Raw genomic sequence first — 61,213 nt, 5'->3', positions numbered from 1 at the left:
ATTTGATTTGTTAAGTATTTTGCAATAGACATTAATTTTATAAACAGTAAGGTAATTTGGTTAAAAAATAATTAATAATATTATGATACGTGATAAAAATATATAACATCAATTTTTATTTTTTTATAATTTTTGAACTTAAAAAAAAAGAAAGAAAACATGAAAAGTTAAAAAACGAAAAAGAAAGAAGAGGATCAGGATTGTGGAGAAAGATAGAGGGAAGGGGAGGGATGGTCCTTTCTGAAAAAAATTATGAACATTTTTAAAATTTATGATTTTTTTAATTTTTAGAAAAGTTTTTATTTATTTTTTAAAAAAATTAAAAATTATTTTTTAAAATAACATATAGATCATTCTTTTTTATCAATATTTGTGATGTCAATATTTTGATTAACGATGTTACTCAGTAGTGTAAAGTGTTTAACGAAAACAAAATTGAAATATTTAATAAAAAATTTTTAAATGTTAAATCGTGAAAAGTGATATAATTAGAATCAAATTGCTTTTTAACTCTTATTATTAATTTTAAAAGCTCGATTGGTGCTTTTTGTCTTTTAATTTTAATTTTTATAATTTATATTTTTATTTAAATTATTTGTTATATTAATTATTTTTGTGAAACACAACATTTTGGCAATTTTCGGTGACTAATTATAAGATTTCATTACAAAAATATCCGCACGTTATTACGGGTATTTTTTTTTTGTAAAATTTATTTATTTAAAAAATCTAAAAAAGAAACTATAGGTAAAAAAAAGTAAAGAAGAATGAAACGTGAATTTCTTAATTGATCTCTTTTTTTTTTTTTATATAAAATTTATTTAATTAAAAAATAAATACAAAAATTAAAAATTAAAGAAAATGAAAAAAAAAAACTCCCTGATAATGCTACATTAACCACTTAATTTCACATCAAAATATTATAAAAATCTGTTATAATATATAAATTTAAATTTAAATTCATACATATAAAATATATTTTATGAGATAAAATCATGAAATTTTGAATCAAAATAAATAATATTTTATATGTTAGGTATAGATATATTGCTGCCTTTCATCGTCCAGGAGCACTGCTTTGATGTTGGTCAAGGTCTCTCGAAGCTTTTCCAGACCAAATGGCTTTCGACAAACCATGCCAAGCGAACTTCCTCAATAGCAAGGGAAGTTATCTTCTCCAAAACTCTTTCTGCAATCTCTAATAACAATAATTCATCCATATCTGAACTCTGAAATCAAAGGAAAGACGAAGGCTATTAAGTTAAAAGACAAGTCAACGCTCTCTTTTTCTCTGAGCAGTTCATTGACTTTTCCCTTGAGCCAGCCAATTAATCTTCATATATAGCTTTCCAAGATGTATATATTTTCGAATAATTCATTCATTTGGCGAAAACTATACACATACGTCTAGACGTTGATGGTCCATCCACTCCCCAACAAGTTAATAAGATTTCTCTCTATCAAATATCTTAATATTGTGGAACTAATCAATTTAAAAGATAATTTCGACGAAGTCTTCCTCCTTCACGTTAAATTACTAACAAGATTTTGATTACCATTCTACTTCTCTATGTTAACGTTAACGTTGATTTCAATGAACAGTAATATTGATTTTAATAAAATTAGAAATATTTTTACCTCTTCAATACAATTAAAAAATAAAAAATAAAAAATAAATTATAAAAATATTTTTACCTCTTCAATACAATTAAAAAGGTAAAAAAAAAAAAAAACAATTGAGCGCTTCATCCATTGAATCCAAAGAATTCAACGAGTAAAAGTTGATTTCCGTGATGGACACCCAATTGCATGTACAGTGCATTTGCACAATATTTCATGCAAAATGTATCTATGCTAAGGGTGCTTTTGAATCCTAATCATGCTTTAACTTACCGTTACTTTTGATGGGCCTCCTCAATTGACAATAATGGATGAATTTATGCGAGGCGGAGATAATTGTTTAACCAATGAGTTAAAACATAACAAACAACTGAAGTAGAGAATATAAAAAGACACAAGTCTTTTACTTAATATCAAGAAGTTTTAAAAACTTACACTTAAAAGGATGGCAAAATAATCTTATCATATAAATTTTGGTTCATCTAAAAAATATATCATTTCCGTAAGGTAAGTTTTTTTTTTTTTTTTAAATAAAAAATAAGATAGAAAGCAAATTAAAATTTAATTTTTTTAAATTAGATTTAAATTAATAATCGAGTTAAGTTATTCTAACTGATCTTATTTAAGTATATATAAAATATTTTTTTATTATTTATTTATATATATATTATATTAATAAAATTATTATTTAATATTTTAATTTAATAAAAATATTATATTTATTTATAATTAAAATATAATTTATATTTAAAAATAATATTTTATAAATATTATATTAAATTAAAATTATTAAAATAATTCTAAATTAAAACGAATCAATTACATTCTATAAATATATAAACCAAATCAAATAAAAAACTAATATTTTAATATTGAATCAATCAAATATAAAACTTAAAAGATCAAATCAAAATCAAATTGAATAAATATCTATACCTACCTGAGTCGTCGACAACCTAATTATATTAATTAGATAGGAACACTAATGGTTTAATTCCAAGGATAGTCACATCAAGTAATGCAGGTACATTATCTAATGAAAGGTGCGATAACACAATGATGTTATTGGTGGACCACAGCGTGCTGATAAATATCAGTATTTGGATTGATGCAACAAATAACAATACACAGATGTTAATATTCTGCAAAATTCTTGATCGAAAAAAGTTGAGTTTTGGATAATCATATTTCTAAGTTCTATTTTTGAAATTTAGGTTGCGGAAGTCAAAAAATTTTTGAATATCCGATTTTGTTTTAGACAGGTAAATAAGTTTAAGATTTCAACCTAATGCTTTTAATATAATTTATTTTACTTTCGCAAATTTTATTTTATGTCGTACATATATATTTCTTATATTACTCGATTGCCAACATAGAAGGAAACAGCTATAAAACAGAACCAAACAACCTTTTCTTTTATGGTTTGCATGCGTGAATTTTGGGATTGATTTGGGTTTTAGTGAATTTTTATTGCTTTACTCTTTTGTTTTTCCGCCGTTGACACTCTTTCAGACTCAAATCATTTTTTTTTCTGCGAGCAAGATTTTTTTTTTGGCAAAAAATCAATATTGACATGAAGTTGAGCAAATAATGAATCTCCACCCGTAGTGTCACCCAATTATGCATCTCTAGTTGAGTTTCATTTAACCATAGATAACGGTGTTAAGATTATCACAGTTCTAATATTATTTATTGAGAAATTAACATATATGAATAACATTCACAAATAAAATAACAAGTTCTAAATAAGAATAAAAACTCAAATATATTTGTTTTGATTTAACTTAAAATGATCTATTTCAAACTCAATATACTAATTAATAAATTTTTATAGCTTTGAGACTTCACAAATATATTTATTTCAGTTTAACTTAAAATGTTATACTCTAAACCTAATTAATTAATTAATTAATTTTTATAATTGTGAGACTTTTGAAATGAAAAGAGTTATAAAAAATTTCTTAGTCAAAATTTAATCCAAAACACAATTATACTTTTTTAATAGCTTACTTATTTGATTATTTTTTTTGTGTCTAACTATCAGAAATGATTAAACTAAAACCAAAATATCTTATTTATAAGGGTAAAACTCCTAATAACTTTACTAAATTCTCGATGTAGGATACAAAATAAATTTTCAACTCTTATAAGTTTACTCAAATTTTTATGTGGAATTAAGATATTCAAGGCAAACCCTAACAAATCTTTTTTTAACTTGAATCTCTAAATACTTCAACAATATCAGCAAAGCTAATATATTTGCTCTTTTTCTTTTCTTTCATTGTAAGAATCTAGCAACTTAGTTCTCATCAAGCATGTACAAATAATTTTTGACCTATTCCTTTATAGAATCACATTACTATTCTTATACACTTTGCACAAATCATTTAGTCCATAGTATGTATATCAATAAGAAGCTAACTCACCTAAAGTAATCAAATTGTAGCTATAACTTGGTATATCTCTTACATGATGGAGAGTCCTGACAACACCATTGTTAGATCTAAGGTAAACACTTATAATGCCTTGAATTTGCATATTTTCATTATTGATGACTACAATAACCCCATACTTTTCATTCTTTTTCAACTTCACAAAGTAACTTTTATCATTGCAAATATGGACTGTAGTGGCTAAATCTAAAACTTAACTTTGATCACATTTCAAAGTCTGAATCTTATCCACACAAGTTGTCAAAACGATATCATCATCATCGAACATAATAATAGTAATATCACTCTTTCTTTAATCGGACACAACAATAATCATTCGCTCTTTTGAAAACAACCATATCCATTTTCAACTTCTTGTAACATATTTGAATGTCTCTTTTCACCATAACAATAACATTCTAATCACTGTAATTTTTTTCTCTTGATTTGGATTTTTTTTTTAATTCATCGACCCACTTTCAAGTCATTACTCGATTAAAACCCTCTACAACTAATATATTTTCTCCAAGTGATGAGTACTGTGTTCCCATAAACCTTTCGATCTCATCATACAATTTCAAAGTAGACTTATCCACCAATAAAGTTTGAACTAAAGGTCTACAGGACTTAGGCAAAGATCACAACAAAATTAAAACCTTTCTTCATCTTCTAACTCATCAACAGAAATAACCAATAATTAAGAAACTAACCTATTAAACTTATTCAGGTGATTATGAAGACTCATACCTTCTTCTAACTTTAGAGAATACAGATTCATTTTCAAATATAATATATTAGTCAACGATTTTGATGCATAAATACCATCAAGCTGATTTCATAAACTCTTTAGAGTACTTTCTGTCAACACATTGTACTTTACTTCTAAAGTTAGTGTTAATCTAATAGTACTAACAGCACTAACAGCTTTATTTTGAATTCTATTTCAATTATTGTCAAACATTTACTCAAGCTTGCTACTATTTAATGCATGATCCAACCTTTGTTATAGTAACAGATCTTGAATCATACTTTATCATAACATAAAATTACTCTTTTCATCAAATAAAAGAATCTCAAACTTGGGTATAAGCAAACTAGACATACCTTCTTTATACATTTTGAAATACTTGCTTCATGATCTCTTAGACCCGTCTTTCTTATTTTTTAGGTCTACCTCTCTTATTTTCATGTTTTAAACCTTACTACAATAGCTTTAATATCACTTATGGAGAAATCAACATGCGCGCGTAATATATACACAAAATAGTAAGCTTAAAACAAAAATAAAAATACATAAATATATTTGTTCTTGCATTTCTTATTTTCAAGTCTCAAACTTCAAACCTTAAACCTTGCTACAATAGCTTTGATATCACTTCAAACCTCGCTACAATAGCTCTGAGATAACTTGTTAAGAAATCAACATGCACGTGCAACATCCACACACAAAATAGCAAACTCAAAACAAGAATAAAAACACATAAATATATTTACTTCGGCTCAACCCAAAATGACCTACTTCAAATCCAATCCACTAACTAATAAATCTTTACAATTTTGAAACTTTTGAAAGGAAAAAAGTCACCAAAATCTCCTTATTTAAAACTTAATTCAAAACTCAATTACACTTTTTTAATAGCTTACTCACTTAGCTATTTTCTTAGTATCTATCTATCTGAGATTACCAAATTAAAACTAAAATATCTTATTTATAAAGATAAAACTTATTATAATTTTACTAAACTCCTGATGTAAGATACAAGATAAACTCTCAACTTTTATAACTTTATTCAATTTTTGATGTGAAATTAAGAGATTCAAGATAAACATAAACAAAATACATAGATGATATATTCTTATCCTCAACTTGCTTTGCTAGTTGGAACATATAAAATTGTAAACATTTTAAGTATTAATTTTTCTATAAAATAGTACATTTTTTAGGGTTACATTTTTTTTTTGGCCAAATTGGAGTTACATGTTTTAGCTATTACAACTATGGCACATGCACGAGCTTGAAAAGTGAGATTTTGGATTGTGATCCCAAATTTGAGTTAATTATGTATACTTGAAAGGATAAAATTTACATGAAATTTTATAGGTGGAGTTTGTGAAAGTTTTTATTATAAATAAATAAATAAAAACTTTAGTAAAAAACTCGAACTAATAGATTGATAGAGTTTTATATAAAGATTAATAATATGTAAAAAAATTATTAAAAAAATTATTTATAATTTAAATTTGATTGATATTTATTTAACGGTAAAAATTTTGTTAATATTTTTATTAAAAATGTCTATTTAATAAATGTATCAAAATTTTTTCAAATTTTACACGTTTGATTTATGCAATAAAATCTTTTGATCTATTACTTTTAATTTTTAATTTTAATTTTAATTTACTTATTTTTAATAAAGAATTTCACGAATTTCATTTATGAAACTTCCCATAATAAAATGCCTTTTCGTATATAACAAACAGAAGAAAACAATTACAAATATGTAGCAAGATAGATATTTAATATGTAAATGTAATGATAGTTTGATTCCAAATTAAGGGCAAATCTGACAGACTGATACTGATAACTACATCCCTTCTCATGCAAATTAAGATTACATTATTAAATTCTCAAAAAAGATTATAATAACTAATTCATCAATAATCCATAAAGTCCATAATTGAAGCCAACAAAACGTGTTGGCACAAAGACTCTAAATCAAACAAAGTAAAAACTAAAAAGCTTCCAGCTAGCGCTAGCCTCCATTGCCTACAGGCTTCGGTTCAATCATCCATCATGAGAGCTGCATGCAGTTGTTCAAAACAAAATGAAATGAGTTAAAAATACAACTGAAAAGTGATTCCTAGCAATGAGCCGAAAAAAAAAAAAAGGAAGGGTGGATTGAAGTCTCACCTGCTGCTCCTTTATTTTCACCAAAGCATCCACTTCATAATTTACCTGTGACCAAAAAGATATATAATTAATATTTGTAAATGTTTTATGCATAATACATGCATAGAGAGGAACTTATATGGTAAATTTTAACTATCAATGAAGAGAGAAATTATTAAGTACCACAAACCATACCTGGTAATCTTCTGATCTTCAAAATGAAACTCTTGGATGTGTGCTATCTTGGACCAACCAGCACCCACTTCGGGTCGATATTTTCACTCAATGTAGGACATTCTTGAATCTGTAATTGTGTAAGCGAGGTGAGGCGATCCACGCCATCCGGAAGAGAGGATAATTTTGGGCAGTTAAGAATCTCAAGTCTTTGAAGTGATGACAGATTTTGAAGCTATTCCGGTAGTACCTCAAAGTTGGGACTATGGTGAATTTGTATGAGTTGCAAAATGTCAGCAAATCTATCGAGAAGCAATAGCTGTGGATCCTCCAACCTTGGTGCACCCCATATTTCCAATTGCTTAAGGCACAGGTGAATGTCTCTGTCTTCTCTTTCTTCCAGTTCCATGCGTAAACTGATTATTGGTCATTCAACTATAGGAATACACTCCAGCTTGATTAGAAATTTCAGACTTCGTGGTAGTAAGACTAGTTTAGAGCAACATTTCATAGTCTACCGTCGAAGTGATGTCAGGTGTTGCATCCCTTCAAACGAATATTCCAGCGACTCACATCTGTAGCGGTACAAGAACTGAAGAGAACTTCAACATCCTGGTCGAATCTCACTTATATGCGTAGTATCCCCGGTTAGCTCCAGGAATCTGAGATTGATCAAGCTTTGCAAATTGCGAGGCAGTTGAAATTGTTGATCAATAACCAGCAACCTTAATGTCAACAAGCTTTGAAGCTTATAGATAGAATGAGGAAGCTTTCTCATTCTATAACACCTGGATAAGTCAAGATATCTTAAATGCTTCAAGGTGCCAACGGAATTGGGCAATACTTCCAAAAATGAATAGGAGAGATCAAGTAGCCGCAGGAACTTGAAATTCAAGATAGAAGCTTTTACAAAATGTTCCTCAATTACCCTATTTGCTCCTGAAGAAGGTAGGATCACTAATGTCCGCACACCTTTTAAATTCTTCAAAAGTGATTGTGGAACTCTCAATGGATTATCACCCGATAATGACAGATGTCGAATACCATCAGCAGCATTTATTGTATGAGGATAAATTGTTAAGCAGTCATCTTGAGACACGTTTGACAAGAGACCGTGCATTAGGTCCTGGATTTTAATCTGCAATATGCATGTTTATCCTTGACATCTTGGACAAATTAAACCCCTCCACCATAATTCTTTGAAGTGTCGTAACCCAACATCTCCCCACTCTTCGTTTTTCTTAGGGCTTTCAATAAGTCCAACGGCCATCCAGAATTGGACGATATATTCAGTATCATAAATAGTATCCTTTGGAAGCAATGACAAATAAGTTAGACACCTTTGCAAATGAGATGGCAAATGATTATAACTCAATTTCAGCATAGGTAGGATGTCATTTTCATTTTGATCAAGTTTCCATATGTCATTATCTTTTATAAATTCCCATTCATGTAGCTCAGTTTTCATGTAGAGTAAGCTCCCTAAAGTTCTCACGGCCAATGGAACCCCTTTGCATTTTTTCAAAATTTCGTTACCAATTCTCGTAAGGTTTGGATAAACTTTCTCATCCCCTTTCCTAAATGCCCATTTTACAAACAAAGACAAGCAATCTTTGTGACTAAGACCTTTCAAGTTGTACGGACAATAGTACCCACTATCGATGCAACTTTTGAACTACGTGTAGTCACAGTGACTTTGCTTTGTTGAAAGTTACCCATTGTCAGCAGTAAATCTTTCAGTTCCATCCATTTTACATGATCTTTGTTCCATACATCATCGAAAACGAGTAAAAAAGTTTTACCATCTAAAAGCATTCGCAAATGAGTTTGCAATGCATTAACTGGTAAGCCATTACATCTTTGTCCCGTAATGGAGTAAAAAACATCACAAAGTAACCTAGCAAGATCAAACTCATCTGACACACACACCCATATTTTCAAGGGAAAGACCCTAGTGATCCTTTCATCGTTGTACACAAGTTGAGCAAGCGTGGTCTTCCCTAAACCTCCGATTCCAACTATAGGGATGACGGGAATTTTTTCAGCATCAGTTGGCTTGACTAAGAGATCTATGATGTTTTCTTTGTCTTGATTTCGGCCTATCACATTAGAAGATATCACAAAGGAGTGGGTATCCCTAAGAATAATACGCCGGCTCTCAACTTTCTCTTCAAGTCCAAGATTAAACCTTTTGAAATCACTAGCAATCGTATCTAGCCTTTCGTTGATCTTTTTGATTTTATGACTCATCCTCAAAGGGAATGCAAATGGAATAGAGAGGGAAGGGAATCGTACCAATTTGGTGGTGTTGCTTCGACGATTGATCAACTCCTTTCGCAGCGCTTCACACCTGAATTCATCAAGCACATCCTCAGCATCATATAAGACGTCTCTAAGCTTCCCCAAACTAAGGCGCAACGTCTCATTCTGGTGCTGCCGTTTTTCGGCATCTAACAGCGCAGCTTTGATGTAGGTCACGATTTCCTGAAGCCTTCTGAAATCACTACTGAGATTCCATAGCGATAGAGTTTCTTTGGCAGCCAGGGAGACTATCTTCTCCAAAAGCTTTTCTGCAACGATGGCCAGAAATGATTCCGCCATAATTAAAGTCTGGAGAGGCAATCAAAGGTAAAGGAAAATTGAGTATAGTATTTATGAAGAAGTTTGTTTCAAGGAAATTAAGCAACTGAAATTAGAGTAAATATTTAATTATAGCAGCCGTGACTTCCAAATTTTTGGTTGGGTGCTTTCTAATCAGTTATACCACCACCAAAAGAAAACAAAAGAAAAAGCATTAGTCTTGCGAGTTGCGACAAAGAGAAAACAAAAGAAAGAGCTTCTGGTCTTGCGAGTTGCGACAAAGACTAATGGATGTTTTTTTTCTAAACAAAATAGAATGGGTGCGTGAATGAAGTTTCCACGAAGTTTGGCGTTAACTTAAATTAATCGATTTGAGTTATTAACGTGTCTCATCGTTAAAAAAAAAAAAAAAGGGTTTGTCTTCGTCCTCAGTCACATTTTCTTCCGAAAGAAAAAAAAAAAAAAAAGAGTGCATTGAATAACTCACTGTTTTGAAAATAATAATAATTTGTTAAAGTTATTTGAACTTAGGGCAGTATGCACCAAAAATATGCCTTAACATTTTTTAGTAAAAATAATTTATAAAATTAGTTTGCGATCCGTGAAATATATGAATTAATTTTATCTATTTAAATGTGTAGAATACATACCAATTAACATTTTTTAAGATTATATTCAAAATTTTAAAATTTATAATATATTATATTATAATATTTAATTAAAAAATTCAAGTCGATAATTATGATTTTTTATTTAAATATAACAATTATTTATATATAATAAGATAAAATTAAATTCCTAAACGGACAAATGTCAATTAAAAGCAGACTAAGAATATTTCAATTATGCTGCTAGATATAAATAGACACAGTTCACACCAATTCCAGAACTAAGCTTTGAAGAAACAATTTAAAAGAAAATTCCAAAAGAGAGAAAAGTGAACGAAATTGAAAATAATATATTTTTTCTCAAATCTAATTAATAATTATAATTTATTGAAAAATAAAGCGAAAAGTTACACAATATGAAATTATGTTTGATAGCATGGGTATATCCTTCCACATACAAAATGGTCGCAATATCAGATATCGAATCTGAAAAGAAAGAGTTGATAATCAAATTTTTTGAAATATAAAATTGTTAGTTTTATTGGAAATGGACATACAGCACTTTTCATAGTTTCAAATACATTGTTAAATGATGAATTAAATCATTAAAAAAATATTGATATGCCTTCACTTATCATTTAAGTTATTGAGAAAAAATGAAAAATAATATACCTTTAAACCAACTTTTGTAAATTAAAAAAGAAAAAAAAATGATATAGCACATACTATTTAACAACTTAAAAGCATAAGATAATTCTTGGATGACAATTATGAAGAATAGATAATTTTTAAGTATTTAATTTTAAAGCTATTTGAATTTTAAATGTCATACATATTAGAAAAAGATGAGTTGAGAGATGAATTTTGTTTGATTTAAATAAAATAAAATATATATGGATTAAAAGATTTAGATAAATTAATCTTTGTAATTTTTAAAATTTAAAAAGTGATTAGATATGATTATTTGAAAAACAATGTAAATTTAAAAATTATTTATAGGATCCTATGTGTAAAAAATATAAATTATTCTCGTAAATATTTACTTGATAAACATATGCATATATCTTATGATATAATATATACTAGATTAGATTAAAAATTTATTCATAAAATTTTGGATTAAACTCATCTCTATGTAAATTAATTAATATTAATTGGATTAAAATTAATAATTAATAATTAATAATTTTTTAATATTTTTTTATTTTTTAACAAACTACATATATCAATTTATAAATGTTGATTTGAAAATTAAATTATTATTTATTTGATCGTTAAAAAAAAAAAAACTTTAACAACTTTACATAAAGCATCGTTACTTAAATCTTACCTACTCAACCAGGGACATCATTAGGGTTGTCCAAATTCAAACAAGGAAACTTCTTTGTAACTTACGTATCTTGACAGCGTAATAGATCTGTGCCCTCGTTCCTCGCTTTTTCCAACTTTGACTAATGCAATAACCATGGTCTTGCTACGTAGTTCTCCCCTGTTTTCTCTATACTTCATAGAAACTCATAAATGCAATACTATTTGATCTGATTATCTTTTACATCTAAAGTAATTGTTAATATTATTAGGGTTACTATGCAATTTAGTTTTTGAATTATATCGCTTTTTACTATATTGTACATATAAAAAAAATCACGATTAAGTAACTAAATTTTGATTTGTTAAGTATTTGGCAATAAACATTAACTTTATAAACAGTAAGTTAATTTGGTTAAAAAATAATTAATAATATTATGATATGTGATAAAAAAGTATCACATCATCTTTAATTTTTTTTATACTTTTTGAACTTGAAAAAAAAAGGAAAATAAGAAAAAGTTAAAAAAAAAAAAAGAAAAAGAGAGAAAGGGATCACAGAGAAAGAGAAGGATAGGGGGAGGGGGAAAGATGGTCCTTTTCTAAAAATTTATAATTTTATAATTTTTAATTTCTAAAAATGTTTTTATTCGTTTTCTTTAAAAAATTAAAAACTATTTTTTAAAATGACATATGAATCATTTTTTTTCTATATTTTAACTAACAATATTAATAAGTGGTGTAAAGTGTTTAACGAAAGCAAAATTGGGATACTTAATAGTAAATTTTTTAAATGTTAAATCATGAAAAGCGATATTATTCAAGATCAAATTGCATTTGAACTTTTATTATTATTTTTAAACATCTATTGGTGCTTTTACTATTTGTCTTTTCCTTTTTTTTATTTTTAATTTTTTTGTTATATTAATTATTCTTTTGAAGCACAACATTTTGAAAATAACTAGGACCAATTATGGGTAAATTTTGTTTTGTTTTGTTATCTCTATTTATCATATTTTTTTTGTAAAATTTATTTAATTAAAAAACTTCCAAAAAAAAGGAAAGATAAAAAAATAAACAAGAATGACATGTGGATTCCTTAATTGACCTTTTTTAAAAAAAAATAAAATTATCCAATTAAAAATAAATTGAAAAACAAAAAAAATTAAAAAAGTAAAATATGATAAAATAAAAAAATGAGAAAAATAAAAAAAGCTCATAGCTAGTGCTACATTAACACCTCATATTGAGTTTAAAATATTAATTTCTTAAATTAAAATAAAATAATTTTATTAATACAATAAATACATATATAAAATTAAATAAAAAATAAATAAAAAATATATATATCTTGAAATAGGTTAAGACAAAAGCAGATTAAATATGCTTCTGACCTGAATTTATTTTTTTTTAAAAAAAATTTATCTGTTTCTTGTCAATCTCAATATAAAAAATCATCTTTTATTAGATCAAGATTGATTGAAACTTATTGGATATAAATTATTTTATAATTTTTATTGGTTGATATATTTTATTATAAAATTTATTTAATTAAAAAATATTAAAAAAAGTGAAAAAAAAATGAGATGCCACGTTGACGCTTGTTGCATGTTGGCTAAAACAATAGACATCGATTTTGTTATTTCTTCATCAAGTCTAAGCTCTCTCCCTCTCTACCCCTTTCTGTGTTGTACCTTCTATCAATTGGTTGCTTCTTTTACTTGAAGGTTATTGGTTGTAGTTCGTGTCATAATTGAAAGAATGCCCCTTCAGGTAGAGATTGTGATGGGACATGAGGAAGAGTTTGGAATTACCGTGGCAGAAGACAATGCCCAAAGCATCGCAACTGTTAAAGAAGAAGCATATCTTATTGGGAAACTCTGTAGCGTGAAAGGTGCCTAGAAACAAGGCCGAAGTTGGAGGTTCATATGCCATTGCCCATATTGATGTCACTTACCAGCCTGTATTTTCCAATCTTCTTGTGAAATCACGTCTATTTATTTGTTCATTCTAGAAAAACTCAAAGTTGTAGGGCTTTTTGGTTAAATTGTGAATTTATCTTTTTGTGCTGTAAGTCAAGTTAAAACTATTTGATTTGATCGTGTCGCTCTTTTAAATTGGTACTTGGTAGTGTTTAATTTTTTGTTTTGATAAGCCGCACATACAGTTATAGGGAAATGGGCAATGTAGCTTTTAGTTTCGGGGGGCTTAGGCCCTGAAAAAGGTAACGCCCAAACAAAAAGCTCAACATCCAGCTGACACGACAGGACTTGTTAAACCAAAAACTCAAATATTAGGTCAAGGTCTTGAATGACTTGGGGTGAATTTCATTGGGATGAGATAGTTTAAAATCTTACACTACACGACGGAGGCCGAAGTCTCATTGGGTTGCATAAGAAATGGGCACTTCATGTTGAATGCCTGATGTTCCCTTTTCAAGCAAGAAGAGTTCTTTTGTCCGGAAGGAGTCACCCAACCGTTATGAGATGATGGTTTCATTCCAAAGGATCCAATCACAAACAGATAGAACACAAACAAATAGCTAAAGCGCAAGTATTAGGCAAACAGATAAATAGGTCTGGTTCAAGACACATGATCGTCAAAGAAAGTAAAAGCTTTGAACAGACGGCACCTTGCAGGGTTTGGCTGAATTTTCCAACACCATAAGAGCTATCCGCCGTGGTTTGATTTGAAGCCAAATGAGTTTTAGATCTTAAAATACAACTGAAAGTGAGTTCCTAGGTAGGTAAAGGCATGTGTCACGAGCTCAAAGAAGAGTCTTGAATCTCACGTCGAACATAATAAGATGGTCACTGGGGTATACAAAGATTCACACCACTTTTTTATTGTGAGGCACTTTTTATCCGTGAGGCCAAGGGAGCCAGAGCGAACAATACCTCACAAAGGTGAGAATCGTGGTGGTTAGGTTGATCTGAGATGCTGGATGAATAGATGCCCGGGTCTCGGAGCTGCACGGATTTGGAGCTTAAATTTCGACCCGTGACAAGTGGTATCAGAACCAGCCCTAAACCATTCGATCCACGCCGAGCACCTCAAGGGAGGTAGGCAGGGTGGCCAGCCTTCGTGACGAGGGTGTCATGAGGTTGGGTGGGGGAGAATGTCACGGACCTAAGGAAGAGTCTTGAATCCCACATCGAACATAATAGGAGGGTCACTGGAGTATAAAATGGTTCACACACTTCTTCTTTGTGAGGTCCTTTGTAGGATAAAACTGTGAGATCAAGGGGATTAGAGTAGATAATACCTCACAAGGGTGTGAACCGTGACGGTTAGATTGATCTGAGACACCGAATGAGTGGATGTCTGGGTCTCGAAGTCGCGCAGGTTCGAAGTTTAAATCTCGACCTATGACACATGCACCTAAGTATCTCAGTTTGACAGTAACTACAAAGAGAAACACAAGACAATATTGTAATTACATTCATCTTATAGAAGGCCCACAAGTTATGACTATTTCTATCACTTAGCTATAGTTAATTGTAACCTTTTAAAACGGATGATTATATTTTTATTTGCCTTTATGCATCCAAAAACAAAAGATAATTAGCAAAAAATCTCAATCAAACAAATCCTATAAGAGTAATAGTATATGAAAAAGTGTAGCAAAAATTGAAGGATTCTCATGAAATGTTGCTGATAACAAACAAGCTAAATAGATTGAATGAAATCGTCTCACCTGCTTGCACTTTTATTTTTTACCAAAGCACCCGGACCAATTTACCTATGATCATTTCAAAATCAATGCAAATGTTAGATATTTCAGGAAGATGGATGAATTGACTAGCACATATCATTTAGAGCAATTTTCTTATAATTCTGTATTCTGGAAAATTTAATATGAAAAAAGAAATCTCATAAGGGAAGAAAAAAGAATGAGAGATTGGTAACACCTTGACCGCGGCTTGACGATCTACTAATCTTCAATATGAACCTCTTGAACGCGTGCAATCTTGGACCAATCAGCACCAACCCCAGGTTGTCAATTTTGGCGTAGCGTAGGACATATTTGAATCTTTACTTGTCTAAGTGCAATGAGGCGATTCAGTCCTTCGAGAACAGAGGCTAATGCTGGACAACTTTCAAGCTCCAACCTGTTAAGTGATGTGAGATTTTGCATCCATTCAGGTAGTACCTTGAAGTTGGGACATCTCCTTATTGGCATGGATTTAAAAAGGCTAGCTGATCCTTGAAGAAGCAACCGTGGCAAATCCTCCAACGCTTCTGCTTCCAATATTGTTAAAGTTTTGAAGGTCTTGGTCTTCTTCTCCTTGTTCCATTGACAAATTGATTTTTGGGCAGCCATTGATATTGATTTCCTCTAATTTGGTTAGAAATTTCAGACTTCTTGACAGTGAAATCAATCTAGAGCAGCTTTGGATATCCAATCTTCCAAGTGATGTGAGGAGTTGCATCCCATCAAATATAGATTCTATCATATCACAGTCGAACAAGCGCAACAACTGAAGCGAACTCTAACATCCTGGTTGAATATCCCTTAAAAGCACAGAATCTGTGGCTATCTCTAGAATTCTGAGACTTAATCAAGCTTTGCAAACATTCAGATTCTTCAATCAGTGGAACGCCAGCTAACCGTAATGTCAGCAAGCTCTGAAGTTTAGGGATAGAAGTAGGAAGTTTCCTCATTCTTCGACACCTGGATAAGTCAAGATATCTTAAATGCTTCCAGGTGCCAACGGAATTGGGCAATACATCCAAAGATGAAGAGGAGAGATAAAGTAGCTGAAGGAACTCGAAATTCAAGATAGAAGCATTTACAAAATGTTCCTCAATTATCTTATTTCTTTCTGAAGAAGGTAGGATCACCAATGTCCGTACAACTTTTAAATTCTTCGAAAATGATTATGGAGCTCCCAATGGATTATCATCCGAAAATAACATATGTCGAGTATTTTCAGCAGCATTTACCGTATGAGGATAAATTGTTAAGCAGTCATCTTGAGACACATTTGACAAGAGATCATGCACTAGGCCATGGATTTTAAATGTGTAAAATGGATGTTTATCCTCGACATCTTGGACAGAACCCCTCAACCATAATTCTTTGAAATATCGTAACCCAACATCTTCTCACTCTTCGTTTTGGTTAGGGCTTTCAATAAGTCCAATGGCCATCCAGAATTGGACGATATAATCAGTATCATAAATAGTGTCTTTTGGAAACAATGACAAATAAGTTAAGACCTTTGCAAATGAGATGGCAAATGACTATAACTCAATTTCAGCATAGGTAGGATGTCATTTTCATTTTGATTAAGTTTCCATATGTCATTATCTTTTATAAATTCCCATTTCATGTAGAGTAAGCTCCCTAAAGTTCTCACCGCCAATGGAACCCCTTTGGATTTTTTCACAATTTCGTCACCAATTCTCATAAGGTTTTGGTAAACTTTCTCATCCCCTTCCTAAAATGCCCGTTTTACAAAGACAGACAATCTTTGTGGCTAAGACCATTCAAGTTGTACGGAGCAATAGTACTCGTTGTCGAAGCAACTTTTGAACTTCGTGCAGTCACAATAATTTTACTTTGTTGAAAGTTACCCATTGTCATCAGTAAATCTCACAGTTCCATCCATTTTACATGATATTTGTTCTATACATCATCTAAAGCAAGCAAAAAAGTTTTACCATTTAAAAGCATTCGCAAATGAGTTTGCAATGCATTAACTGGCAAGCCATTACATCTTTCCTCCGTAATGGAGTAAATAATATCACAGAGCAACCTAGCAAGACCAAACTCATCTGAACCGTACACCCATATTTTCAAGGGAAAGACCTTAGTGATCCTTTCATCGTTGTACACAAGTTGAGCAAGTGTGGTTTTCCTTAAACCTCCGATTCCAACTATAGGGATGACGGGGATTTTTTCAAAAACAGTTGGCTTGACTAAAACATCTATGATGTTTTCTTTGGCTTGATTTCGACCTATCACATTAGAAGGTATAACAAAAGAGTGGGCATCTCTAAGACTAACATGTCGGATCTGAACTTTCTCTTCAAGTCCAAGATTAAATTTTTTGAAATCACTAGCAATCGTATCTAGCTTTTCGTTGATTCTTTTGATTTTATGACTTATCCTTAAAGGGAATGCAAATGGAATAGAGAGGGCAGGGAATTGTACCAATTTGGTGGTGGTGCTTCCACGATTGATCAACTCCTTTTGCAGCACTTCACACTTGAATTTATCAAGCACATCTTTAGCATCATATAAGACGTCTCTAAGCTTCCCCAAACTAAGGCGAAACATCTTATTTGTTGGACCTAAAGCAACAAATACAACATAGCAAAAGTAATATATTATAATATATCGCAATAGATTCACAATAATAAACAATAATCAACAATCAACAACATAAGAAAAATAAAACACATTAAGATTTATATGAAAAACCCTTCAGTATAAAGAGAAAAAATCACAAATCATTAGAAAAATCTTTACTATTAAATAATGAATATACAAAGTTTTTTTTTAGCTAAAATTAGAGCTAGTCAATAACTAGAAAGATAATTGGAGAAATCTCATCAAATCGGTGACTCAACAAATATTCCTTGGATTTGTTCCTAAAAAGCTTCAAACCTGATTTTCACTGTTTAGAATGTGAAACTCTGAATTGCAAACCTGTTGACAAAGTTTCAACTCAATCAAACCATAGATTGATTCTGTTTAATTAACTCTCCTTTCTCTCTTTTCTCTTTATTTTTCTGGCTTTTCTTTTTTGTATTTGACATTTAACCTTCTGTTTCTTACCAAAAAATGCAACTTTTTTTTTCTTTTATTACCTAAGGCTCTCTTAGGGTAGCTTAAAACACATAAGGCCCATGGCCTTTGAATGGTTAAGACCAATATCATGGGGTTGGATCCCACATATTCCTAACGATCTCTTTATTTAACCCCATTATGAGGAGATTCATCATCATAGCAATTTCATTTGAAACTTACCTTAGCCAAGAAATCCATTATGGCCAAGTTACTACAGAGCTTAAGCTTTTTTCTATGAAGTATCTTAGTCAATATATCTACTACATTCACATCAATATGACTTTTCTCAATAGCATCTGTTGTTCTTCAATTATCGAAAATAACCAATGACATCTAACAATCAATGTGCTTTAATTTAGTACGGTACATAGCATTCTTACTCAAATCTGAAGCACTTGGCTATCACAAAATACCATATACTCTTTTTGATTCAACCTCAATTTAAGAAAAAAATGTTTCATCCAAAGTATTTCTTTACCTGCTTCGATTATTGTAATATATTCAACCTCTGTAGTTGATAAGGTAACACATTTTTACAACTTAGACTATCAAGATAGCTTTTCCTGCAAAAGTGAACAAATATTTTAAAGTAGATTTTCTACCATCAAGATCATCGCCAAGTTAGCATTAGTAAACCCTTCTAGAATTGATTGTGAAATTCTGTAACTCAAGCATATTTTTGAGGTGCCATTTAAATATCTAAAAATTCATTTCACTACTTCTCAGTGAACCTTCCTAAATTAGGAAAAAATCTGCTCATTACACCAACTGCATAAGCAATGTTAGGTTATATGCAAACCATAAGAGACAGCAAGAAATCGACTACAGAAGAATAAGAAATACTAGACATAGCTATTTACTCTTCCTTAGTCATCATATAAGATTTTTTACTCGAATGAAAATCTTTGGCAGGTGGACTACTAATTAATTTAGCATGTTACATATTGAATCTACTAAGCACTCGTTCAACATATTTTTCTATGACAACCATAATTTTTTAGCTCTCCTATCTTGGATAATATTCGTACCGAGAATCTGCCTTGTTGGATTTAAATCTTTCATGTTAAAAGACTTAGATAATTGTTCTTCCAATTTATGAACCATACTAGCATCTTGTCCTATAATCAACATATCATCAACATATAATAAGAGAATAATGAAGTTACCATAAAAAAAATTTTTGACGTACTCATAAAAATTTGTTACTTTTTTTTTATAACTTTTGCTCACCATAAAAGAATAAAATTTTTTATACCACTATCATGGAGCTTATTTCAAGCTATACAAACTTTTTTTCAATTTGCAAACTAAGTACTTTTTCCTTTTCACTTCAAAATTCTTAGGCTAATCCATATAAATATCCTCTTGCAAGTCACTATGCAAGAATGCAGTCTTGACATCAAGTTGCTCAAGCTCAAGATTCAAACTAGCTACTAATCTTAGTATCACTCGAATAGAACTCATCTTTACAACTGGAGAGAAGATCTCATTAAAATTAATGTCAGGTTTTTGACAAAAATCTTTTACCACTAATCAAGCTTTGTACCTCATTAACTTATCATCCTCTTTTTTCAACTTGAACACCCATTTATTATTCAACGACTTCTTTTCTTTCTATAGTTTAACAAGATCATATGTACCATTTTTTTACAATAACTCTATCTTTTCTTTCATTACTTTTAACCAATGCTATTTATCCGAAGTAGTTTGCATATCTTGAAAGCTTTATGGCTTTCTTTCATTGATAATTAAAATAAAATTTAAACTTGGATACCTAGTGGATCATTTGTGCTATCTAGTAGATCTCTTAGGCTGAGACTTTGCACTACCGATGTTGAAGGTAGCTCTCTCTACTTAACACTCTTTGATGGATAGAACTGTTCACCATGCTCAATACTCTCAGGTAAAGAAGATTACTCCTCTTATTCAAAATTTATTGCATCTAACTCATCACTAACTTTGTCTAACTTATTCATATCCTCAAGTTTTTTTTATTGCTTATTTTCACTATCTGTGGCTTTTTTTGGTGGAACCCTTGTCGATGTTGAAACATCACATTCAACAATAACTTGAGTAGTCTTTTTATTTTTCTCAAGATCTACTATAATTTCTTTTATGAGAGATCACATCTTTACTTTTGACTATCTTTATCTTCATTGGATCCATACTTTGTAGCTAAATTTTTTATCACCATATCTTACAAACATACACTACGTGTTTTTATTGTCAAACTTTGACCTCTATTTTTTTAGCACATGTATAAATGCTTTACACCTAAAAACTTTTAAGTAAGAACATGAAGCAGTTTTTCCTATCCATATATTTTTTTAAAATATCAAAGCCCAAAAGAACTGATGGTGATCTGTTAAGAAAATAATAAGTTGTATTGGTTGTTTCACCTCAAAATGACTTTGGTAATTTTGTTATTCTTAACATATATTTGACTTTTTCTATAATGATGTAGTTTATCCTTTTAGCTATACCATTATGCTATGGTGTTTCAGGTTCTGTCATTTCATATTTGATCCCATACTTTGAACAATACTTTTCAAAGTTTTTGGATGTGTATTTCTCACCATTATCAGTTTAAATATACTTCAAAGGCATCTTTATCATCCTTTTAACCATAGTATGAAATTTTTAAAAATACTACAATACCTAATTTTTATTTTTCAACATATACATTTAAGTCTTGCATTAAGCATCATAAATAAAAGTAACAAAATACCTATTATCACCCAATGACTCAACCTCGATGGGACTATATATGTCAGAATGAATCAATTCTAATATATTTTCTTTTCTTTGAGAACTCTTATGAAAAAAAAATTCTACAATACTTGACAAATAGATAATGATCATATAAATCGAGAGACATGCTTTTGGTTAAGATAATAAATGACTGCCTTTCGAACAGCTATAACCCCTTCTTGCTCATGTGTGCTAGCCTCTTGTGTCACAAGTTTGTTGAAGTATCATTCTTAATGGCATTTATCTAGTTGCCTTTCAATTGCATCTATATCTTGTATATTGTGTAGCATAATTTTTTTCTTGCAACTACCATAGATCTTTTAAGAAGCTCCACTGTCCATTCTTTTGTTAACTCTAATAACGTTCCTTATCAATGACATTAATAACAAGCAAGTTCATTTTTATATCTAAAATGTGTCTGACATCCCTTAAAGTTAATGTGTAGCCTGTACTAATTTATATAATAATATCACTAATTATAATAATCTGTGATACACTCTTGTTTTTCATCTTGGTGTAACCAAAGTCTTATGCTTTGTAAGTTATAAATAACTTTTTCTTAGGAACACAATGATGTGTCGCTCTTATGTTAACTATTCACTTAATGTTAGGATCACCAACATGATTATAATTATTATGTGTACAAATTAAAGTAACTGAATCATTATTTGAATTCGCTAATATAACATTGTCATCATCTGAACTCATATCTTTCTGATCTTTTCGCTCTTGCATTAAGATTTTGTAGTATTACTTTATATGACCTGTTTTACTATAATGAAAGCACTTCACTTTATCTCTGAACTTGGATTTATGTTTAGATTTACTATGACCTTTTAAGTTTTGATTTTTGTTAATGTTTCTACCCTTGTTTTTTGTGACATGAGCTTGATTCTCAGGGTCTAAATCTTTTTACCTTACTTCTTCATTAAGCATACTATCTTTTATCATCTTTAATATTACATTGTAATCAGGAGCTAAATTAAGAACAATCACAACTAGAGTATTTTAGCTATCTAGCAATAAACCTAAAAAAAATAACACATTCATTTCATCATTTATCTTAAGCTCCATATTAGTCATCAAATTAAATATATCTTGAAAATTACTCAAGTGCTCTGTAATCGATCATTCATCCATGTACTGTAAAGTTACTAGCTTTTTAATAAGTATAACTTTATTCATACTTATTTTTCTTTCATACAATGTCAATTTTTTTCAAATAGTGTAAACATCTATTTTTTATGCTACATGATGGAACATGTTGATATCAATCTATTTTTTGATTGTAGCTAGTGTCTTTTTATATGGCTTCTTTCAGCTTTCATTTTTCATATCTGCTGGTTTAGTCGAATCACCTAATATTGACTCATATAAATTTTTGCAATATAAATAATTTTTTATTATAGGCTTTCAAGTTAAATAATTTAATGCTATCAATTTTATCATAGAATCTGTATCAATCTTCATGATTTCAAATAAAATTTACTTTTATCATTTGTTGTTTCTGTATCAATATTTCAAAATAACCCTTATTCTGATACCACTTTTTTGATCGGTTAAAAAGTTGGGGCAGGCCTTTTTAATTTAAAATTAATAATCATTAAAACTCCAAAAACCTGTAAAAACAAACAATGAGAATCTAGTCCTGTAACTGGAACTGAAACTCAACGCAGTCTCTCTCTTTTCTCTTTATCCTCCTTCATCTCCACCCATTTGCTCTGTATCCGTCGCAACTCAGCAAAGATTCTTCGTAGGCACAACACCATCTTCCTCAATAAACTCAGGCACTTTCTTTTCCAAAGATTCTTCCATTTTTTTTTTTTTTTGGTTTTCTTTCTGTTTCATTTTCATGAATTTTATTTTGTTTTGGTTTTGAACAGTTTTCATCGGTTTCACGAGATGGCAACAGAGGGAGGCAAGAGCTATGCCAGGAGAGACAAACTCCTGGAAATCGAGTCAAAGGTTAGAGTTTGGTGGGAAGAAAAAGATGTGTTTAAAGCTGAACCCAATGAAAAACCACCTCAACCAGGTGAAAAATTCTTTGGGAACTTTCCTTTTCCTTATATGAATGGTCTTTTACATCTGGGCCATGCCTTTTCGCTTTCGAAACTCGAGTTTGCTGCTGCTTATCATAGATTAAGAGGTGCCAATGTGTTATTGCCTTTTGCTTTTCACTGTACCGGTATGCCAATCAAGGCTTCAGCTGATAAACTTGCTAGGGAAATCAAACAATTTGGTGATCCACCCATTTTTCCTCATGAGGTAGTAGATGAGGAACCTAACCCAACAGAAGAATCTGACCCAAATGAAGATGCCAATGTGGCGCCTGATAAGTTTAAAGGTAAAAAGTCTAAGGCGGCATCTAAATCTAGCGGACAGATGTTTCAGTGGGAAATTATGAGGAGTTTTGGACTTTCAGATAGTGAGATATCAAAGTTTCAGAACCCGTCTGAATGGTTGAAGTTCTTTCCGCCATTGGCTGTTCAAGACCTCAAGGCTTTTGGATTAGGTTGTGATTGGAGAAGGTCATTTGTGACCACAGATATGAATCCGTTTTTTGATTCGTTTGTTAAGTGGCAGATGAGGAAGTTGAAATCGATGGGTAAGATTGTTAAAGATATGAGGTATACTATATATTCTCCATTGGATGGTCAGCCATGTGCTGATCATGATAGGGCAACTGGTGAAGGAGTTCAGCCTCAAGAGTATACTATTATTAAAATGGAAGTGGTGCCACCTTTTCCAGCTAAAATGCGTGTTTTGGAAGGGAAAAAAGTGTTTTTGGCTGCTGCAACATTGAGGCCTGAGACCATGTATGGGCAAACAAACTGCTGGGTTTTGCCTAATGGGAAATATGGAGCCTTTGAAATCAATGAAACTGAGATATTTATTCTGACTGAGAGAGCAGCACTCAACCTTGCTTATCAGAAGCTCTCCCGCATCCCTGAAAAACCTACTTGCTTGGTTGAACTGACTGGTTATGATCTGATTGGTCTTCCTGTAAAATCTCCTCTCTCATTTAATGAGATCATATATGCTCTTCCAATGATGACAATTCTAACGGACAAAGGTACAGGGATCGTGACCAGTGTTCCCAGCGATGCTCCTGATGATTATATGGCCTTACATGATTTGAAAGCAAAACCCGCTTTTCGGGAAAAGTTTGGGGTGAAGGATGAATGGGTATTGCCATTTGAGATTATACCCATCATTGACATTCCAGAATTTGGAGACAGGGCAGCTGAAAAAGTTTGTGTGGATCTGAAAATCAAAAGTCAGAATGAGAAAGAAAAGCTTGCTGAGGCGAAGAGGTTGGTGTACTTGAGAGGTTTTACAGAGGGAACCATGACTGTTGGAGAGTATGCAGGAAGAAGAGTCCATGAAGCTAAGGCACTGATAAGGACCAAACTGATTGAGACGGGCCAGGCAATAATTTATAGTGAGCCTGAGAAGAAGGTTATGTCAAGGTCTGGTGATGAGTGTGTTGTGGCTCTTACAGATCAATGGTACATCACATATGGTGAACCGGAATGGAAACAACTAGCTGAGGAGTGCTTATCCAACATGAATCTATACTCTGATGAGACACGACATGGCTTTGAACATACTTTAGGATGGCTGAACCAATGGGCTTGCTCACGATCCTTTGGGCTTGGGACTCGCATTCCTTGGGATGCAGAATTCCTTGTTGAGTCATTATCCGACTCAACCATTTACATGGCTTATTACACAGTTGCTCATCTTTTACAAAATGGGGACATGTACGGAAAAAGTGCTGATCTGGTTAAACCTGCCCAGATGACTGATGAGGTCTGGGAATTTCTCTTCTGTGGTGGTCAGTATCCCAAATCTTCTGATATCCCATCCTCTGTTCTTAACAAGATGAAGCAGGAGTTTGAGTACTGGTATCCATTTGATCTTAGAGTTTCTGGAAAAGACCTTATCCAGAACCATTTAACATTTTGCATCTACAATCACACGGCAATCATGTCCAAGGATCACTGGCCTTGTGGATTCAGGTGCAATGGACATATTATGCTTAATTCAGAGAAGATGTCCAAGTCTACTGGAAATTTCAGGACACTGCATCAGGCAATTGAGGAATTCTCTGCTGATGCTACAAGATTCTCTCTGGCTGATGCTGGGGATGGTGTAGATGATGCAAACTTTTTGTTTGAGACTGCCAATGCTGCAATCTTACGGCTTACGAAAGAGATTGCATGGATGGAAGAGATTCTGGCTGCAGAATCGTCTTTGAGGACAGGTCCCCCATCTACCTATGCTGATCGGGTGTTTGAAAATGAGATAAACATTGCTGTCAAAATGACTGAGCAGAATTATAGGGATTACATGTTTCGGGAGGCTCTCAAGACTGGCTTTTATGATCTTCAAGCTGCCAGGGATGAGTATAGGTTCTCTTGTGGCAGTGGGGGCATGAACCGTGACCTTGTATGGCGGTTTATGGATGTGCAGACTAGGCTGATCACTCCAATCTGCCCTCACTATGCGGAGTTTGTTTGGAGAGAACTTTTGAAGAAGGATGGCTTTGTGGTGAAAGCAGGCTGGCCCACAGCAGATTCTCCAGATCTGCAACTCAAGAGTGCCGATAAGTATTTGCAAGATTCCATTGTGTTGATGAGAAAGCTGCTCCAGAAGCAGATTTTGGGATCAAAGAAAGCTAATAAGAAAGGTGCTCCTGTTACATCGCTAACTGAGGACAAGTTAAAAGGCCTAATCTTTGTGAATGAGCAATTTGAAGGATGGCAAGCGGAGTGTTTGCAGATTCTCCAAAGCAAGTTCGACAATAAGACCCATACTTTTGCATCAGACGGGGAGATAATGAACGCATTGCAGGAGAGCACTGTTGGTCAGGCAGCAGACTTTAAACAGATCCAGAAACGTTGTATGCCATTCTTGACGTTCAAGAAGGATGAGGCTATTAAAATTGGTGCCCAAGTCCTGGATTTGAAGCTGCCCTTTGGAGAGATTCAGGTCCTTAAGGAGAACTTGGACTTGATCAAAAGACAACTTGGTCTTGAAGAGGTAGAAGTCTTGTCGGCCACTGATCCTGATGCTTATGTTCAAGCTGGTCCTCATGCATCCCTGCTAAAGCAGAATCCTCCATCCCCTGGAAATCCGACTGCCATCTTCCTGTCAAGGTGAAGGAACTTTGTCATTTTAGCATGCTATGTTACGTCGAGGAAATGTTTTTTTGTTGGACTATTTGGTATCAGGCGTTCTAAATTGGTGTTTTCTCTCTGCATCTGTGTTTAATTGGGTGTTGAACAGCGAATGGTCACTTATGCTTAAATAAAAATTGAGTTTATTACTGTATGCAGGTAAAACATTTTATTGCTGTCTTCCAGAAATATTGCATCAAAATGCTGTTGTGACATGTCTTTGCTAACCTATGTGTTTTTCCTATTTTGTTTTGCATTTAAAGTCAAAGACTTTTTTTTTCTTTTGATATTTTCTTCTATCAGTTTTGCTTATTCATTCCTATTTGTTTTTTTAAATTCCAACATTATTGACCTGGTTCTTACTGTTAATCGCTCCCAATTGTACGAAAAAACACCAATGGTGTTTCAAAAGCAAGAAAAAGAACAGGTTTCCAGTTCAGTTTACTGAGTGATCAGTGCTTGCATTGTCGCAATCCGGTTTCTAATGATGATGTGGTAGGAATCGTTTTCTATTGGTCATCCAAATAAAACATTAATAAAAAAAATTTAGTAAAAAAATTCTTGTTTTGTTACCATTTGAATTTAACATGGTAGTGCATGGAAAACATAGCTTAAGACAAATGATTTTTTCTTAAACATTTCTACCACTACAAAAGGTTTTATAAGAATTTCATTTTTTTTTAGAAGAATTAAAAGAATTCTATTGTATTGTCATTACTCTTTCAATCTCATTTTTTTTTTCAAAATTATATATTTTTTTAAAAACCTAAAATTCTTAATTTTTTTATATTCCAAACTTTTTTTTTCATAATTTTTTATTTTTTGATATTAAAAACTAGGAATTATATATTTTACAAAAAATTAAAGTTAATAATGCATGTTAAATCTCTCTCTTTTTTTAATTCCAAAAAACAAATAAGAACATAAAATATGAAACAGAAGGAGTATCAAATATGAAAAAATAAAGTTGTTAAATGAAAAAAAAAATGCACTTTCAATTGCTATAGTGATTAAAAAAGTGTTTATTGAACGAGTAAGTACAAGCGTATAACCCTACTACTTTAGGTAATTGCAAAAATATTCCTCAATATAATGAAATTAGACATTCACCCCACAGGGACGTATTTGACATGTAAAAGAAAATCTTTCAGTTCTAGAAAAAGAAAAAATAATGGACCGTTAAAACTTCCTCTTTTCTTGCCTTAATTATCGGATCCTTTGGTTTACTATTTTTCACTTCAAATGGTACACCAGCAAAACGTGGAGGGTGATGATGATGATGATGACCAGCTTGATTATAATAACATTAATGGCACGGGAGGTATTGGACTCGTTGGTGGAAGAGCAATTCGTGCTTGTTCTCCTATGATAATTTAATGTTACGTGATCTTAGGGGTAGGGTGTCGGATACAAGTATGTGTTCGAAATATGATGGTTTTGACAATTTTTACATTAATTTTAAGATTAAAGTTTCATATCAGTATGAATAATGAACTGTTTAAGAAGTAAAACAATGAATTAAAATATCTTTATATGTTTTTTTTAAACTTACCCCATTATCAGTTCTGTCATAGGCACTTTTTTTTAATGGGCATTTTCAACACTATTTGGCTATGCAAGAGCTTGGCATTGGAAATAAATAATTCTTACTTCTTACCACCTGGGTTTAACTTTGTAAAATCCAGAACAAAAACTTGGCTCAAAGGCGAGTTCCGCAGGCAATGACACAACAACTAGCTGATGAGGACAATGATGAGGATGACATTTTAGTGACTGGCACGCCAAGTATAGGGCTTGGTGGTGGAAGAGCAATGCAGTCACGCTCTCCTATGGTAATTATATCGAATTATCTAATACTAGGAATTTGGTTTAGGTTGACCTATGCTATGTTAGTTAAGTGAGAGGTAAGAGAAAAAAGAGTGAGTTGAATTAGGCAAGTTAAAAGACACTTTGCTTAGCTATGATCATGACTCAATTAAGTTGCAAAGGAATTTGTTGAATAAGATAATTCATAGATGTCTAATCGTTAGTTTGTAACTTCTGTGACTTACACATTACATGCAAAAGCCTGATGCTACCAACAAATATGTTCTCAGTGGACTAGCACTGTATAATTTTGCAGACTAAAAACATAACACAGAAGCGGCTGCCACAAGTTACTACACGGAAAGCATCTGATAAGGGCGATGATGAGGATGACCTTTTAGTTAGTGGCAGAGCAAGCATTGGTATTGCTCGTGGTAGGGCAATGCAGTCACGCCCTTCTATGGTAATTATGTGATTTCCTATTATGAATTTGTTTTAGCTAATTTCTTGCTTGTCATGCTAATGTGAGAGAAGAAGTATGAGCTTGAGCAGACAAGTTATGATGTGAGTTTAAGGAAAAGATTTACGGTTAATGCTGGAGTTTTATGCTACTGAGAAATGCATTCTTATATGGACTTCCATTCGTAAACACAGGCCAAAACTATGGCTCAAAGGCCTGTGCAACAAGTAGCACAGCAACCAGGTGATGAGGACAATGATGTGGATGACCTTGCAAATAATAATAGTTCAGCGAGTGGCACAGCAACCATTGGACTTGCTTGTGGAAAAGCAATACGTTCATCTTCTCCCTCGGTAATTTGTCTGTTAACTGAGTATGCTCAGTTATCTAAATTTTTTGTTTGTTTAATGCTTATATTACTTATGAATGTAATTCTTACTTGTAACTTTAAATTTGCTATTAGTCAGTTCATATCAATCAGGATCAACCACCATCTACACGTTCCACACCAGGCAGTCAAACCTCTCTATCTGTCAACAATATGGAGCAACCATTATCATCTTATTCAAGTGGCCAACCATCTCACTCTATCAGCTCTGTGGAGCAACCCATGTCTCCTTATTCCATTTCAGGCGGACAACCATCTCTGTAGAGTTCTGCAGAACAGCCAACTGCTGGCCGGTTATCTCCATTAACCAGATCCATAGAGCAACCTTTATCTGCTCGTTCCACAGCATCAGGTCGCCAACATTTAGGAGTCAAGGCAGTTCCTGTGATACCTCATACAGTGCCTATGCCACTGAAGCCAACCTCATCTGTTAGTTCAACAGAGGCTTCAACTGATAATCGGAGAGATAAACGGTATATCATAGCTCTAAGCTGGTGTGATTTCAGTTTGAAGGATGAAGTTATCATCCATATCGTAATCCCCTCCAACTTTTTTCTTTCGTCACCCTTATTTTTTTTTGTTAGTTTTATACATATAATGTGAATTTTCCCTTTTAACTTGGTCTTTGAAGTTTTAGATATATTAGAAAGAGAATGAGGAAATCTGCCATCAAATGGAGCAACTTCTCTGATTCGTGATTTAGAAGCGATTGAGTGTCATAAATTTAAACAACATTAGGAACATTCTTATATAACATAGTCACAAGATAATAGATATATATGAGTAATTCGGGTCCTTATGTTTTCATCTCTACAGTAAGAAAGGCTTTGTTGCTGCTCTTCCAGTATTCAAGAATGCATAATGCCCTCCCCTGGAAGTATTTAAGCCCATCACCATCATGCGTTTTTCTCAATTAATAATGTTAGGGTCTCAAGATCCTGGGATCATGTAAAATGCCCATTGCACTGGTTTAGGTTCTTTCTTTGTTTCATCTATAGTGCTCTAAAATTTATAGTGTAAGCAGATTGTCTTCAGATTTTGGGAGTATGAGCAGCTTGAAAGATAGGGGAAGAAAGCAGTCTACTTCTGCTTTACAAGATGAGGTACAGTTACGTTAAGCTAAATATGTGTTTCCTTCTAGCATATATTAGTTGCAATTTTATTTTTTTCTTTTTTGTTTCTAAGGAATTATTTGAAAGCAGGTGTATAGGTCATCATATCTTCTTTTTCAAAAACCTTATTAATTTGTTCAAGTCTGAACACTTCAAATTTCAGTCTATGTGATCAAACACATGAAGAAGCTTAGCAAAATGTTTATTTTTATCTTCCAGTAATGTGGTGTGAATTTCATGGCAGCTTGATATGCTACAGGATGAAAATGAAAGTTTAATTGAAAAGGTGATTCCAGCAACTTTTTTCTTCTTTGTTATGTAACTTGTTCTATTGTTGTATCTAGTAAAGTTGTATGAAAAGTTTTATTTGGAAAATGATATTGTATTCATGCACATCAATTTGGCTCTCCATCATCTTCAAGCACTGAGCCAATATCCTAAATTGTTGCAACAGTTATCTTCAAATGAACGGGCATAATCTATCTGAATACTGGCATTTGGAGATAACTTTTGCAACACCATTTTCTCCCAAAAACTCTGATGTAATTAGGTTAGCCAACTAAGTGCTTTGGCCTACGGAAAATGTTAATAATAGTCTTATACTGTTATTTTTGGTGCTCCATCATGATATTTGCCTTCCCAGCTCCAACTTGCAGAGGAGAGGTGTGAGGAAGCAGAAGCAAGAGCTCAGCAGCTTGAGAAACAGGTGAACTTTTCTCAGTTTAAAGAAAACTAAACAAGATAAATGTAAATGAACTTTATACCGCTCCAGCAAGCAAAATTATGTATTTGTTTACTTGATTCATAACATGTTCTATATAGATTGCTAATCTTGGAGAAGGTGTAACTTTAGAAGCACGTCTTTTAAGCAGGCAAGTTTCATGGCTTACAAGAATTTAATGTTATATTGTGATTTATTTTTCCTTTTTCTTATCCGCTATTTGTCTTCCTCTTCAGAAAGGAGGCAGCCCTGCAGGAAAGGGAGGTTTGTACTTCTAAAGAGTGCCACTCTTTTCTTGTCTCAAACTAATCTGCATGTGTTATCAGTCTCATTATGCATGGAAAATTACATAATACTCGATAACTATGAGCCTTAAAAGACATTCTTTTGTCTTGTAAGTGTGTGTTTACTGAGTTTATTTATGCTTATTTCTGCATCTTTTTATGCATCTCTCTTTGTGAGATGGTACTGATTTCATGCATAGAGAGGTTTATTATATACACCTGAAGCAGGCATGTGCATGAAATTTCTAGCATAAATTTTAAAATGAGAATCTGATATGTAAAAATAAATGCCGTCTCAACAGTCAATAGACACTAAGCACAGAAGTAGGTGTTTGCTTTAGATCTGTAGGAAGGATTGCCAGAGGTCATGCTTAACACCTTCAATAGTTTCATTGCTTTTGTAGATCTAGCTAGTCCTGCTTTGTTGCTTATAACTGACTTCTTTTTGCAAAAATCATTGTGCTACTTTAATTCTTTTACTTTTACATTTTAGTCTGGACATGGTTTATGAACTGCAGCTGAGTAGCATATGACATTGTTCTTCTTGCAGGCTGCTTTAAGAACTGCAACGCAAACTCATGGTGGTATACCCGAACAGATTGCTTCTCTTCGGACAGAGGCTGAGGTATTTTGAAATTTTATGTTGTATGCTCTGGCTTTTTCTTTTGAATTTTACCATTCTTAAAAAGGGGGAAATGTTCTTGCTTAACTTAATTTTCTCTGTTCTTAAATTGTGAGCTAGATTGCCAGAGATGAAGCAACATCTGCCTTAGATAAGCTCCATAAAGCGGAGTGTGAAATCAAATCTCTGCAAACAGTAACTCAAAGGATGATGCTGACTGAGTAAGAGATGGTTGACTTTATTTCTAATCTTGCAGATATCATTTTGTCAGTTTACTCCTTTATGTCATAGTTACGTAATCTGCAGTTTTCATCTTAGGAAGAGGTTGTTTTAAAGAGATGCTGGCTTGCTCGTTATTGGAGTTTATGTGTGGAACATGGTAAAGTGTTGATATTTAAATACGTGAAATTCCTGATTGTTTTTCAGTTGATGCTGCTGTATTGGATAAACAGTTGCCTCTATAATCACCATAAAAGTTAAAGCACTGCGTTCCAATATAAATGGTTAGGTGATCCTGAGAGTAATTACAGTTGCAACTGCAGTCAGTTTCTTTAATGTGCAAACCCATAATTCTGTCTTTGTACATTTTGTATGAAGCTGCTTAGATTTCTCAAGGACATGTCCTTTTGCAGGTATTCGGGCAGAGATAGCTGGGGCAAAACATGAATATTGGTCATCATTTGCTCCTCTTCCCGTTGAGATAGTATTAGCTGCTGGGCAAAGAGCCAAAGAGGAGGAATCTTCATGTAAGATTTCATTTGATATGCATGCTTTAATTCATCCACTTCCCCATATATTCCATCTGACCTTTGATAGGATTTAAATAATAAAGAAGGGGAGCTGTTTAGGTGTAAAAGTGGAGTGACGCTGAAACCGAGAAAAAAATTAAAAAAATAGAAAAAAAAGAGAGTTGTCTGATTTAATTTAATTAAAATTTTATGAGTAAGTTATGATTTTGTATTTTATATTTTAAACAATAAAAATCAAATTTAAAATTTTTTACAAATAAATTTAAAATATATTTATTAAGTCATTTATTTAGTGAAATTTTTTAAATTATTTTTTTAATTGTTGATTAATTTTAGTTTAACTAAAAGATAATTTTATATATTTATTATTTGATAATAAAAGTTTTTTCTATATTAGAAGAGTTTTTAAATAAATTTTGATGTATTTTATTTTCCTACATTATTAATTATTAATTATTATTTATTGCTGTAAATTTATTATGATATATTGTTTTGTTTGTCACTTCATATCCAACAAAATTTAAAAAAAAATACAAAGAAACAGCAATAAAACAGAACCTAACCAATTAAGAGAGATATTAAGTGAATATAAACATTTAATTTTGTTCGAAATAATAGATTATAAGTGACAACAATATTCTTAATGTTTTGATGAGTGGCAGTAACCGGAAAAGTCCTATGACTAAGTTTACAGTGTTCGACATATGATGGATATAGTGGCTTTCATTCATGCATGGAAATAACCAGAAGCTACATTTACCTTTCCAAAATTATGCATGTTCACGTTCAGTATGGGGACAAATTTTGTGTGCTTGTGCTAATGTGGAGCAACAACGGTTACACCATGTGATGGAAAAGTTCATAGCCGAAAGTCATGGTTGGCAAATGGAACACATCTGCTCACTTTTCAGCTATCAATGTCAAAGCTGGAACTATTGAACTGAAAAAAAAAAAACCTAGCACAAGGCATGACAAAAAGGAAATTCCTTGACAAAAGCTAGCCGGTTGCACATGCACGTGTATATTGTCTTTTCCATTGACAAGGTCAAGGTCTCCCGAAGCTTTTCCTGATGGCTTTCGACAAACCGTGCCAAGCGAACTTCCTCAATAGCAAGGGAAGTTATCTTCTCCAAAACACTTTCTGCAATCTCGAATAAGAATAATTCATTCATATCTGAACTCTGAAATCAAAGAAAAGACGAAGGGTATTAAGTTAAAAGACAGGTTAACGATCTCTTTTTCTCTGAGCAGTTCATTGACTTTGCCTTTGAGCCAGCCAATTGATCTTCATATATAGCTTTCCAAGATGTATATATTTTCGAATAATTTATTCATTTGGCGAAAACTGTACACAGACGACTAGACGTTGACGATCCATCCACTCCCCAACAAGTTAATAAGATTTCTCTCTATCAAATTTCTTAATATTGTGGAACTAATCAATTTAAAAAAAAAAAAAATTTCGACGAAGTCTTCCTCCTTCACGCTAAGTTAATAAGAGGATTTTGATTACTATTCTACTTCTTTGTGTTAAAGTTAATTTGAATGAATGATAAGGATGATTTTGATTAAATTAAAAATATTAATAAAAGTAAAAATAATTATAATAATAATAAGAGTAAAAATATTAAATATAAATTAAGTTATAGTGAGAATAAAAAATCATATAAGATATTAAATTAAAAATTATATATAATAAAAAATTTTAAAAATTTAAAATTTATAAAATTAATAAATAATTATAAATTTATTCAAATAATTTATGTCAAATAATAATTTATTAATAAATAATTGATAATTAATAAAAATAATAATTTATCAAATAATATTTTTATTATATTAAATAAAAAATAAAATAAAAAAGTTAAATTATAAAAATATTTGTTTGTCTCTTCAATACAATTAAAAAGGTAAAAAAAAAAAAGCAATCGAGCGTTCATCCATTAAAACCAAAAAATTCAACGAGTAAAAGTTGATTCCGTGATGGACATCCAATTGCATGTTCAATGCGTTTGCACAATTTTTCATGCCAAGTGCATTTATGCTAGGGATAATTTTGAATCCAAATCGCGATTTAATTTATAGTCACCTTTTATAGACCTCCTCGATAGACAATAATGGATGAATTTATGCGAAATGAAGATATTTGAATGAGATAATCGTTTAATCAATGAATCAGAACACGACAAACAGCTGAAGCAGAGTGTATAAAAAGATATAAGTCTTATACTTTAACATCGAGAAATTTTATAAAATTATATTTAGGTGATAAAATAATTTATATCTTAGAGATTTTAATTAATTTTAAACAAAATAAATTTTTTTAAATAAAAAATCAGATCGAAAGTGGATTGGATTTCCTTTTTCTGTTTTTTTTCTTTAAATTGGGTTTGAGTTGAAGTTGGATTTTAAGTTGTTCCAACTCCACTAGATGCATGTATATAAAAAATATTTTTATTATTTATTTAATTTTATGTTATATATATTATATTAATAAAATAATTATTTAATATTTTAATTTAAGGTATTGATTTAATAAAAATTTTATATTATATATAACTAAGATATAATTTATATTTAAAAATAATATTTTATGAATATTATATTAAATTAAAATATTATATTAATTTTGAATCGAAACAAATTGGTTGCAATTTATAAATATATTAATCGAATTGAATAAAATAATATTTTAATGTCAAATAAAATTAAAATTGAGTGTAAAAATTAAAAAATTGAATTGAAATTAAATTAAATAAAAATTAACCTTGATTTAACCAGTTATCATCCTCCCTTATGCTAATTACAAAAATATGGGAACACTCACAATTAATGGGTCAATTCCAAGGATGATTACATCAAGTAATGCAGGTACATCATCTAATGAAAGGTGCAATAACACAATGATGGTATTAGACTTAGATTTAGATGGACCACAGAGTGATGATAGTGTAATAACTCTATCATTTTATTTAATGAAAGATGCAATAACACTATCATTTTATTTAATGAAAACGACATTTTTGGTTTGTCTGCCATGCCCATTTCAAAGGAAAGGAAACATGAAGGAAACAGCTAGCTATATATAAAACAGAACCTAACCATTCAAGAGAGGTACCGAGTGGGCATTGTAACTTTAAAACAACCTAAACAAATTTTTTTCTCAATTTGTTTTTCTGATGTTCTCTTTTTTTCCCCGTTTTTTTCTTTAAATGTGATTTGCTTGTTATAGGTGTTGGAAAAGGTTGTGATGTCTGCATGCGTGAATTTTTGGATTGATTTGAGTTTTAGTAAATTTTGATTGTTGTTTTCTTTGTTTTTCCACCGTTCATTCTTTTTCAGACTCAATCTTTCTGTTTTTTTTTTTCTCCTTCCAAGATTTTTTTTTTTTTTTTTTTTTGCAAAAAGTCAGTATTGACATAAGGTTGAACAAATGATGAATCTCCACCCATAGTGTCACCCAACTATGCATCTCTAGTTGAGTTTCATTTTATGATAGATAATAGATAGATGACATATTCTTATTCTCAACTTGCTTTGCTAGTTGGAACATATAAAATGGTACACATTTCAAGTAATCATTTTTCTGGTTATACGCAGCCATACATTTTATAGTATATTTCCATAAAGTCCATAATGCATAAAGTCCTTAATTGAAGCCAACAAAACATTGGCACAAAGACTCTAAATCAAACAAAGTAAAAACTAAAAAGCTTCCAGCTAGCGCTAGCCTCCATACCGACAGGCTTTGGTTCAATCATCCATCATGAGAGCTGCATGCAGTAGTTCAAAACTAAATGAAATGAGTTAAAAATACAACTCAAAGTAATTCCGAGCAATGTTCCAAAAAAAAAAAAAAGCTAAGTTCGAATGAATCTTGTGGAAATGGGTGGATTGAAGTCTCACATGCCGCTCCTTTATTCTCACCAAAGCATCGACTTCAAAATTTACCTGCGACCAAAGGTACAAATCATTAAAATTTGCAAATGTTGTATGCATAATACATGCGTAGAGAGGAACTTATATGGTCAATTTTAACTAGCAATGAAGAGATAAAAGATAAAGAAATTAATAAGTACCACAAACCATACCTGGTAAATCTTCTGATCTTAAATATGAACCTCTTGGATGTGTGCTATCTTGGACCAACCAGCACCCACTTCGGGTTGATATTTTTCACTCAACGTAGGACATTTTCGAATCTGTAGTTGGGTGAGCAAGGTGAGGCGATCCAAACCATCCGGAAGAGAGGATAATTTTGAGCAGTCAAGAATCTCAAGTTTTTGAAGTGATCACAGATTTTGTAGCCATTCCGGTAGTATCTCAAAGTTGGGACAGCGGTGAATTTTTATAAGTTGCAAAGTGCTAGCAGATCTATCAAGAAGCAATCGCGGTAGATCCTCCAACTTTGGTGCACCTCGTATTTCCAATTGCTAAAGGCACAGGTGAAGGTCCCAGTCTTCTCTTTCTTCCAGTTCCATGCGTAAATTGATTATTGGGCATTCAACTATAGTAATACACTCCAGCTTGGTTAGAAATTTCAGACTTCGTGGTAGTGAGACTAGTTTAGAGCAACATTTTATAGTCAAACTTCGAAGTGATGTCAGGTGTTGCATCCCTTCAAACAAATATTCCTGCAACTCACATCCGTAGCAGTACAAGAACTGAAGAGAACTCCAACATCCTGGTCGAATCTCACTTATATGCGTAGTATCTATTTGGATTTGCTTTGAATCTTATAATTACACATCGAAAGTTATAACAGTTTTGAGTTTATCTTATATCTCATATCGAGAGCTTAATAAAATTATAAAGGATTTCACCCTTATAAATAAAATGTTTTAGTTTTGGTTTGAGAGTCTTAGAGAGTTAGACACCAAAAGAATAGTTAAATAAGTAGGTTATTAAAATGGTATAATTAAGTTTTGGGTTAAGTTTCAAATAAAAATTTTTGGAGATTTTTTTCATTCTAAAAGTTTCATAGTTATAAAAATTTATTGTTAGTTGATTGAGTTTTGAGTAAACCATTTTGATTTGGGTCAAACAAAATATGTTTGTGTTTTTATTCTTGATTTGAGCTTATTATTTTGTGTATGTGGGTACTGTGTGTGGGTGTTAATTTCCCATGAGTATCCCCGGTTAGATCTAGGAATCTGAGATTGACCAAACTTTGCAAATTGCGAGGCAGTTGCAATTGGCAATCAATATCCAACAATCTTAATGTCAACAAGCTTTGAAGCTTATAGATAGAACGAGGAAGCTTGCTCATTCTATAACACCTGGATAAGTCAAGATATTTTAAATGCTTCAAGGTGCCAACGGAATTGGGCAATACTTCCAAAAATGAATAGGAGAGATCAAGTAACCGCAGGAACTTGAAATTCAAGATGGAAGCATTTACAAAATGTTCCTCAATTATCCTATTTCTTCCTGAAGAAGGTAGGATCACCAAAGTCCGCACACCTTTTAAATTCTTCAAAAATGACTGTGGAGCTCTCAATGGATTATCACCCGAAAATGACAGATGTCGAATATGATCAGCAGCATTTATTGTATGAGGATAAATTGTTAAACAGTCATCTTGAGACACATTTGACAAGAGATCATGGATTAGGTCATGGATTTTAAATGTGTAATATGTATATTCAACCTCGACATCTTGGACAAAACCCCTCGACCATAATTCTTTGAAATATCATAACCCAACATCTTCCCACTCTTCGTTTTGCTTGGGGCTTTCAGTAAGTCCAATGGCCATCCAGAATTGGATGATATAATCAGTATCATAAATAGTATCCTTTGGAAACAATGACAAACGAGTTAGGCACCTTTGCAAATGAGATGGCAAATGATTATAACTCAATTTCAGCATAGGTAGAATGTCATTTTCATTTTGATCAAGTTTCCATATGTCGTTATCTTTTATAAATTCCCATTCATGTCGCTCAGTTTTCAGTAGAGCAAGCTCCCTAAAGTTCTCACTGCCAATGGAACCCCTTTGCATTTTTTCACAATTTCATCACCAATTCTCATAAGGTTTGGATATACTTTCTCATCTCCTTCCCTAAATGCCCATTTTACAAACAAAGATAGACAATCTTTGTGACTAAGACCTTTCAAGTTGTACGGAGCAATAGTACCCACTATCGAAGCAACTTTTGAACTCTGTGTAGTCACAATGATTTTACTTTGTTGAAAGTTACCCATTGTCATCAGTAAATCTCTCAGTTCCATCCATTTTACATGATCTTCATTCCATACATAATCTAAAACGAGTAAAAAAGTTTTACCATTTAAAAGCATTCGCAAATGAGTTTGCAATGCATTAACTGGTAAACCATTACATCTTTCTCCCGTAATGGAGTAAATAACATCACAAAGCAACCTAGCAAGATCAAACTCATCTGACACACACAACCATATTTTCAAGGGAAAGACCCTAGTGATCCTTTCATCGTTGTACACAAGTTGAGCAAGCGTGGTCTTCCCTAAACCTCCGATTCCAACTATAGGGATAACGGGGATATTTTCAGTATCGATTGGCTTGATTAAAAGATCTATGATGTTTTCTTTGTCTCGATTGCGACCTATCACATTAGAAGGTATCACAAAGCAGTGGGTATCCCTGAGAATAACACGCCGGTTCTCAACTTTCTCTTCAAGTCCAAGATTAAATTTTTTGAAATCACTAGCTATCGCATCTAGCTTTTCATTGATCTTTTTGATTTTATGACTCATCCTCAAAGGGAATGCAAATGGAATAGAGAGAGCAGGTAATCGTACCAATTTGTTGGTGGTGCTTCCACAATTGATCAACTCCTTTCGCAGCGCTTCACACCTGAATTCATCAAGCACATCCTCAGCATCATATAAGACGTCTCTAAGCTTCCCCAAACTAAGGCGCAATGTGTCGTTCTGGTGCTGCCGTTTTTCAGCATCTAACAGCACAGCATTATGTAGGTCATGGTTTCCTTAAGCCTTCTCAAATCACTATTGACATTCCAAAGCGATAGAGTTTCTTTGGCAGCCAGGGATACTATCTTTTCCAAAATCTGTTCTGCAACGATGGCCAGAAATGATTCCGCCATAATTAAACTCTGGAGAGGTAATCAAAGGTAAATGACAATTGAGTATAGTATTTATATTGAAGTTTGTTTCCGGGAAATTAAACAAGTGAGTTTAGAGTAAATATTTTATTTTAGCAGCCATCAGTACTTTTATACTTGTGGTTTGGTTGATGATCAGCTACATCACCACCAAAAGAACAAAAAAAAAAAAAAAAAAAAAGCTTTCAATGTTTGCACAATGAAAAATGGATGCTTTCCAGGAATCACGGCATCCACCCTATCGTAACGCGAGGGACACCCACGGACACGCAAAAAAAATAAAAAAATCAGTGAGTGTATCGACGGACACGAAACGAAATGCATTTTACTTGAAAATTTTTTTAAAGCCGAACTGATAGAAAACTAAACGACTGATGGATTCCATATTTAGATTTAAGCATCACCTGGTGGAAATAATATGGGTAATGAACTTAATTTTATTGCAATTAAGAATTTTTAAGTATGGTCTTAAACTTAATTCAATTATTTAATATGGGTATAATGTAAATTTTTATTTTGGGTCTAATTTACATTGAATATTTTTACATAGGTAATATTTCTTCCTTTTTTTTTCATTTTTGAGTCGTTTCAAAATATATATTTTTCAAAATATCTGAATACCTTTTATTTTATCTTTATACTTAAAATTTATTTTTTGACAATAAAAAGGTATGATACTTCAATATTATAAAAAATTAAAATTATAATATTAAATACAAAAATTAGAATTTTTTAAAACAAATAAATTGAGAGAAGAAAGAATATATAAAAATATTTTTATTATCATTAGTATTGTGTTGTATGAATACCTCATAGAGTTTCACTTTGATGCAACAAATTATTCAATTTACTGATAATTGAAAATTTTTTTAAATAAATATCCATTTTATTTCACACGTTTTTCCGTCGTGTAAAACAAGTAAAAGTCACATTTTATAAGACTTTGCACACGACTTAGGGGTGCATTGATTGTTATAGTTAAGCTGTTATGCAGCACGAATGGTTAACTTTAAATAAAGTTTTAGTTTTTGAGTTTTGTAAATAAAAAAATAATTTTGAAAGAACTTACGAGATTTGATTCAGTTTGATTTTGAATTAATCGAGATCCAAAATTATTATCGAACGTCGAAAAATTTCATAAAAAAAAATTGTTATGCAACAGCCTTTAAGTAAAGTTCTGATTTTAATTAGAATCAGTGCTTTCTAAATGAGATAATATCGTTCACCCCGAGGAAACAATAACTGAATATAGAACACTGAAATGAATAGCTGAAGTAGATTACGCAAACAAATACATATTCTAGGTACATGGGGTCAAACAATGTTATAAACATGAACTACAATCAATACGCAACATCAAGGCAACAAATGTTACATCAAACCAAGAGACTTGATATCTGAAGCAAACCAAGAAAAAGCCCACAATGGGATACAGATAAACTAAGAGCAATTTAAAACAAACTAGTCATAACACAACAAACACATAATTATGTCTGGTACATAATATCACAACAAAATCTTACAGAATAGCACTGTTAATTACATTACATCTGATACAAATTAAAATCACATTCATTTATTACAACAATAATATTCATAAAGTCCTTAATTGAAGGCATCTTAACAACAGCAAAAAGACTCTAAATCAAACAAAGTAAATGCTTACTGCCAGCCTTCCATACCCAACACGCCTTCCCTGAATTTTCCATCTTGAGAGCTGCATGCATTGGTTAAAACTAAATGAATTAAAAATACAGCTAAAATGCAATTCCTATAGGTTTAATATATAACGAAACATCTCGTGTAATTTTGCCGACTTAATCTACTCCAATGTACCAAATACATATATACATACATATATACATACATACATACATACATTTTGTAAACTTTTCATTCTAATAAAATCTATTTAATTTTGCATAAAAAATACATACATGCATACATAAAGATGTATATATTTGATTTAGTATAAAAATGTATATATATATATATATATAAATCTCAATTCGTAGAAGTCTGACATATAATATATAAGAATTGAAATTTTCATAAAATCTTGCTGATGAACTTTAATTATAGTAGAATGCTATGGATGGATTGCAGTCTCACCTGCTACTCCTTTATTTTCATCAAAGTATTTAGATGTGACTTCAAAAATACAGATTATTAAAATTTGCAAAGGTTGTATACATTGAGCAAATTATATGATCATTTTTTTTTTAAATTTTTGACTGGAAATTAGAGGACATTTAATCTGAATTCTAGAAATTAAAAGGAAATGCAAATGAAAATGTCATGCATAAGAACATATAGTAGTACTATATAATAAGACCATCCATAATTAATGCTCCATCTCAATTTGGGAATTTTTTTCAGCAGCAATTTTGAAGTGTTTAATTTCAAATCTAAAATATAAAAAATTCATAAAATAGAAATTTCCTCTTTTTTTTTTTTTTAAGTTTTTCCCTGAGAGATCAGAAAAGGAGAAAAGAAAAAGAAATAGTATTTCAGAATTATAAAGAAGTACATCGAACAGTGATAGATTAGATTGCTAAATAAATAAATACCCTCTAACGTGACTTGATAATCTTTTGGTCTTCAATATGAACATTGCGGATGTGTGATATCTTGGACCAATCTGCGCCAGCATCCGGTTGGCAGTTTTCACACAATGTAGGACATTGTTGAAACTTCAGTTGTCTAAGTGCAGTGAGATGGTCTATTCCATCGGGAAGATAGGAAACTTTGGGACAATTAAGAATCTCCAGTCTTTGAAGTGAATTAAGATTTTTTAGCCATTCTGGTAGCATCTCAAAGTTGGGGCAATGCTGGATTTCAATGGATTGCAAACAGCCAACAGATCCCTCAAGAAGCAATCCAGGCAGATCCTCCAAGTTTGGTGCATCACGTAATATCAACTTCTGAAGGCTCAAGTGAAGGTCTTGGTCTTCTCCGCCTTCCGGTTCCGTGCGTAAATTGATCATTGGGCAGGAAACAATTGCAATTTCCTTTAATTTGACTAGGAACTTCAGACTTCGAGGCAGTAAGACAAGTCTATAGCATTTCTTCATAGTCAAATTTCTAAGTGATGTGAGGCATTGCATCCCTTCAAACAAACATTCCAGTGTCTTACACTCGTAGAAGAATAAGAACTGAAGCGAACTCCAACTTTGCAATCTGAGACTGATCAATCTTTGCAAATTGTCAGGCACTTGCAATTTTGGAACATCAAATAATCTCAATGTCAGCAAGCTCTGGAGCTTATAGATAGACTTAGGAAGCCTAGTCAATCTAATGCACCTAGTTCAGTTAAGATACAGTAAATGCTTCAAGGTGCAGATGGATTTTGGTAATACCTCCAACCAGGAATTTTCCAGATCAAGTAGCCGTAGGTACTTAAAATTGAAGATGCAAGCACTCAGAAATGATTTCTCCACCATCCTATAGTATCCTCGAGGAGGTAGGATTACTAATGAGCGCACACCACTCAACTTCTTCAAAAAAAGTTGTGGAGTTCTCAATGGAATATTTTGATCAGAAAATGACAAATGCCGAATATTTTCAGAAGCATTTACCACATGTTGATATACTGTTAAGCACTCTTCTTGTGAAGCATTTAATGCGAGATCGTGTATAAGATCATGCATTTTGAAGATATAAAATTAGTTTCTATCTTGGACAAAACACCTTGACAATAAGTCCTTGAAATACTGTAACCCAACATCTTCCATGCATTCGCCTTCACTTTGCTTGGGAATTTCAAGAAGTCCATTGGCCATCAAGAATTGGATAATATAATCAATGTCATATTCAGTATCCTTTGAAAATGTTACACATCTAACTTAAAATTAATTGATTATAAGTAAAAGGACCCAACTTGAATATAACACTACAGGATATTTGAGATTCATTAGACGTGGGATAATCCACTTTAATAAGGCTTCATCACGTGTAGGCGAAGATGGAAGAAGCCTTTCATGTGACAAATTAGGAATGGACAACGAAAAGAAAATCTTGGCTCTGAAACCATATTAAGCATTTAATCTACTACTAATTGGTAGTAAGTAGAAAAGCCCAACATGAATATAAGATTATAAGATATTAAAAATTTAATAAATATGGGATAATCCACTTTAACATGCATTTTTTCACAATTTCATTACCAATCCTCTTAAAGTTCGAATATAGCTCTTCATCCCTTTCGTTGAATGCCCATTTTGCAAACAAAGAATTTCATTACCCATGGACACGCTAAAAGATAAAATACACTCTATTTGGTAAGCATGAAAATAATTTCTAAAGTCAATTTCTTCATTTTCCAGTGTTTGGATAACTTAATAGACAGATGGGACTCTACTACCATGAATTCTATGACCAAGGTGACTATTTTTGATTCCCTCCGTAAAGTGATCGGTAGTTTTATAGTCCTTTTCATTGGTACTTGCTCGTTCCCAAATTCTACTAGGGTTATGGTGATCAATTGCAACTAATCCTCTTTAATACCCATTTCTTTATGGTGGCATAGTACATGATGTCGGTGGAATTCCCATTATCGAACAGGATCCTTTTAACCACATAATTATATACTACAACCGTGATTACTATAGCATCATCGTGGGGAAGTTGGATTCTTTCCTAATCCTTCAAGTTAAATGAGATCGGTTCATTTTTCTAATTTTTTTCTTTCTTTGTTGAAAAGCCAATAGCCATGATCATAGTTAGGTTGGACTTTCTTTTAGCCAAGGTTAAGCTTCATTTAGTAATCACATTAATCATTTCGGCAATAAGCCTATTATTGTTAGTTCAGCCTTTTTCCTATCTTTGCTCATCTCCTCAAACTTTTCCTCTTTTATTTTCCTTAACATGCCTTCCTTACCCCTTGTGGGCTCTCTTTAATGCCATCTGTAATTGGATATGTTTCGCTTTTGTCTTTTTTGGTCCACAAACCTCTTCATTTGACTTTTTTTGATCAAAGGTTCAATCTCATTTTTGAGGTCAACACAGTCTTTAGTATTATGGCTTATATCCTTATGGAAGGCACATCGTTTGGTTAAATCTCTTCTCGTATTCTCTCCCAGTGGCTTTGGCCATCTGAGCACCAGATTCCTCTCGATTTGCATTAGAATCCTCTTTCAGGAGGTATTTAGTGCAGTATAATTTCTTTCTCTACTATGGCTATAAGCCCTATGTCATCCTCTTTTTGAGGGAGGCTCATAAAAACTTTTGCCTTTCTTACAACCAAGGAAAAGGATGAGCCTCTTTCACCTCGATCATCGAAGAGAGGGGATGAGCCTTTCCCAACTCGATTATTTTTTATTATAGCTTTAGCATTTATATATTTTTCAGCTACAAATAGCATGTCGACTAAAGTCTTAGGTGGCTTTAATGGTAAGGTCAGCTTTAGGTGATACTCTTCATCATTGAGTCCACTTGTTTAGGTGGCTATAGCGATCGTTTGTTCCAGGTCATTTACCTATAGAGCTTACGCATTAAAACGCGTGACATAGTTTTTCAGGGATTCATTATGGCCTTGGTGGATCGACTTTAAGCTTAATGTCATCTTTTTTGTTTTTCGGCTGCTTATAAATCAATATAGGAAGTAATGGCTGAGCTTTTTAAATGTTGTGATTGACCTTAGTTTTAAAACTACTAAACCAAGATCAAGCTACGACCTTAAAGGTAGTAGCAAGGCCTTTACACATCAAAGCGTTATTCGCATCCCGCATCATCATGTTAGTTCTATAAACTTTCAAATGATTGAAAAGATTAGAAGTACCATCGTAAGTTTCTAAGGTTGACATTGTGAACCTTTTTGAAGACATAATTATGTCGATTTCTTCGGTGAAGGATGGGATCTTAAAAAATTTGAGCTTGTCTTTGAAAGCCACCTCTTTCGCCTTTAGCTCTTTCTCCATAGCTTGCATTTGAGCTTCTAGGTTTTTGTTTGGCTAAGGCTCTAGGTTAATTTGTTTTGATTTTTGGGTAATGACATGTATTGAGCTATGACTAGGTAGTAGTGAGTAGAAGTGTCGTGCTCTTCTTTTTTGGAGGTTGATGAGGCTTTCACCTCCTCATAGCTTGGTTGCCTTTTCACAACTTCTTGGCCAGGAATAACTAGGTTTGGAACCTTCGATGGAAAGAAAAAGAAAAAATAAATGCCACACATGATTTGGGGCAAAGTAATGAGAATCCTTGGTGTGAGGAAAGAAAAAATAATGAAATGATGTGGGGACAAAATGCCAAGTTGTATCAAATGATCCTTTGGTCTTGAACCTTTTTAATACATGTTTTGAGCCTATTATATCTATTTTTTTTATGACTCCTCACCTTGACCTACATTACAACCTTGAAAAGTTTATTTGAATCAAGTGTGAATGCTCAACTTGAATGATCATATGTTAAATGAAGGCATGCTCATGATGAAACAATGGGATAATGCTACATTGCTCTAAAGTTTGATGAAAAATGAGAAAAATGAAAAGAAGATGATGAAAAATGAAAAAATGAAAAAAATGGAGAAAAAAATAGAAAAAAAGAAAAAATGAGAAAATGAAAAAAAAAGATTCAAATTGAAAACTTGAAAAGGTGATTTGGGTAGAAAAAGATCTAGGTCAAATGATTCACATGGATGAAAGATCAAAGGCATCTGAAGATCCCTCAAAAACTAGGGCAAAGTTCACAAAGCTCAAAATGACTTCAACAGTAAATGTAATGAGTTTTTGAAAAAGAATCTTAGATTAATGTTGAGAATTGTTTGAATCTTCATCGTTTGGACATACCATTCATCCCAATGACATGTATCCAATTTATTTCCTTTTTCATTTGTTTTGTACCAAAATAGATCTTCATTGATTATCTTTACCATAATTCACCTTGTGTTATCTTATTGTTACATCCCTAGAATAAATCAAAAAAATGTATGAGTACATTATAATTGTCAAAAATTGAAATGATGATGAATGAATGACAATGTGCATAAAAAAATCTTGCATTCCTTTAAAGAGAAATCTAAGATGATAGTGGTAACAAAATGAAAAAATGGTAGAAACATAAAAGAAATGATTTGGAAGGATATATGATGTGACCAAATGGAGAATATGATGATGGATTGGACAATAAAATGAAGATGGGGTAAATCTTGAAAAGTGGTATAACCAAGTGATGAGTACAAGGATGAATTTGTCGATATGACTTGCAAGTTATGATTGAATGATGAAGATAATCAATGGATAAAGTTTATTTTGGAATGGTTAATGCTGAGACACCTATGAGTAATGACTCAGTGATGGTGGATGAAACTTGTTCTGAAATTTGTTAGTGTTGAGAAGTCCATGAATGGTGGTCAAGTGATGATCGATTGATGAAACTTGTTCCAAAGTATTGAGAAACTTATTAAGGAAGACATGCGAAATGATAGAGTTTTGAGAGCCATATTACCATAATTATTTAGAATTTTGTGACATAGACGTTTGCATTACATGCATCATGGTGGCATCATTGCTTGAATAGTACATGCACATAATTTGATGAACTAAACTTTGTTTGGACATGCATGGCACTATGAGAATATAGGTTGCCGTATTTGCATCATTAAGAAGGCATTTGCATCTTTGGTCATAACATTCATTCATGCAAATTTTTGAGTCACTTGAAAAAGAAATTATAAATATTTTAATGAAAATTTTTGAGAACTCAAATGAGAATCTTTAAGTTTCAAAATGAGAATCTTTGAGGAGTGAAACCCTAAAGTTCGTCGAATGTGAATCTTCGAACTAGAATAAAAAGTTTTAAACTTTTAGATGTGAATCGCTAAAATACAAAGCTTCAACTTTTTGGATATGAATCTCTAAATTTTTAAATGAGAACCTTTGAACTTAGATGTGAAACTCTAAGTTTTATTGCTGAGCCTTTGAACTCAAATGAGAAGTTTTAAATTTTTGGATGTGAATCCCAAGCTTACCAAATGCGAACCTTTAAAAAGCCTTAAACTTTTGGATGTGAGCCTTCAAATTTCAAATGAGGATTTTTTATGCGAGTCTTGCAAGTTGCAAATGCAAATCTTGAGATCTTGTAAATTTGAATGAAACTGAAATTTTGAGAATCAAATTTCAGTAAATTCTTACGAAGTTGGATGTCGAGCCTCAAGTGAAATGAGCATTTTCAAAAAAAAAATCATTTGGATTTCGGACAAAATTATGTCTTGTCTTTACCCTATTACTGATTACCAGCAATGTGCAAAGAGGGGCAGCTGTGGATATCAATTTGTCCAGAAATATAAAATATGAAATATAAATACAAAATACGAAATACAATAAAAAAATACCAAAAAAATGGAACAAAAAATAGAAAAAAATCGATGATGGCAGTAGTGCCTTCCCCGGCACCACTACCACCATGCCGTACCCCCACCCCTCTGATCACCTAACCCTATCACTGTCGGATGTTACTAAAAAAATAAAAGAGACATGGGGCTCGTGCTTACACCCCATACCAAGCCCCATGCCCTTCTCTTAAGCACACACACGATCAGAGCTTTATAAATAGAGCTCCTAGCCAAACCAAAAGGGAGGACAGACAAAGAAGGAGGAAGATTCTGCCAAAACAAAAACAATCAAAAAAATCAAACAGTCATCCCCGTAAGGAGAAACCTAGTGCCGAGCTTCCTGCACGAAAAAGAAAAAAAAAGGGTCAGTTTAAAAAAAAGATCAGAATACAAAAAAAAATAATCTCACGAAACTTTGAAAGCAGATATAGGGAAGTAGGGGACCTTTTTTGGTTGAAAATAGGTCGGATCTGCGTTCAAGGGGTCGAGAGTAGTTTATGAGAGTTTTTTAAAATTTTTCAGCACCGTCGACGGTGGTCGAAGTTCGTCGCCGGCAAGGACTGCGATGGTCGTGGCGACAGACGGCCATCGACCCAAGTAGGCTGAAAAAAAAGAGAGAAAAAAAATCAGGTGTTTTTTTTTTTTAGAGAAGAAAGCAAAAATGACTAAAAAAAAATTGAACCATTATATATAAACGGTGAAAACTAAAACGATGTTGTTTCAATAAACGCTCAAAACGACGTTGTTTTAAGCACCCAGGATCTGTGCGTCAACCCGTGACCCGACCCGGGGTCCGTGCACCCGACCTGCGACTAGCTTTCTTCATCAGCCTCTGACCGATCTGACTAGATCGGAGCCGAACCATTGAACCCAAACCGAATTGGTACTGAACCACTGAGCCACCCAGATCGTGCCCAGCCCCAAGCCAAACGGTCGGACCGAATTGTTGAATCGAACCGCGCGTTGACCAGACCGTTGATCGGTCCGGTTCAAGTAAAAAAATTTTTTTTTTGAATTTTTCTTATTTTTTATATATTATTTTATTAATATTTATGCATATTAAAATATTTATATTTGTTAGATTAAATGATGAAATATGTGGTTAAATTTTTTTTTTATAATTTTGTTAATTTAAAAAAAAAACTTTAAAAAATAAAATAATAAAAAATAAATTTAATAATAATAATAAAATAATAAAAAATGAGAGAAAAGGAAATTTTTATCCGACGATGAGATTCAAAGGTATTTCGAGTAGTGATGCCTAAGAAATCTCTAGGTGAGAAGATTTTTTTAAAAAATATTATCAGTATATTGGAGTATTTATAAAAAAATTTTCAATAAAAATAAAAATTGTTCTTTTTTGCTTATAAAATAATAATAAATAAAAATTGATTAATATATTAAAAATATAAATAATAAAAATGAGAAGAAAAAAATTTTATCCTATGATAAAATTTTAAAAGTATTTCGAGTAGAGATGTTTTAAGAAATCTTTAGGTGAGAAAATTTTTTGTAAAATATTACCAGTGTATTAAAATATTTATAGAAAATCTTCAATATAATTAAATTCTTTTTTCTTCAAAATTTCAATTTTAAATAAGAATATTAATAAAATAATTAATAAAATTTCTAACAAAGAAAAATAAAATGTGTGCATCAACATGGTAATATTTTGCATTGCATGCATGATATTTTTTACGAAAAGTAAATTTAAGCCTCCGAGGATGAGATTCTAAGGTATTCCGAGAAACGATGCCTAAGAAATCTCTAGGTGAGAAAAGGTTCTTCTAATGTTACCTACATATTGAAATATTTTAAGAATTATTTCAATAAAAAAATTTTAATTTATTTTTCTCGAGAATAAATTTTTTTCTAATAAATTACAAATCAAGAAAATTATTTTTCGAACACCGAAAATTGGACTATTTTTATCAAAATCAAAGGATAACACGTTGTTAATTGGTATCGTTTTTTAACGGACACTGTGGTGGTACTAATCCTTCCCCACACGTAACCGACTCCCCAACTAAGACTGTTTCGTAGACTGTAAAATTATCTTTTTAATAAATTTTAATTAATTTTAAAACTTTATTAAAATGATATATTTTAGTAGGTGGCCAATCGTACTTAACCAAAAAAGATTGGTGACGACTCCTTTATTTTTTATTTTATTTTCAAATTCGTCAAGCGGACATAAACCGTTACGACATGAACCATTTTTTTCAATATTTTGACTAACGATATTAATTAGTAGTGTAAAGTGTTTAACCAAAGCAAAGTTGGAATACTTAATAGTAAATTTTTTAAATGCTACTTCATAAAAAGTGATATAATTCAAGATCAAATTGCATTCTAACTCTTATTATTATTTTTAAAGCTCAATTGGTGCTTTTACTATCTATCTTTTATTTTTAATTTTTTTAATTTTTAATTTTTTTGTTATATTATTTATTCTTTTGAAGCGCAACATTTTGGTAATAATCAGTGACCAATTAGGGGTAATTTTTTTTTGTTATCTCTGTTTACTGTATTTTTTCGTAAAATTTATTTAATTAAAAAACCTCCAAAAAAACAAAAGATAAAAAAATAAATGCCAATGACACATGACGTCATTCTTTAATTGGCCTCCTTTTTTCATAAAATTTTTTCAATTAAAAAAAATATAAAAACAAAAAAGGTCGATAAAAGTAAAAACGAGAAAATACAAAAAATGAGAAAAATAAAAAAAGAGCCCACTGATGGTGCTACATTAACATCTTATATTGAAATTAAAATATTAATTTTTTAAATTAAGGTAAAAAATAGCTTTATTAACACAATAAATATATATATATATAAATAAATAAATAAATATATATCTTGAAATACATTAAGACAAAATATATTAAATACGCTTCTGACCTAATTTTTTGTTATATTCAATTCATTTCAGGTCAATTTCAATATAAAAATTATCTCTTATTATATTAAAATCGATCAAAATTTGTTGAATACGAATTATTTTGTAATCTTTATCAATTGATATATTTTAATTTATTATAAAATTCATTCAATTAAAAATATATACAATAAAAAAAATCAAATGAGGTGCGAAGTCACGCTTTGTTGTACCTTCTGTCAATTGGTTGTTTCTTGAAGGTTATTGCTTGTAGTTCGTGTTGTAATTGGAAGAATGCTTTTTCAGGTTGAGACTGTGATAGGACACGAGGAAGAGTTTGGAATTACTGTGGAAGAGGACAATGTCCAAAACATCGCAACTGTTCAAGACGAAGCAGATCTTATTGAGAAACTTTGCAGCAAGAAAGGTGCCTAGAAACAAGGACCGAAGTTGGAGGCTCATTTGCCATTACCCATATAGATGTCACTTACCAGCCTGTTATATCTATTGTATTTGCCAATCTTGTTGTGAACGCTTTATTTGTTCAATCTAGAAAAACTCGAAGTTGTTGGGCTTTCTAGTTATTGAGGATTTATTTTTTTATGTTGTAAGTCAAGTAAATACTATTTGATTTGTTTGTGTCGCTCTTTTTACATTGGTACTTGCCTACTTGGTAGTGTATGATTTTTTGTTTTAATAAGCTGCCCATACATTTTTAGGAAATGGGTAATGTAGGTTTTAGTCTTGGAAGTTGGGGTTTAAAAATGTAATAGATTGAATTCGAATGAATATTACATTAAGTTTGAGTTTGATTTTAAATTTGATATTCGATATTTAATTCAAATTCAATCAAATTTATTATTTTATTTCAAATTCAATTTAAGATAAAAATTAAATTATTTGAGTTCATTCAATTAGACTCGATTAACATGTAAAAATAAAGTTTTATTTTTATATTTGATAAAAAATCGATTATTTATACACAAGTTCAAATTTAAAATATTTTATTAATTAAAATAATAAAAATACATTAAAATATAAAAATTCGATTAAAATTATGAACTATTTAAATTGGGTATAAAAATATTCGAACTCATCTTAATTGATAAGTTGACTACTCAAGCTCGAGCTCGATTTGATAATAACAAAATTGAGTTCAAATTTTATTTGAATCAAATCTAAATAATTTACGAATATTAATATATTATTTACATTCCTAATAATTTTATAAAAAGGTAACTCCTAAACAAAAACCTCAACATTCAGGTCAAGGTCTTGAATGACTTGGGTCGAATCTCATTGGGATGAGATAGTCTGAAATCTTACATTAGACGACGTGGGTCGAAATCTCATTTGGTTGAATAAGAAATGGCACTTCATGTTGAATGCCTGATGTTCCCCTTTCAAGCAAGAAAATTTCTTTTGTCCCTAAAGAGTCACCCAACAGTTAGGAGATGATAGTTTCATTCCAAAGGATCAAATCGCAAAGAGATAGAACACAAACAAATAGCTAAAGCGCAAGTACTAAGCAAACAGATAAACAGGTCTGGTTCAAGTCACATGATCATCAAAGAAAGTAAAAGCTTTGAACGGACGGCGCCCTGCAGGGTTTGGCTGAATTTTCCCACACCATAAGAGCTGCTTGCAGAGGTTTGATTTGAAGCCAAATGAGTTGATCCTAAAATACAACTGAAAGTAAGTTCCTAGGTAGGCAGGCATGCACCTAAGGATCTAAGTTTGATAGTAACTAAAACGAGGAACACAAGACAATATTTTAATTCCATACTTCTTATAGAAGGCCCACAGGCTATGACTATTTCCATCACTAAGCTATCGTTAATTAGAACCTTTTAAAATGGATGATTATAATTTTATTTGCCTTTATGCGTCCAAAAACAAAAGATAATTAGCAAAAAATCTCAATCAAACAGATCCTACAGGAGTAATAGTACGTCAAAAAGTGTAGCAAAAATTGAAGGATTCTCAAGAAATGTGGCTGATAACAAGCTTAACAAATGGAATGAAATCGTCTCACCTGCTTGCTCTTTCATTTTTTACCAAAGCACCGCACCTATTTACCTATGATCACTTCAAAATCAAATGCAAATGTTAGATATTTGAGGAAGATATATGAATTGAGTAGCACATATCATTTAGAGCACTTTTCTTATAATTCTGTATTCTGGAAAATTTAGTATGAAAAAAAATTCTCATAAAGGAAGAAAAAGGAGAGAGAGAGATTGGTAAAGACCTTGAGCGTGGCTTGACGATCTTCTAACGTTCAATATAAACCTCTTGAACGTGTGCAATCTTGGACCAATCAGCACCAACCCCAGCTTGACAATTTTGGCTCAGCGCAGGACATTTTTGAATCTTTACTTGCCTAAGTGCGGTGAGGCGATTCAGTCCTTCGGGAAGAGAGGATAATGCTGGACAATGTACAAGCTCCAACCTCTGAAGTGATGTGAGATTTTGCATCCATTCTGGTAGTACCTTGAAGGTGGGACAATTCCTTACTATCATGGATTTAAAAGTGGTAGCTGATCCTTGAAGAAGCAACCGTGGCAGATCTTCCAACGCTTCTGATCCCGATATTGTTAAAGTTTTAAGCCGCAAGTAAAGGTCTCGGTCTTCTTCTCCTTCTTGTTCCATACACAAATTGATTTTCTGGCAGCCATCAATATTGATTTCCTCTAATTTGGTTAGAAATTTCAGACTTCTTGGCAGTGAAATCAATCTAGAACAGTCTTGGATACCCAATCTTCTAAGTGATGTGAGGTGTTGCATCCCATCAAATATAGATTCTATCATACCACATCCGTACAAGTGCATTAACTAAAGTGAACTCCAAAATCTTGGTTTAATATCCCTTAAAAGCATGGAATCTGTGGTTATCTCTAGAAATCTGAGACTGATCAAGCTTTGCAAACATTCAGGTACTTCAATCAGTGGAACGCCAGCCAACTGTAAAGTCGGCAAGCTCTGAAGTTTACAGATAGAAGTAGGAAGTTTCCTCATTCTTCGACAAAAGCTCAAGTTCAGATATCTTAAATGCTTCAAGGTGCCAACGGAATTGGGCAATACTTCCAAAAATGAATAGGAGAGATCAAGTAGCCGCAGGAACTTGAAATTCAAGATGGAAGCATTTACAAAATGTTCCTCAATTATCCTATTTCTTCCTGAAGAAGGTAGGATCACTAATGTCCGCACACCTTTTAAATTCTTCAAAAATGATTGTGGAGCTCTCAATGGATTATCATCCGACAATGACAGATGTCGAATATGATCAGCAGCATTTATTGTATGGGGATAAATTGTTAAACAGTCATCTTGAGACACATTTGACAAGAGATCATGCATTAGGTCATGGATTTTAAATGTGTAATATGTATATTCATCCTCGACATCTTGGACAAAACCCCTCGACCATAATTCTTTGAAATATCGTAACCCAACATCTTTCCACTCTTCGTTTTGCTTAGGGCTTTCAAAAAGTCCAATGGCCATCTAGAATTGGACCATATAATCAGTATCATAAATAGTATTCTTTGGAAACAATGACAAATAAATTAGACATCTTTGCAAATGAGATGGCAAATGATTATAACTCAATTTCAGCATAGGTAGGATGTCATTTTCATTTTGATCAAGGTTCCATATGTCGTTATCTTTTATAAATTCCCATTCATGTAGCTCAGTTTTCATGTAGAGTAAGCTCCCTAAAGTTCTCACTGCCAATGGAACCCCTTTGCATTTTTTCACAATTTCATCACCAATTCTCATAAGGTTTGGATATACCTTCTCATCCCCTTCCCTAAATGCCTATTTTACAAACAAAGACAAACAATCTTTGTGACTAAGACCTTTCAAGTTGTACGGAGCAATAGTACCCACAATCGAAGCAACTTTTGAACTCCATGTGGTCACAATGATTTTACTTTGTTGAAAGTTACCCATTGTCATCAGTAAATCCCTCAGTTCCATCCATTTTACATTATCTTCGTTCCATACATCATCTAAAACGAGTAAAATTTTTTTACCATTTAAAAGCATTCGCAACTGAGTTTGCAATGCATTAACTGGTAAGCCATCACATCTTCCCTTCGTGATGGAGTAAGTAATATCACAGAGCAACCTAGCAAGATCAAACTCATCCCACACGCATACCCATATTTTCAAGGGAAAGACCCTAGTGATCCTTTCATCGTTGCACACAAGTTGAGCAAGCATGGTCTTCCCTAAACCCCGATTCCAACTATAGGGATGACGGGAATTTTTTCAGCATCAGTTGGCTTGACTAAAAGATCTATGATGTTTTCTTTGTCTTGATTTCGGCCGATCACATAAGAAGATATCACAAAGGAGTGGGTATCCCTAAGAATAACACGCCGGTTCTGAACTTTCTCTTCAAGTCCAAGATTAAATTTTTTGAAATCACTAGCAATCGTATCTAGCTTTTCGTTGATCTTTTTGATTTTTTGACTCATCCTCAAAGAGAATGCAAATGGAATAGAAAGGGCAGACGATTGATCAACTCCTTTCGCAGCGCTTCACCCCTGACTTCATCAAGCACATCCTCAGCATCATATAAGACGTCTCTAAGCTTCCCCAAACTAAGGCGCAACGTCTCATTCTGGTGCTGCCGTTTTTCGGCATCTAACAGCACAGCTTTGATGTAGGTCACGGTTTCCTGAAGTCTTCTCAAATCACTACTGAGATTCCATAGCGATAGAGTTTCTTTGGCAACCAGGGAGATTATCTTCTCCAAAAGCTGTTCTGCAACGATGGCCAGAAATGATTCCGCCATAATTGAAGTCTGGAGAGGCAATCAAAGGTAAAGGAAAATTGAGTATAGTATTTATGAAGAAGTTTGTTGCAGGGAAATTAAACAAATGAGATTAGAGTAAATATTTTATTATAGCAGCCATGACTTCGGAATTTTTGGTTGGGTGGTTTCTAATCAGTTATATCACCACCAAAAGAAAACAAAAGAAAAAGCTTTAGTCTTGAGAGTTGCGACAAAGAGAAAACAAAAGAAAACGCTTAAGTCTTGGGAGTTGCGACGAATGAACTATAAATTATAATAAAATATTTAATATAATATCTAATTCATGAATATATTATCTAACGAGGTACTCTATTTATTTAGTTCTGTAGATTTGATAGTTTACACGAGAAAGTTTAGTTTTTGAATTATATCGCTTTTAACTACTTTGTACAAATAAAAAAAATCACGGTTAAGTAACTAAATTTTGATTTGTTAAGTATTTTGCAATAGACATTAATTTTATAAACAGTAAGGTAATTTGGTTAAAAAATAATTAATAATATTATGATACGTGATAAAAATATATAACATCAATTTTTATTTTTTTATAATTTTTGAACTTAAAAAAAAAGAAAGAAAACATGAAAAGTTAAAAAACGAAAAAGAAAGAAGAGGATCAGGATTGTGGAGAAAGATAGAGGGAAGGGGAGGGATGGTCCTTTCTGAAAAAAATTATGAACATTTTTAAAATTTATGATTTTTTTAATTTTTAGAAAAGTTTTTATTTATTTTTTAAAAAAATTAAAAATTATTTTTTAAAATAACATATAGATCATTTTTTTTTATCAATATTTGTGATGTCAATATTTTGATTAACGATGTTACTCAGTAGTGTAAAGTGTTTAACGAAAACAAAATTGAAATATTTAATAAAAAATTTTTAAATGTTAAATCGTGAAAAGTGATATAATTAGAATCAAATTGCTTTTTAACTCTTATTATTAATTTTAAAAGCTCGATTGGTGCTTTTTGTCTTTTAATTTTAATTTTTATAATTTATATTTTTATTTAAATTATTTGTTATATTAATTATTTTTGTGAAACACAACATTTTGGCAATTTTCGGTGACTAATTATAAGATTTCATTACAAAAATATCCGCACGTTATTACGGGTATTTTTTTTTTGTAAAATTTATTTATTTAAAAAATCTAAAAAAGAAACTATAGGTAAAAAAAAGTAAAGAAGAATGAAACGTGAATTTCTTAATTGATCTCTTTTTTTTTTTTATATAAAATTTATTTAATTAAAAAATAAATACAAAAATTAAAAATTAAAGAAAATGAAAAAAAAAAACTCCCTGATAATGCTACATTAACCACTTAATTTCACATCAAAATATTATAAAAATCTGTTATAATATATAAATTTAAATTTAAATTCATACATATAAAATATATTTTATGAGATAAAATCATGAAATTTTGAATCAAAATAAATAATATTTTATATGTTAGGTATAGATATATTGCTGCCTTTCATCGTCCAGGAGCACTGCTTTGATGTTGGTCAAGGTCTCTCGAAGCTTTTCCAGACCAAATGGCTTTCGACAAACCATGCCAAGCGAACTTCCTCAATAGCAAGGGAAGTTATCTTCTCCAAAACTCTTTCTGCAATCTCTAATAACAATAATTCATCCATATCTGAACTCTGAAATCAAAGGAAAGACGAAGGCTATTAAGTTAAAAGACAAGTCAACGCTCTCTTTTTCTCTGAGCAGTTCATTGACTTTTCCCTTGAGCCAGCCAATTAATCTTCATATATAGCTTTCCAAGATGTATATATTTTCGAATAATTCATTCATTTGGCGAAAACTATACACATACGTCTAGACGTTGATGGTCCATCCACTCCCCAACAAGTTAATAAGATTTCTCTCTATCAAATATCTTAATATTGTGGAACTAATCAATTTAAAAGATAATTTCGACGAAGTCTTCCTCCTTCACGTTAAATTACTAACAAGATTTTGATTACCATTCTACTTCTCTATGTTAACGTTAACGTTGATTTCAATGAACAGTAATATTGATTTTAATAAAATTAGAAATATTTTTACCTCTTCAATACAATTAAAAAATAAAAAATAAAAAATAAATTATAAAAATATTTTTACCTCTTCAATACAATTAAAAAGGTAAAAAAAAAAAAAAACAATTGAGCGCTTCATCCATTGAATCCAAAGAATTCAACGAGTAAAAGTTGATTTCCGTGATGGACACCCAATTGCATGTACAGTGCATTTGCACAATATTTCATGCAAAATGTATCTATGCTAAGGGTGCTTTTGAATCCTAATCATGCTTTAACTTACCGTTACTTTTGATGGGCCTCCTCAATTGACAATAATGGATGAATTTATGCGAGGCGGAGATAATTGTTTAACCAATGAGTTAAAACATAACAAACAACTGAAGTAGAGAATATAAAAAGACACAAGTCTTTTACTTAATATCAAGAAGTTTTAAAAACTTACACTTAAAAGGATGGCAAAATAATCTTATCATATAAATTTTGGTTCATCTAAAAAATATATCATTTCCGTAAGGTAAGTTTTTTTTTTTTTTTTAAATAAAAAATAAGATAGAAAGCAAATTAAAATTTAATTTTTTTAAATTAGATTTAAATTAATAATCGAGTTAAGTTATTCTAACTGATCTTATTTAAGTATATATAAAATATTTTTTTATTATTTATTTATATATATATTATATTAATAAAATTATTATTTAATATTTTAATTTAATAAAAATATTATATTTATTTATAATTAAAATATAATTTATATTTAAAAATAATATTTTATAAATATTATATTAAATTAAAATTATTAAAATAATTCTAAATTAAAACGAATCAATTACATTCTATAAATATATAAACCAAATCAAATAAAAAACTAATATTTTAATATTGAATCAATCAAATATAAAACTTAAAAGATCAAATCAAAATCAAATTGAATAAATATCTATACCTACCTGAGTCGTCGACAACCTAATTATATTAATTAGATAGGAACACTAATGGTTTAATTCCAAGGATAGTCACATCAAGTAATGCAGGTACATTATCTAATGAAAGGTGCGATAACACAATGATGTTATTGGTGGACCACAGCGTGCTGATAAATATCAGTATTTGGATTGATGCAACAAATAACAATACACAGATGTTAATATTCTGCAAAATTCTTGATCGAAAAAAGTTGAGTTTTGGATAATCATATTTCTAAGTTCTATTTTTGAAATTTAGGTTGCGGAAGTCAAAAAATTTTTGAATATCCGATTTTGTTTTAGACAGGTAAATAAGTTTAAGATTTCAACCTAATGCTTTTAATATAATTTATTTTACTTTCGCAAATTTTATTTTATGTCGTACATATATATTTCTTATATTACTCGATTGCCAACATAGAAGGAAACAGCTATAAAACAGAACCAAACAACCTTTTCTTTTATGGTTTGCATGCGTGAATTTTGGGATTGATTTGGGTTTTAGTGAATTTTTATTGCTTTACTCTTTTGTTTTTCCGCCGTTGACACTCTTTCAGACTCAAATCATTTTTTTTTCTGCGAGCAAGATTTTTTTTTTGGCAAAAAATCAATATTGACATGAAGTTGAGCAAATAATGAATCTCCACCCGTAGTGTCACCCAATTATGCATCTCTAGTTGAGTTTCATTTAACCATAGATAACGGTGTTAAGATTATCACAGTTCTAATATTATTTATTGAGAAATTAACATATATGAATAACATTCACAAATAAAATAACAAGTTCTAAATAAGAATAAAAACTCAAATATATTTGTTTTGATTTAACTTAAAATGATCTATTTCAAACTCAATATACTAATTAATAAATTTTTATAGCTTTGAGACTTCACAAATATATTTATTTCAGTTTAACTTAAAATGTTATACTCTAAACCTAATTAATTAATTAATTAATTTTTATAATTGTGAGACTTTTGAAATGAAAAGAGTTATAAAAAATTTCTTAGTCAAAATTTAATCCAAAACACAATTATACTTTTTTAATAGCTTACTTATTTAATTATTTTTTTTGTGTCTAACTATCAGAAATGATTAAACTAAAACCAAAATATCTTATTTATAAGGGTAAAACTCCTAATAACTTTACTAAATTCTCGATGTAGGATACAAAATAAATTTTCAACTCTTATAAGTTTACTCAAATTTTTATGTGGAATTAAGATATTCAAGGCAAACCCTAACAAATCTTTTTTTAACTTGAATCTCTAAATACTTCAACAATATCAGCAAAGCTAATATATTTGCTCTTTTTCTTTTCTTTCATTGTAAGAATCTAGCAACTTAGTTCTCATCAAGCATGTACAAATAATTTTTGACCTATTCCTTTATAGAATCACATTACTATTCTTATACACTTTGCACAAATCATTTAGTCCATAGTATGTATATCAATAAGAAGTTAACTCACCTAAAGTAATCAAATTGTAGCTATAACTTGGTATATCTCTTACATGATGGAGAGTCCTGACAACACCATTGTTAGATCTAAGGTAAACACTTATAATGCCTTGAATTTGCATATTTTCATTATTGATGACTACAATAACCCCATACTTTTCATTCTTTTTCAACTTCACAAAGTAACTTTTATCATTGCAAATATGGACTGTAGTGGCTAAATCTAAAACTTAACTTTGATCACATTTCAAAGTCTGAATCTTATCCACACAAGTTGTCAAAACGATATCATCATCATCGAACATAATAATAGTAATATCACTCTTTCTTTAATCGGACACAACAATAATCATTCGCTCTTTTGAAAACAACCATATCCATTTTCAACTTCTTGTAACATATTTGAATGTCTCTTTTCACCATAACAATAACATTCTAATCACTGTAATTTTTTTCTCTTGATTTGGATTTTTTTTTAATTCATCGACCCACTTTCAAGTCATTACTCGATTAAAACCCTCTACAACTAATATATTTTCTCCAAGTGATGAGTACTGTGTTCCCATAAACCTTTCGATCTCATCATACAATTTCAAAGTAGACTTATCCACCAATAAAGTTTGAACTAAAGGTCTACAGGACTTAGGCAAAGATCACAACAAAATTAAAACCTTTCTTCATCTTCTAACTCATCAACAGAAATAACCAATAATTAAGAAACTAACCTATTAAACTTATTCAGGTGATTATGAAGACTCATACCTTCTTCTAACTTTAGAGAATACAGATTCATTTTCAAATATAATATATTAGTCAACGATTTTGATGCATAAATACCATCAAGCTGATCTCATAAACTCTTTAGAGTACTTTCTGTCAACACATTGTACTTTACTTCTAAAGTTAGTGTTAATCTAATAGTACTAACAGCACTAACAGCTTTATTTTGAATTCTATTTCAATTATTGTCAAACATTTACTCAAGCTTGCTACTATTTAATGCATGATCCAACCTTTGTTATAGTAACAGATCTTGAATCATACTTTATCATAACATAAAATTACTCTTTTCATCAAATAAAAGAATCTCAAACTTGGGTATAAGCAAACTAGACATACCTTCTTTATACA

At 31.5% G+C, this 61,213-nt stretch overlaps 1 protein-coding gene and 5 pseudogenes across 2 annotated transcripts; 2 read left to right on the top strand and 4 right to left on the bottom strand.

Annotated features, from left to right (window-relative positions):
- Positions 1-7,341: 7,341 nt before the first annotated feature.
- LOC149518182 (putative disease resistance protein RGA1) lies at positions 7,342-9,827 on the bottom strand (annotated as a pseudogene).
- A 12,960-nt stretch (positions 9,828-22,787) lies between these two features.
- LOC149518181 (leucine--tRNA ligase, cytoplasmic pseudogene) lies at positions 22,788-26,499 on the top strand (annotated as a pseudogene). The gene is made up of 2 exons (XR_016343652.1): positions 22,788-22,949; positions 23,046-26,499. The product of XR_016343652.1 is annotated as a leucine--tRNA ligase, cytoplasmic pseudogene (transcript).
- Positions 26,500-29,266: 2,767 nt separating this feature from the next.
- LOC149518180 (uncharacterized) lies at positions 29,267-32,611 on the top strand (annotated as a pseudogene).
- A 4,293-nt stretch (positions 32,612-36,904) lies between these two features.
- On the bottom strand, positions 36,905-39,575 carry LOC149518179 (putative disease resistance protein RGA1; annotated as a pseudogene).
- Positions 39,576-42,166: 2,591 nt separating this feature from the next.
- On the bottom strand, positions 42,167-43,243 carry LOC149518178 (uncharacterized). Its single transcript, XM_089763438.1, has 2 exons — positions 42,960-43,243; positions 42,167-42,896 (listed from the first exon to the last, which is right to left on the bottom strand). The coding sequence occupies exons 1-2, from the start codon at positions 43,241-43,243 to the stop codon at positions 42,167-42,169; spliced, it is 1,014 nt and encodes a 337-aa protein (XP_089619564.1).
- Positions 43,244-53,071: 9,828 nt separating this feature from the next.
- Positions 53,072-55,734, bottom strand: LOC149518177 (putative disease resistance protein RGA1; annotated as a pseudogene).
- Positions 55,735-61,213: the final 5,479 nt, after the last annotated feature.

This window comes from Durio zibethinus, chromosome 7, assembly GCF_047325235.1.
Source record: "Durio zibethinus cultivar Kanyao isolate XHJ-2024 chromosome 7, ASM4732523v1, whole genome shotgun sequence".
Lineage (NCBI taxonomy): Eukaryota > Viridiplantae > Streptophyta > Magnoliopsida > Malvales > Malvaceae > Durio > Durio zibethinus.
Note: the sequence above shows the minus strand (reverse complement) of the source record. Positions and strands in the feature narration are given on the sequence as shown.

Bases quoted from the DNA above. Each gene is read 5' to 3' on its own strand.
- LOC149518178 (XM_089763438.1), bottom strand. From the start codon at position 43,243: ATGCATGATCTTATACACGATCTCGCATTAAATGCTTCACAAGAAGAG. The intron at 42,897-42,959 runs GTTGGAGGTATT...TAACTGAACTAG, and splicing joins CTTGATCTGGAAAATTCCTG to GTGCATTAGATTGACTAGGC.